Source organism: Lolium rigidum, chromosome 6 (assembly GCF_022539505.1).
Source record: "Lolium rigidum isolate FL_2022 chromosome 6, APGP_CSIRO_Lrig_0.1, whole genome shotgun sequence".
NCBI classification, from domain to species: Eukaryota; Viridiplantae; Streptophyta; class Magnoliopsida; order Poales; family Poaceae; genus Lolium; species Lolium rigidum.
In genome coordinates, this window is record NC_061513.1 from 37689364 (window position 1) to 37760929 (window position 71566).

At 46.5% G+C, this 71566-nt stretch overlaps 3 protein-coding genes and 1 long non-coding RNA gene across 4 annotated transcripts; 3 read left to right on the plus strand and 1 right to left on the minus strand.

Annotated features, from left to right (window-relative positions):
• Positions 1-19370: 19370 nt before the first annotated feature.
• LOC124659691 lies at positions 19371-20025 on the plus strand. Its single transcript, XR_006989669.1, has 3 exons — positions 19371-19404; positions 19615-19643; positions 19851-20025. It is a non-coding gene; the product is annotated as an uncharacterized LOC124659691 (long non-coding RNA).
• An 8096-nt stretch (positions 20026-28121) lies between these two features.
• On the plus strand, positions 28122-29261 carry LOC124659328 (protein SRG1-like). The gene has a single exon (XM_047197237.1). It carries the CDS (start codon positions 28155-28157, stop codon positions 29259-29261), a length of 1107 nt encoding a protein of 368 aa, XP_047053193.1. The 5' UTR covers positions 28122-28154.
• A 975-nt stretch (positions 29262-30236) lies between these two features.
• On the minus strand, positions 30237-34768 carry LOC124661560 (cullin-1-like). Its single transcript, XM_047199421.1, has 9 exons — positions 34674-34768; positions 33012-33160; positions 32825-32918; positions 31970-32155; positions 31813-31860; positions 31550-31735; positions 31374-31460; positions 30961-31047; positions 30237-30883 (listed from the first exon to the last, which is right to left on the minus strand). Exons 2-9 carry the CDS (start codon positions 33137-33139, stop codon positions 30797-30799), a joined length of 903 nt encoding a protein of 300 aa, XP_047055377.1. The 5' UTR covers positions 33140-33160; positions 34674-34768; the 3' UTR covers positions 30237-30796.
• A 6981-nt stretch (positions 34769-41749) lies between these two features.
• LOC124668523 lies at positions 41750-48020 on the plus strand. Its single transcript, XM_047205649.1, has 4 exons — positions 41750-41898; positions 43295-43821; positions 44274-44452; positions 47544-48020. The coding sequence occupies exons 1-3, from the start codon at positions 41787-41789 to the stop codon at positions 44334-44336; spliced, it is 702 nt and encodes a 233-aa protein (XP_047061605.1). The 5' UTR covers positions 41750-41786; the 3' UTR covers positions 44337-44452; positions 47544-48020.
• The last annotated feature ends 23546 nt before the right edge of the window (positions 48021-71566 follow it).

Sequence of the window (71566 nt, forward strand, 5' to 3'; positions counted from 1 at the left end):
GTGAGTTCAAAAGATTTTGTGAGGACAACAATATCCGGTTAGATTTGTGCTCAGTTGCACACCCACAAGGCAATGGCCAAGTGGAAAGAACAAACGCTTTGGTGCTCTCCGGTATCAAACCGAGACTCATCGATGCGGTGGAAAAATCGTCGGGGTGTTGGCTCGATGAGCTACCATCAGTGCTATGGAGCATAAGAACTACTCCAAACCGGTCTACCGGATACACTCCATTTTTCATGGTTTATGGAGCAGAAGCGGTCATACCAACCGACATTCTCCATGATTCACCAAGGGTGCAACTCTATAACGAAGAAGAGGTAAAGGAAGCTCGAGAAAACTACGTGGACTTGCTAGAAGAAGCAAGAGAGCTGGCCTTGGCAAGAACAGCCATTTACCAGCAGAACCTCAGACGCTATCACAGCCGAAAGGTTAACCCGAGAGTGTTCCGGGAAGGGGACCTGGTGTTACGCCTGGTGCAGCGCACTGAAGGCCGGCACAAGATTTCCCCGCCATGGGAAGGGCCTTTCATTGTGAGCAAGGCTCTCCACAATGATGCCTACTACCTAATTGATGCACAGGAATGGAAGAAAGGAAAGGCGGACAGGTCCGGAGAGGAGACCAAGCGTCCATGGAATGTAGCTTTGTTGCGTCCTTTCTACTCTTGAAGTTGTGGTGTAAGAAGTTCCTTTTTGTACCTTATTTGCTATGAATAAAAGATGTCGGAACCTCGAATGAATCTCGGGGACTACCCCACTAAAGTTGCATGTAACTTGTCTATTTTTCAGTTTACCGGTTGCTTATTGAACGTTTTTTCTTTCCGGTTTAGTAGTGTGCTAAACCCTACCGGAGTCTTCGACTCTGCTGCTGTCCGCAACCCGGCTTCATGGCAAGCAAGATAAACCGGTAGGGGATAAGCACATGAACTGCGGAGAGGAGGAGCGGAAAAGAACAATCCGGAAAGTTTAACTAACCCCGGTTATACCGGTGTTTTGCAAAAATTTCGAGTTATTTCTAAGTTCAAGAAAATGCTTGCTTGGTAAAAGAACTTTGTGCTCATACGCCAAAAACGCCCAGAGAAGGTAGGCAGAGCCAAAGCAAAAGAGCCAAGTGTGCATCGAATTGGATGCAGAAACAATTTCGGAATCATTGCAGTGCAAGACCAAAATCAAACCAAATGAGCAAAATGCTAAGTCACAAACCAGCATAACTTAATAGGTTACCGGTGTGCAAGACACCGGCATAAGTTGTACCACAACCAAAATGGAGCTTAAGTTTTACCTTACATCATAAACCCCGGCATTCCGGGGTAGAATTTAACGGCATTGTTTTGAGAGCGACAGGGCACGCATATTACAGGCATCATTCCAGCATGAGTCAAACAGCAGGGGCTTCAGGGGGAGCAGCGCCGGCCTCAGGAGCTTCTGGTGGCGCGTCCTCGGCATCTTCATCTTCGCCTCCGTCTTCTTCTTCCTCATCGCTGAGGTAGTCGTTGACGTCTTCAGGAGGGGGATGAAGGTGCGCATCTCGGCGTACTCCGCGATGTGGTACGCGCGATCCTGCCGTTTGGCGGCAAGGACCGGATCCACCTCAGTAGGAGCTCCTTCGCGCACACCGACGAGGGCGTCCAGGTCTAGCTCCGGGTACCAGGAACAGGCAACGCGAAGCGCTGAGTCTGCTCCGGCACGGGCAGCAGAGCACTGCCACTCCCGGATCCTTCTGCCGGCACCTTTCAGGCGGTCGCTGATGAGGGAGAAGGTATCCGGCACCACTTCTCCAGGCCAGAGAGTCCTGAAGAGCTGGGCGGCCACCTCCGGAATGTCAGAGACGTTCCGGTCCACGCAGCGCATGTGGGCGACCCGCGAGCTGAGCGCAATCAGGTGTTCGTAAGGATCCCAGGCAGCGGCCAAATCCTTACGCCCTTGGGCACCCCGGTACTCTTCAACCTTCTTCGCAGCATGCGCCTGGGAGTCCGGAAAGAGCCCTGCAAAACAACGGAAAGAAGCTAAGTGCATGTTACCGGAACAAGTAAGCTTATAAGCAGAGACCGGAAAAGGGGAAAAGAAAAACATACGAAGGGCAAGCGCGTCAGTCCGCGTGACCAGAAGGTCGTACTCCTTCTGCTCAGCCTCCAGTCGCGCCACCTTGTCCTCAGCTGCCTTCTGTGCCTTGGCGGCCTCCTCAGCAGCGGCTTTGTGCACCTTGGCGGCCTTGCCTTCAGCTGCTTTCAGCGCGTTGGTGGCCTCCTCCAGCTCAGTCTGCAGCACCACGAGTGGCGTTGCCGGCATCCTCCGGCGCCTCGTTGAGCCTAGCCTCCGCAGCGAGCTTCGGCGGCCTTCAGCGCCTTAGCATGGTCAAGACCAAGCTGGACATGCTGACGCTTAAGCTCCCCGTAGCGGGTCTGCTGGGCGCTTAGCTCCTCCTGGTGCTTCTGGACAAGTTTGTCCTTCTCAGCTAAAGACCGGAAAGCAAATCTTAGCAAAATTGCACTCATTCAATGCAGAGAAAGCAGGTTAACCGGAAAGCAAAAAGGATACCTTGGAGTGCGGCAACCTGGACCCTGAGGGCCTCAAGGAAGGCTTCCGGAATAGCTATTACGCGAAAAGCTAGTAAGTAACAAGGAAAGAAGAAAAGTTCTCGGTGAAAAGATGCCGGAAGAAGAAAACAAACCTTGGCGATGGGTCGTGGGCCTCAGCAAGATCTCGGTGCTCCCACAGAAGCTCCTCAAAGAGCAGCTTCCGGGCATCAGCGGTGCTCTGTTCAAAGGAAGATAATTATGAGAAAGGAAAAACAAAGATCTTAACCCGAAACTCGGGGACTGGCTATGCCGGTTTTGCATTTTTCTAGTTAAGTTTCGCGCTAAGAGCAAAGATCTTAACCCGAAACTCTGGGACTGGCTATGCCGGTTTTGCGTTTTTCTAATTAAGTTTCGCGCTAAGAGCTGCGCTCTCAACACGAAACTCGGGGACTGGGAGGATAGACAAGATTCGGAAAGAAACAAACCGACATCAGCAAAAATTACAAGGAGATTGGAGAAACTTACCACGACATTGCTGGTGGCATCGTACCAGGCACTGTCGAACTCCTTCACGGCTCGCTTGAGTCGCGTGAAGTGTTCTTCAGTGGACCGCGGCCCAGCTGGATCCGGCGCCGGAAGGCGGTCCTTCCCCAAGCCCTTCGTGGCGGTGGAGATGTCCGCCGCGTTCCACTTCTCGGCGTAGGGGAGAAGGTGCCCCAGCTCCTTGCCCTCGCGCTTGAGCTCAACGATCCGGCCCAGGAGGCCGGAAGGTTTCTCCGAGACCGCGGCGGCGGCGGGCCCGACGTGCAGCACCAAGGACCGCGAGCCGCTGAGCGCCTCCACGGCCTTTCCGCCCGACTCCCCCGGCTTGAGGCGTTTAGTGGTCTTGGGGGCTGCCGGCGGCGGCATCGGCGTAGTTGCGGGAGGTCCCTGGCTCGGCGGAGGTGTTGGCGTCGCCTCAGGAACAGGAGTTTCCGGCGGCGGCGTTGGCGTGGCGTCAGGCGCTGGAGCTTCTGGCGCTAAGGTGGAGGATGCCGGCGCGGAAGTTTCCGGCACGGCCTTGGAGGGGGAAGAGCGCGAACTCTTCTTCTTCTTCTTTTCTTTCTGGACGGAGGGATGATACGTCCAAAACGTATCTACTTTCCCGAACACTTTTGCTATTGTTTTGCCTCTAATTTGTGTATTTTGGATGCAACTAACACGGACTAACGCTGTTTTCAGCAGAACTGTTCGGTGTCTCGTTTTTGTGCGTAAATCCAACTTTCAGGAAAAACCTCGGGATTTTGACGAAAGGGCCTATTTTCCCGGAATGCCGACGGAGCCAGAAGGACAAGTAAGGTGGAGGCCCGAGGGCCCCACACCATAGGGCGGCGCGGCCCAGGGGGGGCCCGTGCGGCCATGTGGTGTGGCCCCCTCGGCTGGCCTCCAACGCCCTCCTTCGGACTACTTATTCGCCTCGACCTAAAAACGCACGGAGAGAAGTCGAAGTCGCCAGAAACCCTCCAGAACGCCGCCACATCGCGAAACTCCGTCGCGGGAGCCAGAAGTCTCCGTTCTGGCACTCCGCCGGGACGGGGAATTGGAGGAGATCATCACCGCCATCACCGCCAACGCCTCTCCATCAACCAGCAATGTTTCCCCCATCCATGTGTGAGTAATTCCCTCGCTGTAGGCCGAAGGGGATGGTAGGGATTGGATGAGATTGGTCATGTAATAGCATAAGATTGTTAGGGCATAGTGCCTAGTGTCCGTAGATGGTACTTTTATGATATTGTTGCAACTTGTTATGCTTAATGCTTGTCACTAGGGCCCGAGTGCCATGATCTCAGATCTGAACATGTTATTGATTCATGAAGATATTCGTTGTTTATGATCTTACCCGCAAGTTGTATACACGCGTCGCTGTCCGGAACCAATGGCCCCGAAGTGACGAAATCGGGACAACCGGAGGGGATGGTAGTGACGTGAGGATCACATGTGTTCACGGAGTGTTAATGCTTTGCTCCGGTACTCTATTAAAAGGAGTACCTTAATATCCGAGTAGTTTCCCTTGAGGCCCGGCTGCCACCGGCTGGTAGGACAAAAGATGTTGTGCAAGTTTCTCATTGCGAGCACGTACGACTATAATTGGAACACATGCCTATTGATTTATTAGTACTTGGATACCGTTTTATTATTATCTCGCAAATGCCCTGCTATGATTGTTACATGAGTTTCTCTCATCTATGCAACGCCCGTCATCCGTCCCCGTGCCTACGGTATTTTAATCCTGCTGTTTACTAAAATCACTACTCGCTGTCTTTGTTACTCTGTTGCTGTTATTTCACTACTGCTACTCGCTATAAAGCTGTTACTCATCGATAAACTCTTGCGAGCAAGTTCTGTTTCCAGTGCAGCTGAATTGACAACTCCGCTGTTAAGGCTTTCAAGTATTCTTTGTCTCCCCTTGTGTCGAATCAATAAATTGGGTAATACTTCCCTCGAAGACTCGTTGCGATCCCCTATACTTGTGGGTCATCAAGACTATTTTCCGGCGCCGTTGCCGGGGAGCATAGCTTTATTTGGAAGTTCACTTGGATTGATATTGTTCGCTGCAAATTCTCCATCATGGGTAAAACTCGCGATACTAAGGTCGCCATATTACCATCCACTACAAGAAAAGGTACAACTTTGAGTACCTCCGTTGCTCTTGATTCACCATCTGTGATTGATAAACTTGTTTCACCGCCACATGCTTCAAATGCTTGGTACTTCGCTGAATCTGAAAACTCTCATAATACCGATAATATTTCTGCTCGTGCTTGATGATAGTGGTTCATTGGGAACTTTTCTAGATGCTAAAATTGCTAGGTCTAGACAAATTGAAAATGCTGAAACTCCTGATGTTACTACACCTGTTAATTCACCTGAACTTGAATACTCTAGTGATGATCTTGATGAAGATTATGTGGAACTTGATGATGATTTTATTGAAAAATGCCATGCTACTACTGATGCAAGAAAAATTAAAAAGTTGCTTGCGGAACATACTGTTAGATATAAACTGTCTCCTGATCCTAAATTTGCCACATCTCGTATAAACATTAGGGATAAAGATTATGATTTTTCTCTCGATCTATCTCATATAGCTATTGTTGAGAAAACACCTTTTTGTGGTACTCGAAAAAGAAAGTGCTCGTTGAACACATGACTCGAGTTATCTACTTTGAGTAGCTTGTTTTCACGATGATGTTAAGAAGCGTACTTACTTTGTGGCTAAAATCTTTCCATTCTCATTAAAGGATGACGCTAAAACCTGGTATAATAGTTTGCCACCTAGCTCTATTAAAAGTCCAAAAGAATTGCTTGCTCGTTTTCTTTCGGAAATACTTTCCTGCTAGTGCTCAACATGCTGCTTTGCGGAGAGTTTATAATTTTGATCGGGGAGATGAAGAGAAATTGCCCGAGGCTTGGGCGAGATTTTGCTCTCTTATTAGAGCTCGCCCGACCATGATTTAGAAAAGCATGATTTACTTGATATATTTTATAGTGGACTAACCATTGAGTCTAGGGCATACCTGGATAGTTGTGCTGGTTGTGTTTTCGGAAAAGAACTCCGGACGACTGCTTGAAGAATTATTGGCTAAAATAGGCCGGAATTATGATGATTGGACTACGCCTGAACCAACTCCAACGCCAATAGTGAAGAAGAGGGGTTTAATTAAATTGAATGATGAAGATATGAGGGAAGCCAAGAAGTCTCTCAAGGAGAAAGGTATTAAATCCGAAGATGTGAAGAATCTACCTCCTATAGAAGATATATGTGAGATAATTCCCCCTTCATCCATGATTGAGGTAAATTCCCTTCAACGCTTTACTAGGGAAGATATTCCGTATTCAAAACCTCCTGCGCAATGCTTAGATGAGTTTGATAATTATATTGTTAAGCAAGAAAATTTTAATATGAGAGTAGAGAATCATCTAATGGAAAATTCTCAGGCTATTAGTCAATTGCATGATATTGTGGAGAGAACCTCCAATGATGTTAATATGCTTGTTAAACATTTTCATATGATTCAAACTCAAATTGATCAACTCACTAAAGTGCAAAATGACTTGTTAGGAAATAATGCTAAAGAAAAACATGCTTATGAAGTAACAACTAGAGGTGGTGTCTCTACCCAGGATCCTCTATATCTTGAAGGGCATCCCAAAAGAATTGAACAAGATTCTCAACAAACTAAAACTAGTGCTCCATCTAAGAAAAAGAAGAAGAAACATAAGAATGTTGTAGAATCCTCTCGAACCTGCTAATGATCCTAATAGTATTTCTATTTCGATGGTTGAAACTGAAAGTGGTAATGAACATGATAAAGATAATGATAAGAATGATACTCCTGATAAAGAAGAGGTTGAAAAAGAACCTGAAAAGCATGCTAAAAATAAAAAATATACTAAAGAAGATTTTATTGCTGAGAAACATGGTAATGAAAGAGAACCTTGGGTGCAAAAGCAAATGCCTTTTCCTGCTAAGAAACTGAAATCAAAGGAAGAAGAACACTATAATAAATTTTGTGATTGGATGAAACCTTTATTCTTGCAAATCCCTTTGACTGATGCTATTAAATTGCCTCCTTATTCAAAGTATATGAAAGATATTGTTACTAACAAAAGGAAAATCGCCAATGAGGAAATTTCCACTATGCTTGCTAATTACACTTTCAATGGCAAAGTTCCAAAGAAGTTGGGCGACCCAGGTATACCTACTATTCCTTGTTCTATTAAGAATAATTATGTTAAAACTCGCTCTATGTGACTTGGGCGCCGGTGTTAGTGTTATGCCTTTTTCTCTTTATAAGAGACTTTACTTAGATAAGTTGATACCTACTGACATATCTTTGCAAATGGCTGATAAATCTACTGCTATTCCTGTTGGTATATGTGAGGATGTTCCTGTTCAAGTTACTAATAAGCCGCTTGATATTAACTGATTTTGTTGTGTTGGAAATGCTCGAAGATGATAATATGTCTATTATTCTTGGGAGACATTTTCTTAACACCGCAGGGGCTGTTATTGATTGCAATAAAGGAAAGGTTACTTTCAATGTTGATGATAAGGAACACACCGTCTATTTCCCCAAGAGGATTGAAAAAGCGTGCGGAGTTAATACTATCTCTCATGTGAGAACTATCAAAGTGGGAACCATCGATTGTCCTATATATGAGCCTAAAGAAGAATATCAAACTCTTGTGATTGGATCCATATCGATACAATTCAAGGTAACATGATTGATTTGAGGTTTATTTCTTCATATGCTATGTAAAATTTATTTGGTGGCAAGACTTGATCAACCTTGTTAACAAATACCTTTTATATGCATAGAGGAAGTAAACAACATCTCTTTCTTCCTCCACTTGCTTTAGTTGCTGTAGCATTTTTAATTTGCAAAGTTTCTTAGTTGATTTGAGATTTCAAAAATTTTCCCGGCCGATAATAATAAACTTAATACCCGGAAAATGTGCATTTTTCAAAGTTTTCAAAAATTCGCGAAAATTACACCGTTGGTCCTATTTTTCGACGAGGCACTGGGAGCACCGGAGGATGACCTGTGGGGCACCACAGGTGCCACACCACGGCCGGCGCGGCCAAGGAGGTGGCCGCGCCACCATGTGGTGTGGGCCCCTCCTTGCCCCACTTTGTCATCTCTTTCTCCCAGCACCTTCTCTCTCCCGAAAAAACTCGTACCAAGTTCCTCTCACTCGCGTTTTTGCTCAAGAGCTCAGGATTTTTCGATCTCTTTGCTCAGCCCAGATTTCCTGCTGAAATTTGGCACATTTGCTCCTTGGTATGTGACTCCTCCACCCATCCAAGTAGAATTTTGTTTGGTTGAGTATATCTTGAATATTTTGCTGCTGTAGGTAACATGTTTAGTGAGCTTGCATGCTTGTTCTAAGTGGTAGAAACTAGTTTTGATGCATGATTAGTACTCTAGCAAGTTCCTATGGTAGTTTCCCTCAATTATATGTCACCAAATCAAGTTTTATATTGTTTGTTGAAAATTTCAGAAAATGAAGAAGTTCAAATTTGGAGAATTGTTCAAGAAAGGAACAACTAAGCACCGGGAGGCCTTCTAGGACCGCTACCCAAATTAGGCGGTCGTACAATGAGGACATCATCGCGCCTAGCTTCGCGCCCGAAGAGGACAATGGGGCTCCTAATGCCTCATCCTTCCCATGTTATGATTTTCTGACAAATGCAGGGATATTGGATGATTTCTTCACCCTTGTCAACAGGGCGGGCTTAGCCACCTACGTTGGAGATGAAAGAGAGCAATACCACATGCTCACCAAGATTTTTGTTGAGAGCTTCAAGTTCCAAAACACGGAATATAATCCGACAGTTGCATTCAAGATCTATGGTACTCCTGTTACTATGGGATTGGATGAATTTTGTCGTGCATTGGATATTGCCCCTGTAGGTACAGCAAGGAGGATCGATAACAACCCTCGGGACTTGTTGGAGCTCTATCGAGGATCACCAATAATGATCTGTCGCACCATTCAGCGGGGCAAGATAAGGAACATTCAACTCCCCGCCATTAAATATTTTGCATATTACATTGCTACTAGCATACTTGGTAGGGAGAACACTAGCAATATTTCTAGTTACCATCTTGCTTTCTTGAATATTGCACTTACTGGACGGACATCTTATCATCTTGGTTCTCTTATTGCTCGCCGCTTGTCTACCAAGGGGCCTATTTTTGGAGGAACTATTGCACTGCGCATTTTAACACATTTAGAGCTTCCTATTGATCCTAATGATGTACCATTAACCCCTAGGAGGCTTGATATCATTGCTATGAAAAGCCATCAATTTGTTACCAACGAGTCTACTTTAGATAATATGGCCTATAGAATGTTGTTTGCTGACGGGGATGAGAAAGAAATCCCTCTTCCCCGGCCCAGGTTTGTTCGATATTGACAGAGCAACCATGGTCGCGCACTAAGGAGGAGGTGGATGAACATATGAAGATACAAGATTTCCATCAGCAACATGACTCCGAGGACGCCGAGCCCTCCTACGATTACACCGTCACGTATCCGGGTGCTTCTTCTAGCACATACCCGGAGTACGATCCATCTTCGTCATACTACGGAGACACTACCTCATGGGATCGATGGAATTGAACTCCACTTAGGCCAAAAGCCTAAGCTTGGGGGGAGGTATACCGGCATCACTCATTCTTTGCATATTATGATTGATGGATACTTGTATATGCTTGTTTAGTCTCTTTGAGTGGTTTTCTAATGGGAGGAAGATGATATTTGGGGAAGTGCTGCCTGAAAACAGATTCTGGGTTGTTACCGTAAAAATTCGTGCGCACAGGCAGAACGTTATTTTGAGTTGCAAATTTTTGTGCATGTTCCCAGGTTGTTATCTAACTTTCATTAGTTGAACACTTTTTGAACTGAGCAACGTAAGATTTTTGTAAAAATCGATTTCTGTACTGGTTGTCATGTTTTGGCAGATTTACGCCATTTCGCTTTTCTGTGTTTCTTTTAGTTTGCTATTTCTTGTTTCCACTTTGTTTCTTTCCCAAAACACAAAAAGACCAAAAATATTTCTGTTGTTTCTCTTCACCATTTGTTTATCTTGGTTTCTTGCATTTGTTTCGCTTTATTTGCTATTGCTAGTTTGCTATAAGAAAACCCAAAAAGATTTTGCTTTGTTTGCTTGTTTCCTTTTGTTCTTGTTCTCAAATTCGAAAACACCAAAAATATTTGCTGTTCTTCTTTGGTTTGTAAAGTTCATCATGAGTTCAATGGTTTTCGGTGGCTGGAGCGTGGTTTTCATTTCATATTATCCAAGCGACACAAGTGAAAAGGCAATAATGACGATCTACGACAATCTGATTGTTGTGAGAGGCTGGTATGAACTCTATTTGTTTTCATTTTTGTACATATACTCATCCATGTGAGCATGCTTAGTTGGTTCATGTGAGGTATATGTCATTTAAGAAAGTCTAGTAGTTCATGATCTCTCATGATTAGCTCCAATTTATTAATATGGGTAGCATGTCATGGATGTTTGCTTGCATTGTTTTATTATAAGTAAGTATGGCATTGTGGTATCCTCCTCTGAATAATTCATTTATATCGACTTGGCACATGCTCACGCATGCATATGACTGAACAAGAGTCAATTAAGCCTCAATGATTTACATTGCTTCGAGTTCTTGTATCACTTTTATGCCTCGAGTTAATTTATTTTGCCGCAAGCATGATTATGACGATTCATCGCTCTCTTGATTTGTCGCTCCCCAGTCTTTTTGCTAGCCTTCACTTGTACTGAGCGGGAACGCTGCTCGTGCCTCCAAACACATGAAAACCAAGTTATTCCAGAGTGTCCACCATAAATACCTATGCATGGCATTTCAAACCATTCCAAGTAAATTCTCATGCGCTACCTTTAAAACCTTCAAAGTGCTTCTCAATTTGTGTTTATGTTTCATAGCTCATGAGGAAGTATGTGGTGTTTAGCTTTCAACCTTGTCATTTACTTTTGACGGACTCTCATATGGAATAGTGGCACATCCGCTTATCCAATAATTTTGCAAAAAGAGTCGGCAATGGGATTCCCAGGTCCCGAATTAATTAACTTAAATAGACACTCCTCCATGGTTTGTGATTGTTGGACGGCACCCGAAGGATTCGGTTAGCCATGGCTTGTGTAAGCAAAGGTTGGGGGGAGTGTCATCATCATAATAAAACTAAACTAAAAGGGCACTCCTTCATGGTATGTGATTGTTGGCAGGCACCCGAGGATTCGGTTAGCCATGGTTTGTGTAAGAAAGGTGGGAAGGAGTGCCACATAAAAATGCAAATAATTCATGGGAGCCGCTCTTGGGAGTCCGGTTGGCGAGGTAGTTGGTGTACCCATTACCATTCGTTGACAACAACAAACACCTCTCAAAATAATTTTACTCCTGCTTTACAAATGAAAAGCTCTAGCGCATGTTAATCACTGCTTCCCTCTGCGAAGGGTCAATCTTTTACTTTTATGTTGTGTCTCCATTATTTCTTTGAGCACTTTCTTGAGAGCACAACTTGTCATTCTTAGTATAATATGCTTGTCTCAAAATATGATTGATTGTGGTATAACTTTGATGCTCTTATCTTTGACAATCACTACTTCTAGTCTTTCTATGAACTCCGAGAGGTGCCCGGGCATTTATGTTTTGCCAATCAAATACAGGCAAGCGAGATACCACTTTATCATACTCTCTTATGAACATTGCAATCCTGCTTATATACATGATTCATGATGCTTATTATTAATTGTTGGTACCTTTTCATGATTGACATAGCTGTTAGATGATCTTATTTGCATCTATCTTATTATGAACTTCTTAAGTATTAGCCATATCATGAGAATATATACATCATATGAGCAAATGTGTTCGTGAAAGTTCTTTTATCGCACAGTTGTTAACTGAATTGCTTGAGGACAAGCAATAAGCTAAGCTTGGGGGGAGTTGATACGTCCAAAACGTATCTACTTTCCCGAACACTTTTGCTATTGTTTTGCCTCTAATTTGTGTATTTTGGATGCAACTAACACGGACTAACGCTGTTTTCAGCAGAACTGTTCCAGTGTCTCGTTTTTGTGCGGAAATCCAACTTTCAGGAAAAACCTCGGGATTTTGACGAAAGGGCCTATTTTCCCAGAATACTGACGGAGCCAGAAGGACAAGTAAGGTGGAGGCCCGAGGGCCCCACACCATAGGGCGGCGCGGCCTAGGGGGAGCCCGCGCGGCCATGTGGTGTGGCCCCCTCGGCTGGCCTCCGACGCCCTCCTTCGGACTACTTATTCGCCTCGACCTAAAAACGCACGGAGAGAAGTCGAAGTCGCCAGAAACCCTCCAGAACGCCGCCACATCGCGAAACTCCGTCGCGGGAGCCGGAAGTCTCCGTTACGGCACTCCGCCGGGACGGGGAATTGGAGGAGATCATCACCGCCATCACCGCCAACGCCTCTCCATCAACCAGCAATGTTTCCCCCATCCATGTGTGAGTAATTCCCTCGCTGTAGGCCGAAGGGGATGGTAGGGATTGGATGAGATTGGTCATGTAATAGCATAAGATTGTTAGGGCATAGTGCCTAGTGTCCGTAGATGGTACTTTTATGATATTGTTGCAACTTGTTATGCTTAATGCTTGTCACTAGGGCCCGAGTGCCATGATCTCAGATCTGAACATGTTATTGATTCATGAAGATATTCGTTGTTTATGATCTTACTCGCAAGTTGTATACACGCGTCGCTGTCCGGAACCAATGGCCCCGAAGTGACGAAATCGGGACAACCGGAGGGGATGGTAGTGACGTGAGGATCACATGTGTTCACGGAGTGTTAATGCTTTGCTCCGGTACTCTATTAAAAGGAGTACCTTAATATCCGAGTAGTTTCCCTTGAGGCCCGGCTGCCACCGGCTGGTAGGACAAAAGATGTTGTGCAAGTTTCTCATTGCGAGCACGTACGACTATAATTGGAACACATGCCTATTGATTGATTAGTACTTGGATACCGTTTTATTATTATCTCGCAAATGCCCTGCTATGATTGTTACATGAGTTTCTCTCATCCATGCAACGCCCGCCATCCGTCCCCGTGCCTACGATATTTTAATCCTGCTTGTTTACTAAAATCACTACTGCTGTCTTTGTTACTCTGCTGCTTGTTATTTCACTACTGCTATCGCTATAAAGCTGTACTACTCGATAAACTCTTGCGAGCAAGTCTGTTTCCAGTGCAGCTGAATTGACAACTCAGCTGTTAAGGCTTTCAAGTATTCTTTGTCTCCCCTTGTGTCGAATCAATAAATTGGGTAATACTTCCCTCGAAGACTGTTGCGATCCCCTATACTTGTGGGTCATCAAGGGAACCAAAGGTTCCGCCCGCCCGGCAGCTTCTTCTTCGGCGCCGATGTTGCTGGCGCCGGTATCTTGGGTCTCTGGAGGGGAGATAAGATCCTCCTCCGCGCGGTGATCGGGAGATTTAGGGGCCGCGCGCCCCGAACTTGTAGGGCCCCCCCGGAGGGGAGGCGGAGATGTTGCCGAGCACCGGATGGTGTCGGGCTTGAGACGAGGAGGAGGAGTTGAGGTTCCGGCGGAGCCGGCGAGCCCTCAGTCCTAGGCCCAAGCTTGAGCGCAGGGCTGAAAAAGAGAAGGAGAAAGAATTGGAAAAAAGTAGCTGGAAAAGACTTGGCAAAGGCAAGAAAAGCAAAGGAACGGGACTTACCCGGAGGAAGTGGGCATCTGTTTGCTCTTGTAGCGCCTCGTGCCTACTTGCTTCCCGGCAAAAGCCTCGGTCCGGAAGCGTTTGGCCGGAGGGTCTTGGCTTGGCCCGGCACCCGACGCCGGGGTCTTGTTCTTCTTGCCCCCGACGACGAGGTTGTCCAGGAACTCCCGGCCAACCTCGGCCTGCAGCGGGGTGGCGTGCTCGTGAATCTGCGGGTTGACGTTGGTTGAGGAAGGATCTACAGGGGAACAATGACGGTAAAATATGAGAGGTCAAATAGAGAAGCTACCTCAAGCGTGGTCAGGTCGTCGGACGAACCAGCGGGCTCCGGCGGAGACCTGCGAGGCGCGAGGCTGCGGTCTTGCCCATCTTCAGATCCCTCCAGTAAATGACGGGGTCGGGGTCGAACTTGTCCAAACCTCGCTTTTGGGCAGGGCCTCGTCGGTCAGATTCGATGCCGGGGAAGCGGTCCTTGGCCTGAAAGAACAAGAAAGATAAAAAAGGGTTAATCACAATGCAAAAGTTACCGGTACGCCGACCCGAGTTGCGTAACTTCTTACATCTTGGGTCGGGGGGTTAGTGGAACTGAGAGGCCGAAGGCCCCATTCCCAATCCTCCGGCATGGCGGTCTGACAGATTTGGCCGGCCTTGAGGACAACGTCCTTCTTGCTAAGGGGAATTCCGGTGATCTTTGTAGGATCACCGGGACCATACATCTCGCTCATCTTGTGCATGCGGCGCTTGAGCGGAAGCACCCGGCGCGAGATAAAGGCGCGGATGATATCATCAGAGCAGATGTTGGTGTCCTTCATCAGTTGCCTCATAAAGCGTATGATCCGGTTGGTCTCAATATGAGAGTCCTTCGGATTGTAGCTCCAGTTGGCCCTCGAGGGCGGCGCCGGATTGAAAGGTGGCAGGTTGATAAGGTCCGGGGCACCCTTGTTCTTCACGTAGAAGAAGGTCCCTTGCCATAGCCGGCATGACTCGAGACCGGAGAATTTGAAGAAAGGGCTCCCTTGACGGGAGCCGATGATGCAAGACCCGCATTGAACGGGGGGTTTGGGTTTAGGAATGTCCTTGCCCTGAACGGAGTTGATCCGAAGAGCAAAGAAGCGGGCAAACGTCTCACGAGTGGGACGAATGCCGATATAAGCCTCCATGAAGGTGGCATAGCAAGAGAGGTAAAAAATGGCGTTGCCGAGGAGATGGTGAGGTTGAAGTTGATAAAAATCAAGGAAGCGCCGGAAGAAATCGGACGCAGGAAGGCCGAAGCCGCGCTCAAAGTGAGCAAGAAAAACAACTCGTTCACCGGGTTCGGGAACCGGTTTGATTTCGTCGCGAGGAAGCCGGCAGGTCACTCCTTCTGGAATCCTCCTAGACCGGTATAGCCAGTCAATCTCGAACTTAGTAACGTTGGAGCCCATCCAGGCCCCACGGGTGATACCGGAGGAATCCATGCCGGAACCTTCGCTAGAACTACCGGATGCACGATTGCTACCGGATGCACGATTGCTACCGGACTCGGCGTCCATCCGGGCAAGATCGGCGGAAAGTCCGTCGGAAGATCTGCTACGCCGGCTAGCAGAGGAAGACACAGAAGAAGAAGTAGAGGAGGATTCCATACTAGACATGGAATTTGACGAAGAGAAACAAGAATCCCACAATATACCCCCGCGTGAAGATCTACGAAAGAGAGAAAAAGCAAGAAAAAGAAGAAGTAAATACACTACCGAGTCGAGATCTAGAAAGCAAGCAAAGAGGAGTAAATCCGAGATTAAGCCTAACTCGAGGCGGCGGAGTAGTTGAGGAAGAGGTTCGCCGAAGGAGCGACGAGCCAAAGGCCGGCGAGGTAGTCCGTCGGCGGCGAGGTGAGAAGAAGCTCGAAGAAGCACCAATGCCGCGGCGGGGCGAAGCGGCTGCGAAGTTCTTCGCGCGACGAAGTCCGGCGACGTCCGGCGAGCGGTATCGAAGGTTCGGCTGGGCGGCGGAGCTCGGGCGGCGAGCGGAGCGGCGGAGCGCGCAGAGAGCGAGAAGTACTTGTGCGCGAGGAACTGGAGAATGCGAGGAAAGGAAGAAGGAGAAGCGGTTCCCCCTTATAAAGGAAGAGGGAGATGCGGGCCGAAAACCGCTGGGCCTCGGCGGTTTGGGTCGTGGGCCGCGACGGTTCGCTCCACGGGCCGCCACGTGGCACAGTGATACACGCGAAAAAATAATAAGCCACAGGGAGGTGCCCACGGATCCAGTGAAGCGGTTGGGATTCGCTGTGAAGCAGTTAATGCGCGTGCAGAAGCCGAAGGAAGTGACCCACGACAACGGCGCGTCGATCCACGGTGCGCATGTCAGCCGACAGGCGCGGGGCCCGAGATATTCTCGACGTCGCCGAGGAAGTGTTTAATGACTAAGATGCCGGAGGATAAGACACCGGATAATGTATTAAGAAGAAGAGATAGCGATGACCTGGGCAAAGATGCCGGATCCAAGCCTAAGGCCGGATAGATTAAACCGGTATCCTAAAATAAAGAACCTGGCATGGTCGCGTTGGATAGGATCCGCCACACTATACCGACTTCGGGGACTAATGTTGGGGGGATGACCCCGGTATGCCAAAGGCATGCCAAACCGGATGGTTTGAGCCATCAAGATACCGGTTTAATGTTCGTACCGGAACTTAGAGATAAGAACTTAGCCAAGTGAAGCTAAGCCGGTATCCCCCAGAGGGGTATGCCGGAGCCGGATAAGAAGATACCGGGCTACCGGAAGGAAGAGCAGGTCGGCAGGACTCGGTCAAAGATTCTCTCCGAGCTAGAAGACAAGGATGAGCTAAGCAAAGTAGCTTTAAACGAAGGGCTGACGATAAAGAGAAGGATGACGGTCAAAGAAGCCGGAGGACGTCGGCATCCCCGATTAAAGAGGACTCCGGTGTCTTCTATGATTAAAGTAGCTTTGTAAAGTAGTTTGTCTAGTCAAAGATGCCATTAGGGTTTCTTGCCCTGTAAGCCACCCTCTCCCCTATATAAGGAGAGGGAGCAGCCCCTCTTACGGGCGGACACATGAACACAGAAGAACTTGTACTGAGAAACTTGTAACCTGTTGAGATCAATAGAGAAGATGATCTAGAGCGAGTTCTTCCTTATGTCTTTCTTCTTCAACCTCTAGCCTTGGCTAAGTTCTTGAGGAAACCATCCGGAAGTTCATCCCATCTAATCACAAACCCTCCCCCGAATCCTCTTGCGTCCATTCGGCCCCAACCTAAGCTATCCTATGGCATCTGTTTGTTCACCACGACGACAGTCGACAGCGGACACAGCACGGACTGCGCGCGTTTTGCATCTTGTCGCCTCGGGTTCACATGGCGGTGGGTCAGCGGCCGCTTCGCTGTCCTTTCTACGCGTGTGTTGGTCACTGCGGTGCCATCTTGAAATAGCGGCTAAAAACGTCAGAATGGAATAGGAGGAGCTGAAAGTAGCAGGCAGCAAAATAGGGCCATACATACTCAAACAATCAAACGTTAAATTGTTTGATTGGAAACTACAAATATATCAACTAGATAAACATATAGTTCCGAGAACTAATCCTGTCCAACTCCTCATATCAGACCGTTTACATGGTTGGCTAGAGGATGAGATACCATCATAATATCGTATCATGCAGTGTTTAGCTATATCGGACACTGGACTTTGTTGCCCAGAAAAATTTGCTCATTACGCAGAAACAATTCATATTAAAACAAAAACAAAAATAAAAAAAAACACAAGTAAAGAAAAATAAATAAATGAATGAATAAATAAGAAGGGAACAAAATGAAAAAAATAACATAAAAAGTAAGAGAAAAATGAAAAGGACACTTAAACAGAAATAAGAAAATGATAAATGGGAAACAGCAAAAAGAAACTAATGACATACCTGGGCCGGCTCAGGAAGAAGACTTGCGCCGTAACTGACGCTATGGGCATCTCAGGAATTCCCCTGGCTCAGTATCAACGACTGTACATTGAGCCCCCCTTGGTCTGTATGGCTCGGTCGGCCCGGCCGGTTAGTGTGTCTAGGTGAGTTGCTGGTGGCCCAGGTAATAGTCTTCCCCCATGTCAATGGCTGGCGGCCCGATCCGGTTGATATGGTGCTGTTGTGTCTGTGTGCAACTGTGCAGGGGTGCTCACCTTGTTGTGGGGTTATTCGAAATTTCCCTCAAAAATAATAATTGTGGTTTTTTTTAGGGAATTCAGCACTTTATTGATCAACTATAATCATTACAGAGAACTCCTCGGAGAAAGTCCGGAGCCTCAACAAGAAAAAAAGAGAAAACTAAAAGTTCTGCTCTACAAGCTAACAAGTGTGAACTCCTTCGCTATCAGCTTGATATCTTGGATGACAACGCCAATCCCTGTCCAATCCATGGTAGGAGATTGAATCTGAAGCCAAGATGATCATGTTGAAGCATTCTTCTCGAGCCAGAGCTAATGCACGCCTGAAGGATAATGCTTCGGCAAGTTTCGGCGATGTAACCGCATCAAGGACTTGACTGCAAGCAATCAAGCATAGACCGACAACCATTTATCGGGACTGATTGAACCTAGGTGTTTGGAAGCAGTAGAATGCGGCAAAGCCACGTAGCACTACAGGAAAACATGCAGATACCGACATCCATTTGTCAGAGCCATCAGCGTGGCGCATACGACTGAAAAATGACCATCGGCATAGCTGGAGGTACGCCGACGGCCACCGTCGGCATAGCCTCGCCGTAGGCATTTCCAGCGCTCTACCGACGACAACCGTCCGTGTAGATCGGCAGGGCTGGGCCGACAGGAGTGCGGCTGGTGCAGCCGCACATGCCCTAAATTCTTGACTTGGAACTTCAGAGCAGGCATGACATCAGGAATGACGAACTGGGACGAAATATTCATGTGCTTTCTGAGTAATAAGATGTTGCTTACTAAAGATAATTTAGCTAAACGTTGGTGGAATGGGTGTATAAAATGTGTTTTTTTCTGGAGAGCAGGAGACTATTGAACACCTCTTCATAACTTTCCCTTTAGCTAAACTACTTTGGCGCACGATGAATTTCACATTTGATCTTCCACCTCCAACCAATATTACGAATAAGTTTGGTAATTGGTTAAATGGAGTTGATAGACAATCTAAGGCTTTTATCCGTATTGGGGTTTCTGCCTTATGTTGGTCTATATGGAGGGCGAGGAATGATATCATTTTTAACAAAAAACCATCTTTTCACTTTTTGTAGGTTATCCATATGGTGTCACATTGGGTTCAGTTGTGGGCTCTCTTGTCACCGGAAGGTCAGCGGGATGCTATGGCTACTGGATGCACACAGCTCCAGATGGTCGCTCAGGATATCTTGTGCCAGGCTGGCTGGCGACACAATAGGCGGCTACGCTGATGTGTAGTCTTTTTTTGTTCTTTTCTTTCGCTGGTTGTTTTTTGTATCAATTCTGGGCGATGCTTGAGATGTTTTCAAACTTTGTACTCGTATATTCTTAATAAAAGGCCGTGTGCATATGCAGAAGCCGGGGTTTTATCCCCGTTTCGGAAAAAAAAAAAAGACTAAGGTGTACGGTGACTATGCAGCTGACGTGTCAGTTAGCTACAAAAGTAAGCATCATTGCTCTAATGTTCATACTTTTACGTGGGTAATGTGATCTGTTTATCTACTGACAACATATCGATGCAAACAAAGGCTCACACTGTTAACATATAAACTGACAAGATTATTTTATAATGCTTCTGAACCAGATTTATAACTTTCTTTGATTTTTTTATACTAATGGCTCATCTAAAAAATTATATGTTTCTTTGACGCAGCATCTAAAAATGACCCGCCAGGCGGTAAGGTAAAGTTTTTAATGAAATTCTATGTCAGATACTAGACTGGGTTCAGCTATTTTTGACACGAATCATCAAATTTGGATTTCTGATCTAACACGGGGATACTCGAAATTAATGAAATAGTTAAGCCTGAAGGTCACGCAGTTGAACAAAATAATGGGACTGCTCAATTTTGCAAGTTGTGACATATAGACAACTTTTATGGAATGCAGTTTCCCCCAACGTCTTATCCCACTGACCCCAATGGATTGCAACTTGTGCTATTGTACCTCAAAGAAGCCTGCGGCGACATTCCCATTTATATCCAAGAGAATGGCAAGTCGATCTAGCTTCCATTTACTACATAATCTCCAAATTTTTGGTTCAGCTATTCTTGGTTAAACCATATCAATGTTTCTGTGCGTGTCATCGTTAAATTTGCAGCTTATAAATGTTAGGTGAACATATATATCTTTTGCCCTCTGTTCCTTCCTCTCTCTAGGCAGTGCATCTAGAAATGACACTCTGAACGACACCGACAGGCTCGAGTACTTGAAGAGCTACATAGAGGGAACATTTTTTTTTTGAGTGATCACCGGGGGGAGCGAAAAGCTCCCGCCTGAATTTTCCATTTCATCAGAGATTGGGGTGGAACCCCCATATTTTTGTGGCAACAGCAGATTTTACACGGGGAAGGAGGGAGACATCACTCGACGCAACCACGAGGGAGTGAGCTCAAAACAAGAACAAAACCCAAACAGAGATCATGGCCGTTCGGGGAGGAAGTAGGTGAGCCACAGGTCGACATCGGCGCGGAGATCAGCAGGGAGTCTGGCCCGCCACAAGATGGCGTCATCACGGCAGTTCTTCCGGAGCAGCGTCAGGGAGGGAGGGAGCCCTTGAAACACCACGCCATTTCGGTGTTTCCACAGGTGCCAGAAGCACAGGAGGCGGAGGGTGGAGGACGTCGAGGAGGGCGCGGACGCAGGCAGCGCGCAGGTAGCAGTAGCATCCACCGGCCAGGCATCGTCGCAAGCAGCGCCCATGGAGGTCCAGAAACGGCGGGCAAAGGGGCAGCCGAACATGATGTGAGCCGGCGTTTCCTCGGGGCAGCGGCAGAGCGGGCAGCCACTGGCGGCGAGGTCGATGATCCCTTTATAGAGGGAACATTGGCTGCATTAAGGTGGTCAATAAAAAAAATCCCTATCTTTTTTTTCCTCCAGCAATGTAGTTTCACTTATCTGGGCCGCCTTGTCAAAAGATCTTGAGAGTTCAGACCAGCATGCTCTATTGCTCTGCAGGAATGGAGCCAACGTGAAAGGCTACTTCACCTGGGCCTTCTTGGACGTCTTCGAGTTCCTGGCAGGGTACCAGTCACGTTACGCCTGTACCGTGTCGATTTTGACGACGAGGCACTGCCACAGCATGCCAGGCTATCTGGTCGCTGGTACTCTGCCTTCTTGAAGAACAACGGCATCCATGTTCAGAGTGAGCTAAACAATCCAGGATCGGATGCTGAACAATGAGTTAGCTCGTTCGGTACAAAGTTTATAACTTGGGGTCAACGTACATATATACTGTTATTGCATACGGATAGATATACGATCCGTGTAGTTCTCTCTTATTTCTTTTCTTCTTCTTTTTCGAACCATGAACAAGCCTTGCATGTAATATATTAAGAAGAAGCTCTTATTTCTTTCTTGGGAGAGCCAATAAATAAGAGAGCAGTACATGCATCATGATACATTGATCCATATATACGTCGTATGACAGATAGCAGATCTAACAAAAAAAAATAGACATCTATTATTGTTCCGATTGGATTTGCTTCTTTGGAGGCTAAATGTGAAGAATTATTATGTGTTTTTTTTCTTGTAACTAGAAGATATGTTCTGTTACTGCAAACTAATTTTTTTGGGAGAACCGCAAACAAGCCAAACTGACATGGGAAGTAAAAGGGGTCCACGATGATGCCTCCAAGTTGGGGAGCAATGCCTGGGATCGAGCGCCGCAGGAACAACAGAGGTTGGTGCAAGGTTTTCTCCCGGAGCTCACAACCCGTGCCCGCAAGTCAAACGTCGCAAAGGTTGCCCTCAAGCTTGCCACCGCCAACCACCGATTCACCCCGCTGGTCCCTCTTGCCGTCGGAACTTCCAAGACGTGGCACGCATGAGCGCCATCCTCGCCCGACCCCGGTTAGATCTAGGGTTTCCCCCTAAGAATCCCAGACGAAGGAGCGGGAGCACCACCACGACGACGCATTCAAGAAGGATGTGGCGCCAAGAGCGTTGCCGCCATCGATACCGGCTGTAAGAACGAAGTGGTTTCCCAATTATTGGGCTGGTATGTGTGGCAAAAGAGTCATGGTCATCGACATACACAAGCTACCAGAAGGATACCATAAGAAGGAAGTGGTTTCCCAATTGATTGGGATGGCGTGTGGCAGGAGAGTCATGATCGTTCAGATGAATCTAGTATGCGGATTTAGAGGAATTATGTTCGCGTCAAAAAACCGATCACTTGTTATGCCTTCATTTTTTTACAGGAAATGTCTCAAATCATTACAGGAGCTAAAATAACACATGTTTGCAATAAAATACGAGAAACTGGGGCTGCTCTGCTATATGTGTGGTCTCACTGGTCATGACCATAAGGAGTGCGGACTGGGAATCAACATAGTGGGAAGGAACTGAAGTGTGTGGGTGCAGCCGCACAGGAGGAGGCATATATCTGATGGTGCTTTGGGCCGTGAATGGGGTACTCACTACGGAAAAAACAAGCTTTCCCGTGCAGCTATTTGCACGGCAAAGAGCTCTATTTGCACGGCAAAGATCGCACGGCAATGCTATCGATGGCAAAGGCTTCTTTGCCGTGCGACTCACCAATGTTGCACGGCAAAGGCTTTGCCGTGTGACACCGCACGGCAAAGGTCGCTTCTTTGCCGTGTGCCTAACATGTTTTATCTAAAAAAAATCCCCAAACTGGCTGGTCTGGGAATCGAACCTAGGACACAGAGTAGGGAAAGCATGCAACCTTGCCACTGAGCTAAGTGTTTGTCTGTTGGTAACTATACCACGCCACGCCTTTTGAGATGAGAAAAAATCCAGTTTTTACATCTTTACCGTGCGCTTACACTAGGCAAAGGCTTCTTTGCCGTGCGTTTTTCGAAAACACTAGGCAACGGCTGCTTTGCCGTGCAACCCAGCTGCGCGCACGGCAAAGGATGAGGCACGGCAATGCCCAACGCCTTTGCCGTGCACCAAGTCTTTGCCGTGCGGTGTGTTGGGCCATTGCCGTGCACTTTTCTTTGCCGTGCGGCCTCTTCCGTCGTTACCGTGAATCGTATCTTTGCCGTGCGCTTGTGTCTATCTTTACCGTCGCCAAGGTCTTTGCCGTGCGTTTTTATCTGTGCGCACGGCAAAGAAATCTTTGCCGTGCGGGAACACACGGCAAAGAAAGGTTGCACGGCGACGCCTATTTTTCCCGTAGTGACTGCCATCAGTGGTGGTAGGAGAAGAGTACGTGGTGGACTAGCGTATTTACCATGAACGTGCCCCCCTCCCCCCCTCCCTGGTACCATGGATGCACATACAAATTATAAGCTCAATGATACACCGTCTATCCATATCAAGCACAAAGACGTGGTTTGTTTAAATGTGGGGAAGAATGCTCCTAAATGTTGGGCATTTGAGGGAGGTTCAAACGACGGTGAACGGGCCGCTGCTGGATGATGTAAATGTGGACCCTGGTAATGTGCCCGGTATCACTAGTGGCGAAGGACGGAAAAACTCTTAGATATTATGAATTTAAAAGAATGACGAGAACAACAAAATAGTCCCGAGATATGAATGTTTTATTTAATTCTAATGCATACCCTTAGTACAACAAAAATAGAAACGTGTTTGAATATAATTAAAACCTAAAAACATACCGATAGTGAAGCTTTAGTGAAGTGCAGAAGTCATAGACAATATCGAAGCTCTACTTCTTTTTAAAAAATCTTCGGTAATTTTACCGGTCAATTTTTTTGAGTATCCCTCACCTTATGCAACAGATCATCAAGTCATCAAGAAGTTATCGAAGACAGCTTGTTGCACAACTTGGTCAGCATGATCTTTGTCATCGACAAAGCCTCTTCAATTGTTGTCATCGTCACTGGTAAAAATAATAAAAACGATGGAAAAGTATACCCAAAAAGAGGCAAAGAAGTGCATGAGAAGCCACCGGTAGACGCATTGCTCGTGGCTCAGAAGGTGGCCGGGTGGCCGCACGTCACGCATGAAGAACCAACAAAACATAATAATGCTCGGTCACACTTGTATGACACTTTTCGTACTCTAGAATTTTCCACTTAGCTACACTTGACACGAAGAATTGTAAAGCTCAAATTTTCATCAATATACTAGACCGTTCACTTTAGAGGTGTAAAGGTCTTCAAATATATATGAACACACCTACGACACTACAATTCATTAGTGACATAAGTTTACTATTAGTGGAGTCATGTATTCAATTTTTCAATTCTAATCTGAGGACATGGCTTAAAGAAAGGTTGTTTTAAGAGAGAGATTCTAAAAGAAGACTATTACCCTTCATCTCATTCGAAAATATGTTCAAAGTCATCTCAATCCTAACATTTAGCAAACTATTTTGAATTTAATATATAAGGTACAATAAGAAAATATAATTTGTTACCAGATAATAGTAACACAAATTTTAAATAAGTAAAAAATTCAATATAACTAGCCAGATTATTTTCATAATTTTCTTTTTTTTTCCTTTGTGACATCGAATATATAGCTAGACACCCTATAGTGTTACCAAATAGTTAGGCATTGTAAGTGTCCAGCCATTTAAGATCCACAAGGCTCTGTTGATTTACTACAAAAGATGCCTATGTACCACCGCACTATATCTGGAACATCTCATCTTGTTATATACTTGTGTTATCATGTGGGGAAAGCCGGATTTTTCACAACCATGTCTAAAAACAAGTTATCACTCTGGTACCAAATCTAATTGTTTATGCTCACTATGATTGTATGTGCAGTGTAATAAGGAAAAGAAGATTCAATAACAAAAAAAATTCCTAACGTTTGTTCTAGAAGACTTCGAGCTAAATGTTACACAATCTTTGGTCACTCATATGTTTATACAATTTAACTACGGAAATACATTTGTGCACCCAAGCATGGGTGTGGGTGCTTCCACAGCCGTCGGATGCTGTAAGATTCGGAAAAGTTGGAAGGGGGGAGAAATCTTTTAAGCTATTTTCCGATAATTCAGCACAACACGTGGGTCGTGTAGAAAGCATCCCGACATGGCTTTGACACCAGGATTCCCGGATTCTCTTTCCTCTCTCACCGACAGGCACACGGACGTCCCAGGCACACCATGTCACCATCCCTCCTTTCTCGCGTGCGACAGGCACGCCGTCCCTCCATTCCTTCCTTGCGTGCGACAGGCACCGTCCCTCCATTCCTTCCTCGCGGGCTTCCTCCATTGCTGCACCATGTCACAGTCTTCCCTGCGCAGCAGCGACGCGCGCACTGGCGGCGGTTGTGGCGGCGGATGCACCGGCGGCGGAGGCTGCGGCGGATGCAGATGCAGTGGAGGATGCCGATGCGGCGGCGGCGGTTCCGGCGGCGGAGGCCGCGGAGGATGCAGATGCAGTGGAGGATGTCGATGCGGCGGCGGTTCCGGCGGCGCCGGTCCCGGCGGTGGCGCTGGCCGTCCATGGAGTCAAAACCGCAGCCTCAACGAAGAAACTTCCAAGCACGTTTTGAAGCCCCGGCTGCTATGCGCTTGCAAAGTCCCACTTAGCCAGAAAACTTCCCTTAGATCGAGGAATCCACATCGAGACTACTACATCTGCCCAAAAATAGAAACAAATGTAAGCAATTTCCCCTTTTTCGAGTTTGGTTTTTCGATCTTGTTCTCTCTGCTTCCTTTTCTATTGGTAGAATTTCCCCCTCCCCATTTACTTCCGTCACTGTCACAGGAACCATAATCATGCAAGGCATGGATATGGGATCTCGTGGCCGATTTCGTCGAGAAGATGGTAAAGTTCAGAACAAGATTTCTTCAGGCGGAACACGGACGGGAGCTGGCGGCAGTTCGGGAAGAGCTTCACCAGGCTCTCAGCAGAAGGGAGACAGAGATGAGGGATCAAGTTCTAGCCCGGCAGGTAGAGACTAGTGAGTCGCAGTCCCAGATTTTGGGTCTGCAATACCAGATCAACTCACTTACCTCATCTGCCTCAAAATTCATGAAGCTCCGCATAGTTATGATGATGTTTGTTGCCATGTGCTGGTTATTAGCTCCAGGCTCAATCGTAATTGCACTTGCTGCCACTTCCATAGCAGCTTTGATGTTTATTGTGTAGGCTGGTATGCAATGTGGAGTGCCATTTGCAGATTTGATGCTTCTAGTGTAGGCTGCCGCTGTAGTCCCAATGTATTTTCAAGTTGTACTTCTGAATGTTCTTACCTTGAATGAAAAGCGAAGTTTTCATTTTTGTGATTGTGCTTTCTATTTGGGAGTTGCTGCATTTTTTCGTCGAGGCAGATGAACACTAACCTTTCTTAATCCCAGTTTATCCTATGTTCATTGACCTGTAAAATGTACACATGGAGCATCATTTGTTTCCCAAATTTCTGGCTTTATCCATCACCTGTTACATGGTGGACCAAAATTCTGGAGCAGCATTGTTCCCAAATATCTGCCGGCTCGCGCTGCCTTCCTCCCTGTATATTCTTGAATGGTGGCGGTGTCCCGGTGCTGCGGCAGTGCAGCTCCACGCCGTTGTGTTCGTTGAGTTCCTTTCCGTTTTGGAGAAGCCAGCAGAGCGCTGGAGCAGGACTTCGTCCTTGTCGTTACTGCCGTTGTAGGCGTCAGTCACGGAACTTCGAGAAGAGGCAACAGTCGTGTCGCGCATGCGCGCGGCGCTGGCCGCGGCAATCTCCGGCCGGCACCGATAGGTCGGCCAGGGCGCGCAAGGTGGAGGGCGGTGGAAAAAAGGTGGATTTTGCCAGCGGCAAGAGCGAGGCGACCCCTCCAAGCTCTAGAAAAATGTTCCTCTTGAACTTGCAGGTCGGTCCGCAAGGTTGCGGGCAGCGGCACAACGGAGCAGTCGCTACGCCGGGGAAGATGGCCAGCCACGAGAGGAAAAGTGGAGAGAGAGAGTGGGAAACTGGGAATGAACAGCAGAACCTCTGCACCGAAGGACTAGGTCCTGACAAGGAGGACAGAGGCTACTGTTGCTCCTGGTCACACGGAGAAAAGCCACGGAAAAGGATAGAGCGATGTGACAGAAAAAATGTGCTAGCTCGAGCGAAATGTTCAAGTTAATCTGTTCGTGCACGAATCTTGAACTAGAAACGAGTGGTACAGGATACACGCACACCCATGCTTGGGTGTACAAAATCCACACTCAATTTAACTATCTCTTTTTACATAGACTTTTGATTGTAATAAATTTGTGGAATGGCTTTCAAGGAGCGTGATCCAACTTGAAATTCCTTCATTTTATTTATACTTGTTTTGTAATAGGAATGAGCAAGCGAAACACCTTTGTTTATTTTTTTCTTTTGCATGGTTTTGACACCCACGAAAATAAATTATTGCGACAATGTTGCCAACATGCAAAAGAAATGTTGTACGTGGGGTTTCATTGATGCAATAGTTGGATCTCACATTTAATTGAGAGGGGGCAATGGGGGATGCAGCCGATCGAGCTTTCTATCCTTCCACCTGCACCTTGCATCCATAAGAAGAAGATAATGAATCGAATTAACACCCTAAGAAGACAACCAAGAGAGAATTCCTAATCTCGTAAGAGGAAGCAAAATAATTCCGAATCAAATTGCTCTAATGAATACCATAGTCTGACTCAAACTCCCCTACAGAAATATAAGCTGAAACAAATGGTTGCTTTTGACTAGAACCATCCTTCATTATCTTCAACGAAAAAAGGCCCTAAAATGCCGCTGAAAAGAAAAGGTTTACACGGTCCATGAACCACCACCATCATCATCGAGTCTCCATCATCACGAGATATCTTAATTTAATTTAAACCGGCATTACGGACCCCAGCCCGTGCCTATCTCGACCTCCGAAATTGGCAAGTAAACGTCCGACTAATGAACCACTCGATCGTCCCGCGTCACAAAGTCGCCGATCATGGAGCAAAATAGCCAAACCAAAGCTAAAGCCCACAGGAAAGAAACTGGCTACCAAAGGCTAAAGCGCACACTGCCTGCCACCATCTAGCGTCCGTTCCTCTGCTCAGAAGCAAAATCAAGCTTGCCGGCTGGATCGGTATCCTGACATCGACTGGACTGCACAAAACTGAGCTGAGCTCAGGTGTGAGCGACGATGGATTAATGGTAGGCCACTCCACCAAGAGATGGACGGCCAGGACATATCTCCATGATCTCTTCCCTGCTAGGCCTATATATACAAGCACACGCCCCAGTGTTTAGCAGAGCACCGATCGGTCTCGAGCTACGAGATCTTGCTGAATTAGTTGAACAAACATGGCGTCAGCCGCCGTCTGCTCCACTAAGCAGGAGGAGCTGAAGAAGCAACAGGGTAGTGAGCTCAAGATCGGGGAGGTCCACGACGTGCAGGAGCTGCAGCGGACTTGCCTGGCCGACGTGCCTGAGAGGTACGTCCGGGAGGGCGACGACCGGCCGGGCGGCTGGAACGTGTGCGAGCAAGCGCACATCCCGGTGATCGACCTTGGCGAGCTGCGGCGCGGCGGCGGGGACGAGCTGGGCAGGCTCAGGCTCGCCTGCGAGGACTGGGGCTTCTTCCAGGTGGTGAACCACGGCATCGAGGGGGAGCTGCTGGACGAGATGGAGAAGGTGGCGAGGGAGTTCTTCGCGCTGCCGCTGGAGGAGAAGCAGAGGTACCCGATGGCGCCGGGCGGCATCCAGGGCTACGGCCACGCCTTCGTCTTCTCCGACGACCAGAAGCTCGACTGGTGCAACATGCTCGCGCTCGGCGTGTCGCCGCCCTCCATCCGGCAGCCCGCGCTCTGGCCGACGACGCCGGCCGCCTTCACCGACACGCTCGTGAGGTACTCCGCCAAGGTCAGGGAGCTCTGCGTCGTGCTCCTGGCGCACGTCGCCGAGACGCTGGGGCTGCCGTGCGGCACGTTCGAGGGCATGTTCGGCGGCGAGGCGGCGGTCCAGGCCGTGCGGATGAACTTCTACCCGCCGTGCCCGCGGCCGGAGCTGGTGCTGGGGCTCAGCGCGCACTCCGACGGGAGCGCCGTTACCGTGCTCCAGCAGGACGCCGGCCGCGTGGGGCTCCAGGTGCGCAGGGGCGACGCGTGGGTGCCTGTCCACCCCGTCCCGCACGCGCTCGTCATCAACCTCGGCGACTCGCTTGAGGTGCTCACCAACGGCAGGTACAAGAGCGTCGAGCACAGAGCAGTGACCAACGGCGAGCAGGACCGGTTGTCCATCGTCACGTTCTATGCGCCGGCCTACGACGTCGAGATGGGTCCGCTGCCGGAGCTCCTCGCCGACGGGGAGCCATGCCGGTATCGGAGGTTCAACCACGGCGAGTACAGCCGGCACTATGTCACCAGCAAGCTGGAGGGTAAGAAGACGCTGGATTTCGCAAAGATCAACTAACTAGGCCGCCAGGAAATATACATACATAATCTACCAAGTTGATAGTGTGCTTAAGATTCCTGATGCATCTGCCCGCTAATGAATATGCTTGGCAGAACTGTATACCTAGTACAGGAATGAGTAACAAAGCAACAACTTGCCAGTTAAAAGTATGATTCCTTCGAAAAAAGCAAAACCACATAATGATTCCAAAATGAATTACTTTTGACGAATGATCCATTGCAAGTTGACTATTACGTCAAAACTAACTTTAAAGGTGCTTTCAACCGTGATCATTCTTTTAATCCATTGACAATCACAAAAGCAAACACTTGATCACTAAAGCTGTCTGGGTAAGAAAAAACATGGCCAAGAAACACTTTTTGAATGTCAACAAAGAATTTCAGCACAAATAAAAACCTGGTTATGCGCATATGCTGCCTGCAAGGATCACTCAAAGCCAGACCAATAAGTTCAAATCCAAAAGTGCAAACAATTGCTAAAACTGTCTCCAGGCAAGAATAAAAAGTTGCAATCTTAAACCCCTCAGCTTCGATCTTAACAGCACAACTGAAGCGGAAACGCATGCAATCTACATACTCGAGCTACAGTTAAGCAATGTAGCCAAATACATAAACAGCAAGGTCGCATCAAATCATAAACAAAGACAACTAGACTAGTTTCAACCATAGACAGCATCAGAAGCGCACAAGGCAACTTGACAATACAATGACAATTAAAAGACCCTATGCCCTTTGACACTACAAAAAGGAAACAATATAGTAATGCAAAGGCAAGAGAAATATTGCTAAGAATCGCCTTCTCAAATGTAGACGAAAGAGTTTCAACACTACACGAAAAATGGAAGTAGTTACGATGTGAGAATAACTCAAAGTCAGACAGTTAAGGTATAAATTCCATGTACCATTCATCAGGTTTTGGAATCCAAAAATGCAAACAATTGCCACGCAACATAAAACTGCCTCTAGGCAAGAATAAAAACTTGCGATTTTAGCAACATAATTGACCTGGAAAGAACAGAAATGCACGCAATCTACTGACTTCGAGCTACAGTAAGCAATGTTGGCAAGTATGAAGCCATATAGACAAGACAACCAAACAATCTCCAAGCATAGACATCATCGGAAGCACACAAGGGACACATGCCATGCACCATTCATCTTGTTGTCATGCCACACTCCATGTCCAATCATAAGCAACAATGTGAGCCACTAAGAGAACTGGGTGCTAACTTGCCTAATATTCGCTAGATGACAATCAGAATAAACCACCAATGGCACACAATGATCAGCCATCTTGTACATTTGAAATGCAGTTGAGCATAAGGGGTACGAGCTGGCATTTAAATGCAATAAAGAGCCATGTAGATTCAGCATAGGGTTTCCTATAACTGAACCTCGCCAACAAGACCCACGGTCTCCGCATTGGTACCAAAAACGAGCTGCACAAAAAGTGCCCCAGATGTAGGCCATGTTCTAGAACTCTTGTATATAAGCTTGGTTATAGGTGAACGTTAGCTAAAGCGCCCTTCCTTTCTACTCCATGTAACTGACAGAACTGTTATCTGAGCCGCTGTCAATTGTCAAGCGATTGCATCTGGCCAGCAGATCATCCTCCACTGTCTGATATGAGTAAAAAAAATGGTTAGCTGTAATTCAAATTAAAATATTAACGATGATGGCAGTGCAGCTGAGTTCACCTTGTATGTTTGAAGCAAAAGTTGGCCACCAATCTGTTTCTCTGCTGCATAGCTGTCATAAGTTTGCATCAATGGAGCACTAACAACCTGCAGCAGGAGTGGAGGCAGTAGAAGGATAAATATTGCTGGAAATATTATTTTGCATGATTCAAGCAACTAAATTTAAGTAAACTCAGTAATTAACACGTTAGCTAATTCTGGCCAATCTAGTTTCCTATTTTACTTTTGTATCTACAGTCTTTAGGCATATAGACACCAATATAGCGCAAACAAGCACACATCCTATTTTGGAGTTTTAGAAGAACCATTAAATACTGGTAACCAAATGCATATGTTTCCCTACATACTACTACTGGAAGAGGGTAAAACACTTCAATCCTGATAACATATTTTCTTTCATAATTAAAACGAACCTTCAAACAGAGTTCTGAGGAATCTGCCTCGGAAATACACAGATAGTGCATCAATTTCATGGTTTCCTTCTCCACAGTATGCTGGACCTATAGGTAACATATATAAACAGTGTTAATAAACTAAACAAGAAGTAACACCGGCTCGGTGACTCGTTAGTTAATACTGAAGTACTGACCTTGGCAAGGTAATCTTGTAGAGGGTACTGCACAATCCATTCAGAACTTTTCCTGGAGTAGTAAGCATATGTATCTTGAAGAACAGCTTTTTTCATTGAGGGTTTGACTTCAGAACGACATATGCCATGCATAATGCCCATCAACAGGTCCATATCAACCTTCCTTCCATCACGCTCTTGGCGGATCTGGACAAATTAAGTGTTATGTACAGAAGGTATGCATTGAACAATAACAAAACGAAAAATAGCTATTTAAGAATTACCAAAGTCAGTAGAGCCTCAGCTACTTCATGGTTGAAGAAAGAAAAGACCTAGCAAAAGGATTAAATGACATGAAAGTAGGGTATAGAAATGCGTAACTCAGCTTATGATAACACCAGAACGAATCTGGAAGCAAAAAAAATCTCGGATAACACTTACTGTAGAGAAAAAAGAGGTGGCAGCACTGTCTTCAAGACAAGGTAGTTTTCGTTGCTCGACAAAGCAACGGTTCAAGTAGCTGAAGAAGCCAGATACACATTTAACCATGATACAATAGTTTGACCACATTTTCAGAAGCTGTCTCAAAAGGTCATCATCTCTCTTGTGCATCAGATGGGGTAAAACCTAAGTAAGCAAAAAAAAGAGGTAAACAAAAGGGAACAAGGATGGATGTCTCTGATGCTAACGAAAGATATTTGTTTAGCATGAGATGCAAAGTACGTGAAATTTATATATGCACATCATATGTAGAATAGGTATTTTGATATCATGACAGCTGCGATGTAGTCTCTGACATAACGATATCACTTTCATGGGTTTGATATTAAGGGTTTTAGATGAGAACTATGACAATAAGTCAATAACACAAGAAGGGCTATCAAAGAGCCCTGTCAACATGCATAATAAGATTAGTTCCTCAATGAAAATAAATTATTTCTGAGTTTCCTTTTGCAACAACAGTTCCCAAACACTATGACAAAGATCAACTAATCTGGTTTGTGACTTAGTTCAAGATGGGACAACACTATGATACTAACTTTTTGCGAACATTATGATACTCTATGGACATAAGTCATAACCACTCCAGCAGTCATATCTCCAGACCCGTACCTACTACGATTATTCAATACAAGGTCGGCTAGATATGGGCTAGTAGAGAAAATAAAGTCAGCAGTTCAAATATAAGATTTCAGTAATCATGTCATGACTTCCAAATGTAACAATTGGTTAGAACTTGAAATATTTACTCAGCCACGGAAAACTGTGAAATGAAAACAGAGGCCAAGATAGTACCAACACACGAACGGATTCTGCAAGTGTAGCCTTGTAACCGTTGTACATCTCTTCACAATAGCTGGTTGTCTGCACAGCCATTCTATAAGCACAGCTGGAAAAGTAGAGAAACGTAGCATGAGCAACAGATTTAAGTTATTCATTGTACAGATTACACGGTGAAAAAGAGTTAATGAGAGAATCATACTCGTAGCAGTTCATGTACTCAGCCACAGTAGGCCTTGTACCTGTGGAACCCTCAAGAATCTTTGAGCATGTAACAATCCCCTGTTCCAGGACCCTCCAGCCATCCTCAAAGCTGAGGTGCGCATTCATTTCTACTGCTTTTGCTCCTAGCTGGGCAATGGAAAAAAATCTGTAAGAGCGATTGTTTTATATCAAACAATTGTTTAATATATGCAAGGGCATCCAGAACAGACACAAAATTTGTATCGCGAATGCCAACCAACTTTAGTTGGATATACAAAACTCAATGAAGGCATAGGATACCCTACAAATGATACTCCTAATTTCATTAATGCAATGTTCCAGAAGCCCTCATGCGCCACTGTTATGCCTAAACTTCTGCCAAGAAAATTTGGAACTTTGTCCACACATTTCACAGTTCAAAACATCCATACTTAACAATCAATACATGAGGCATAATAGAAAGCCTTTTATAGATAAGAAAAATAGACCAACCAGACACTGGCACATGGTGCCTTGGTGGCATTATTTGTAGAAGAACTACCAGGACACAAGGCGCTACGTGAAAAAACATCCCGCCAAAAAAAGTCGAACCCTGGAGGGAGGGTGATGCTCACGTACCCCACCAACCGAGCGATGCTCAGTTCTCAACACAAATCCTATATATATCCAAAATAAGATGCATGTTTCTTCTTCATAAGTGTAGCGCTAATAGGTTTTGGCCCCACAATGGGTGTTCGAGGGCGAACACTAGCAGCGGTTTTCCTATCAGTGCACCAACTCGCTACCATTTGCAGCGGTTTTCCTATCAGTGCACCAACTCGCTACCACTTGCTTTCCCATCACCTCGTAATTGCTGCTGTAGCGAACTTGTATTTCCGTTACGCAATCAATGAGAAGGGCACGCTAGCCCAGTTGGAAACGCGTCTCCATCGTACAACTATATACAGACACAAACTAAGGAAGACTAGTTGAGTAATATAACTAAAATTGAGCATTTCACTGTCCATTTGTATGTAGTAATAGAATGATACAGCAGGAGAACAGGGTCGACTTTTCTCTTCTCGAACATGCAGTGAAATCATGTCATAGTTTATTAGAAGAACACCCAAGAAAGCGAGCATGGCGACCCAGTTACACACCCCACCTTAGGTTATATTGCTCACAACAACGGAAATATCAGATCAAAACTCGCCTACAGGTCGAGCAGGCTAGGGTTCGTCGCTGTAAGTAAAATAACAAAACCTAGATGGGTGAATCTCCACTCCCCGCTCCACACCAATCCAGCAGGGCGGGGAGGACGGCGACTACAGGAGAAGATATCTGCTTCGGTGCTTCGGCGGAGGTGGTCAGGAGGGGACGCGCGGCGGCGAGGGGTCGGATCGATGGCCCCGTCGGCGGCGGGGGGTTAGGGAAACCTAAACCCTACTGCGAAACAGCAAATCCATCACATCGGCATTCAGCAAGGGGACAAGGGCGCGCAAGAAACGGAATTCGCAACAAGCCGACGAGGATGGGCGCATTCGAGAACAATCTATGCGGATAGATTTGGGTTTCTTGACTCATGGTAGAATACTGGGAACACAGCACGAAATCGATCGGATTGGGGACAGCGAAACTAGAGGAATCAGCCGGCGGCGCGGGGACAGGAGGAGGGGGTTACCGGAGAGGGGAGTGGATCGGGTGCTGCTCGCCGCCGCCGCCGCCCGCGTCGTCCGTCTGCTCGAGCTCACCGCGGTGGTGGTGAGGAGGGGAGGGAAGCCGACTGCAGATGGGAGAGAGGGGTTTCTGCTTTTTTTTTTCTGAGGGGTTTGGCACTCGGGTACCCCTTTTTAACTTTTTTCTAGGGATGGTGCAGCCCTCAACTTGTAAACTCCCGTTCACATAAAAAAAAAACTTGTAAACTCCCGTAGCGTGATTGGGACTCAACAAAAAAACTTTTTTATAAAAAAATATAATTTTGGTTCCTTTTGATGAGATTTCACATTTTCTTTTTTTCCCTTGAATGAAATGAAATAGTGTACGTTAGGCACTAAAGGTGGACTATGATAATTTTGTTAATTAAACATATTTAAGAAATTTAAGTATCTCAAAATTGAATTTTTTTGCGCGCATGCAAAAAGGCGCGAAACTCACATGTTACGTGTCGACAAAGTAATGAGGAGCGGCTATAAATAGGACGAGATGTCATTCATGGGTGGACGCAACGGGTTGGCCGGCGGGGCCGTGGTCCACCCAGAATTCCGCGAAAAAATTGTATACCTCTAACCTAACGTTTTGAAAAAGGCCCAACCGGCATGTTTTGTCGGTTTTGGTCGTTCTGAAGACCTAGTGCATCACGCGTCAGGGCGAGCGCATAGACGCGAAGACTCAATTTCCTTAATTGACTCCCCCATTGACGCCACATCACTGTCCATGACTCCTCCCGCCGACGCCTCCCTTTGCCGGCTCGCCTTCCGTTGCCCCTCCCATACTCTAGACGTTGTTGCCCCCTTTGCTCCTGCATGATCGCACAAGCAGGTGCTCCGTGCTCGACTATCGCTGCTCGGTTGTTCGCCGCTCTGGCTTGGCCACCGTGATGCCTCCCGTCGTTGTCCTCCTTCCCAGATCATTCCCGCGCCCGTCGTTGCTTCCTCTGCAGCCACATCCCCGCTTGGACGCTTGTCTCCGCTCAAAATCTAGGCGGATATTGGAAGTCGGGAAGGTATGCTGCCATATTCACACTTCCTGAGGTTGTACCCCTAATCTTTGTGTATTAATGTTAAAATGACATTTGCATTGAATCAATTGGTTTGGTAGTTGTGTCTAGAATGGATGATTTATATTTACAAATAGAAATTACTACTAGTCAATAAGGCATTGTACCCCTATTCTTTGTGCCACTTATATTTTTCTATTGCAATTGTAGAAATGTAAAGGAAATCCCATGTTTTGGCACTTACCGAAACATGAAGCAAAGAAGAATAGAAGATTGCATCTTCTTCAATATAGAAGACGGTGGTCTTTTGCTGGTGAAAGGACACGGATGTCGCCTAGAGGAGGGGTGAATAGGCGATTTAAAACTTTTACGAGATGGGCTTAACAAATGCGGAATAAAACTAGCGTTTACTTTGTCAAGCCCAAAGCCTATATACTATTGTTCACCTATTGACATAGGCATCCCAAATGGGCCTGCCTAATATAGTACCCGGGGTTTATTGAAGGCCCGCTACCCGAAGAATAAGAAGACTCGACAGCCCAAGATGTATTTAAGGAAAAGATAGAGTTGTAATAGGAAGTGTTATTTGTAAATTGGCGGGATGAGTTAGAAACCGTCCCGGACTCTGCAATCCTTGTATAGCACGAATCCCTCGGCTCCACCTATATAAAGGGGGGGTCGAGGGACGAGAAGATCATCAAATCATTGTCTACAAACCCTAGTTTTCATATTCGTCGAGTACTTTTCGGCTGAAACCTTCGAGATCTACTTGCCCTCTACTTCTAACTAAACCCTAGCCTATAATCCATAGGCATTGACAAGTTAATCCCTTGTCACCTATGTGCACCAACAACTTATTCTAAGCAATGGTTCACTTATGTGCAACAACAACTTATGCTAAGCAATACAAGCAAGTATGTGATAGCAAGATATATATAACTTCAAGCACGATGGCTATCACAAGGTAAAGTGCATAAGTAAAGAGCTCGGGTATAGAGATAACCGAGGCACGCGGGAGACGATGATTTATCCCGGAGTTCACACTCTTGCGAGTGCTAATCTCCGGTGGAGAGGTGCGGTTGCTTAGTGCTCCCGAACGCCACAAGAGGCTCACCTTGAGGTGTGGTTGCTCGATGCACACCAACGCCACAAAGGCCTCACCCCAAGATGCGGTACTCACACCACACACCGAACGCCACGAAGGCGCCTCACCTAAATCTCCGGTGACCCTCGCCACGAAGGCCTAGGTCACGGTTCCACTAAGGGATTTCCTTCGAGGCGGAAACCGGGCCTTACACAAAGGTTGGGGCACACATCCACAACTTAATCGGAGGCTCCCAACAAATCACCACAAAGGTCTAGAATCCGTCTAGGGTTCCAAGAACCCAAGAGTAACAACCTTCTTGCTTTCACCACCACGAATCACCGTGGAGAACTCAAACCGATGCGCCAAATGCAATGGCAAGAACACCACAAAGATGCTCAAGTCCTTCTCTCTCAAATTCCAACAAAGCTACAAAAGCTATTGGGGAATAAGAGAGGAAGAACAAAAGAAGAACACAAAGTTCCCCAAGATCTAGATCCCAAAGATTCACTCACAAAGAGATGATTTGGTTTGGTCAAAGTGTGGATCTAGATCCCCTCAATCTTTCTCTCAAATAGATGCAAGAATCATGGGAAGGGGAGAGAGATCTCAAGCTCACAAAAAGTCAATCAACAATGGAGGTGAGAGGCTTGAGAGAGAGGAGGAAGAAGAAGGAGAGAACCAAAGAGTGAGAGGAAAAGGGGCTTAAAAGGAGGGTGTATTATTTCTGCCCGTTGGGCTGCCAGACCAAGTCTTGGGCCAGAACTGGTGGACCCGCGCGTGAGCGAGCGCAAGAAGAAACAAGCCAGGGAAAAACCGGGAAGGATCGATGCTGGGCGGGCGCACGTGCGAGGGCGAGCCGCGGCGAGCCGACCGTCTCGTGCGGGGCCGGCGAGGCGACGAGCGACGCGAGCGAGCGGCCGTGCGAGGCGAGCGACGCGAGCGGGGCCGGCGAGCGGGGCGCGAGGGGCTGCCGGGCAGCCCACGTGGGCGGGGCCCGGCGTGGGGCGGGAGCAGGCCGGGCGCGGGAGAGGCGGAACCTCCGGCCTGGGCCGGGCGGCACCTCCGGCTTGGGCCGGCCGGAGCCTCCGGACCAGGTACCGGAAAAAGGAAAAAGAGGGCCAGGGGGTTACTGAGAGCTGTGCTTGCTGAGCGGTAGAGAGCCCGGTAGCGCGGGCGGTAGTACCGGCCGTTTCCTTTTTTTTTTCTTTTAAACTTAAACTTAAAATGCAAATAATTTGAGATTGGAAAAACCAAATGAGACGAAACCAATTTTGTTGGAAAGAGGACGACAAGAGCTACCCCCACAAAAACTGGAAATATGGAAACTAGTGGGGGGTGATTTTATATGATTTTTAGAGTGACAACCCCTCAATACAAGAAACCGATAAAACCACCCAACTCGAAAACGCAACAAGCGATCTATGCAAAATCCGTTTTCGATGAACTAGAGCTTGTCATGAGAGTAAGCACAAGCTCTAAAACATCACATGGATAATATCCAAATAATCAACCAAGAAAGATGATGCAAGGATGCAAAGGTTTGAGCTCTCTCCGAACGATACGATCGAGTTACTCACTCGAGAGCCCTCTTGATAGTACGGCAACTAAACTATACACCGGTCTCCAACTACACCATGAGACCGATGAGAAAGAAACCCTACCAAGAGCAAACCTTAACCATGCGCATTCCACTTGAGCTCGATGATGACGATCTTGACCGCAACAAGATGGAACGCCTTTCTTGCTTGTGCTTGCTTGACGAAGTCTTGTAGATTGCTCCCCCATAATCCACCATGGGAGAGCTTCTTCTTCGGCGCATCTTCTCAAATCCATGAACACCATATGGATGACAAGCTTCAAGCATATGATCTCTTCGAGTTGGCTCATCTTGAACTTGCACTTCATTTCTTCATTCTTCATCATGTTGATGTCTTGAGATAACTTGAGGGCTCACTTCATCTTCATCTTCAAGACATACTTGACACTTGATATCCTTCATCAATTTCTTCTTATTGCAACCTTGAAGCCAACATATGGTTCAAGCATTGCCTATGGACAACTACTACAAATATAACTCAATGCAAACATTAGTCCATAGGGATTGTCATTAATTACCAAAACCACACATGGGGGCTCCATGCACTTTCAGCTGGCTTGCGTTGATCACACACCTATGGACATATTCGATACCGCTTAAAATTGATATATATTCAGGATGGGAATGGGGCGGGCCGACCCGGCGGGTCGCTGACCCGACCCAAAAAGTCAGGGCCAATGGGTCATGTGGGTCGGCCCTAAATAAGATTTGGGCCAATGAGGCCGGCATCGACTGACCCGCCGGGTCAGCTGGGTCGACCGGGAACTGCTATGCGCCGACCTGGTCGGCGCGTGCGGGGTGCCGCACACCCCCACCGACCAGGTCGGGTAGTTTGGGCCGCGGCCCATTAGCTCAGGTACGATTTTTTTCTTTTTTTCTTCTTCTATTTTTTCTGTTTTTTTTCTGTTATTAGTATTTTCTTTTTCAAAATCTAACATTTTTTATGAAATTATTTTTCAAGATTTTTTTTAAAATATAAACATTTTTTAATTTAACAGTTTTAAAATTTGAACGATTTTATATTTTGAATATTTTAAAAAATTAAATTTTCAAAAATTGAACATTTTCCACGTTTGAAAGGTTTTTTAATTTGAACGGTTTTTAAAATTGAAAAAATTTCATGTTTGAACGATTTTCAAGTTTGAACGATTTTTAAATTTGAACGTCTTTTAAATTTGAACAATTTTCATGTTTGAACGATTTTTTATTTGAGCGGTTTTTAAATTTGAACGGTTTTCAGATTTTGAACAGTTTTTTATATTTGACCATTTTTTAATTTATTTTTTTAAAATATTTCTATTTTTCGAATCTGAAAAATAAAATTAAAAAAAGAAAACAAAAAAAACAAAAAAAACGAAAATAGAAAACAGAAAAAAAAAACAGGAAAAAAAGAAACAGAAAATAAGAAACAAAAAAGAAAAGAAAAATCGAAAAAGGAGGCAGCCCGCACCTAACTGGGCCGGCCCGTACCGCGCGTGGGGGTGTGCGGCGCGCGGTACGCGCCGACCTGGTCGGTGTGTAGGGTTTGCCGGGTCGACCCACCACGTAGCGACATCAGGCTGCAACTCTGTCTGAATCATCGCCGCAGGTTGTGCTGCTCACGCTGTTCACAGTGCGCGACGCGTTTCTGCAAGTGTCTAAAACAAATGCTCGTTAAACTGAAGCTATCACGAGTCACGATACCTCTGCCTATCCATTGACAAGAAAGCTTGCACAAGTATATCATACGTGACACATGCTGAAACATTTACCTGAGAAGTTATGGTCACGTAATCGTTTTGAATATTAGTGATGTACTTCACATACTCTAACAAATAGCTAAAATAGTCACCACCTATATCAGGATCGCCTATTCTGTCACTTCTTTTTTGGAGAGCATTTTTGTTGTTTACTGTCAATCTGGCCAAACGTTTTCCGTGTAAGCACTGCCCAGAAAGTATATCAAAGTTAAAATTTGGGTCGGCCCCGGATACCCATCGGGCCAGCAAGGCCACCAACGTTTTTGAATTGGGTCGGCCCGCGGCCCCTCGAATTGGCCTTGAGGCCATCAGGGCCAGGGCCAAGGCCAGGTCCGGGTCGGCCCATTCCCATCCTGAATATATATGTATTGAACTATTTGTATCGTAATAGTACATGTTTGATATATATGTATTGAATTTCAACATTAACAATCGATTGGCCTCATACGTTGCTCATCTCGCGAACTTTTATCACAATTGTGATAGCGCAAAGAAAATTTGAGGTGTACCCACCCTCCAATCTTTTTTTCTGCATCTTCCACTGACGCTTGACACTATCGAGGTCTTCACCGAAATAGCCTATGTCCTATCGGAGACCATGAACCTCGTCGATGACCCCTTTATGTCCATCACCATGGCGGTGAATGCTGCAGTACCTCGTCGAGTGATTTCTGCATCCCTTCCATCTTCTTCAAAACGAAACTGGTCTACATCGTGGGGACGGCGGTCCTAGATGACGCCGTCGCGGTTCGTCCTGAATCAAATCTAAACCCGCTAAGGATTTTGGACCGATTCTTCGAGGGAAATCAGCACCTGTCGATGTGGTATTTTACAGACTCGATCTAGGATTTCTAAACGCAACATAATGATCTAAAGGCTCTGATACTAAATTGTCTGCATTTAAGATGGGATCGAACACACACATATCACAGCAAGCAAGGGGTGAGGAGACGAAATTGAGGTGTGATAATAGACACTTGGGGATGAGCAGGTTTCAGAATTCATGTACAACATATCCTACACCGAGGGTCAACAGGTCCCATTTTGACCTCACGATTACAGCCGAGCCAATTCGTTCACAGCCACTTTCTTCAGTCTCTGTTCTCAAAAAAAAGAAAAAAACTTTCTTCAGTCTCTGCCCATGTTCCCCGAGGCCCCGATCAGGCCATCAATCTAAAGATCTGGGCTTATCTTGCTGGGTACCGCCCCCAATTTCCAAAGCCCCAAGAACCCTAGCCCCCACATCCCGCTGCCGCTGGGCGATTGCAAGTGTATCTTGAAGCTGATGTGAATCGCATCCAATCCTCCATCCTTCCATGGATCTCAGCGTCCAGCGGCAGAAGCTTTCCGACGCCGACGCCGGCGGCGAGGACCGCCTCAGTGCTCTACCCGACGACCTGCTCATACACATCCTCGTCCTGGTCGACGCCGCCGCCGAGGCCGCTCGGACCAGCGTCCTTGCCAGCCGCTGGCGCCGCCTCTGGCTCCTCCTCCCGGAGCTCAACTTCAACTTCATCGAGCACCACCGCATAGGCGCCGTGCTCGCAGCACACGAAGCGCCGGACCTAACCCGGCTGATCGCGCGCACCAAGGACGCGTCCCCAGAGTCCCTGTCGGCCTGGCTCCCCCTCGCCGCGCGCGCCCTCTCGGGCCACATGCGCCTCGAGCTCGAGGAGGTTCGGCGGGGGGCCGAGGAAAGAGGCGCTGCCGTCGATTTGCCTTGCTTCCACAAGGCCACCTCCATCGTGCTCAATCTTGGGCTTCTTGACCTCGCCCTGCGAAATCGGTGTACCCTCTTCACGAGGGCACTTCCTTCCGAACGGTCTCCCCCCGTTTCGTCCTGCCGCTCCCGCGAGCGCAGGGCGAAACCCTAGCCCTCCCCAACTCCAGCCCCTCCTCCCCCCGTCCCTCCCTCGCCGCCGCCAGAGGGCGTCGCCGGGCAAAGCCCCGGGGCGCCGGCGGCGGCGGGGCTTCTCTCTCCCCCGCGTGGCTGTGGTGGCGCGGGCTGGCGCGGTCGGCGGGGGCGCCGTGCTTCACGTCTGGCGCGGCGGCGCGGTGGCCTGACCACGGCGTGGTGAAGGCGCTTCTCCGGCGGGGTGGCGGCGCGGCTCTGGCTTCTGGCCGGCTGGCGCGGCCCTGCGACGGCGCGCCGTGGCCATGGGTGGCGGCGGCGGGCCCAGATCTGGGCCAGCGGGCCTAGGTCTGGGCCTCATCAGGGCTGCTTCGGGAGGGCGGCCTCGATGCGTCTGGTCGGCGAGCAGCGAGGGCGCTGGTTCGTCTCCCCCGATGTCCTGCGGCGGGCATCGTGGTGGGTTCCTCGGTCCGGCGTCCTCGACTCCTCGGGAGGAGAGGCGGCGGCGGGCGGCGTCTGCGGCGTGGAGCTCAGGTTCATGTCGGTTCTGAGGTAGTAGCTGCTGTCCTGGCCCCTGCTAACCTTTCCCCCACCTCCCGGACGAAAGTCCAAAATCTTGTTGATTGGGCGGCGGCGACGCGCTGTTGCGCCGTGACCTTCTTGGAGGCGCCGCCTGGGGAGGTTTCGGTAGGTTGGCGGAGCTGAAGGTTGCAGCTTTGGGCAATGTCGGTCCTTGAGCAGCTGCGGTGATCTCTAGCCCGTATGTGTGCGTTGACGGCAGTCTGCCCCCTCCTCTGCAGATGCTCCCGGCGGATTTCTCGTCGTTGGTGGATGTCCAAGTGCTCGGCAGTGTGGCCGGTATGGTGTGATCCTTGTCAAGGTAGTCTTCTCCAGGGTGGCGACGGGTCCTGAGCCCAACATCTCTCGCGGCTCTCGGGTGAGCCTCTCTCATGTCCGATGGTTCGACGCCTTCGAACCGGGCGAGGGGGCAGGGGCCTCTTCGGCATGAGAACGAGGTTGGTGCTTCGGTGCTCGGTGTCCCGGCTGTTCTCCTTGGAATCAAGACTACAATTCTGCTCCGGCGTGCCTCGCCGTGCCTTCCGGTCGGTGTCCTTGGTGTCGAACAGCGGCGGTCCGCACTCCCGCAAGCTTGTCCTCGCTCGTAGTGCAGTGTTGTAATTCGTTCTGTATGTACCCGTGTATCTTTCCTGCCGTGGTGTGCGTGTGTGGTGTGGTGTCCTGTTGTAACTCCTGGCCGGTTGATGGCTTTGTTAATTCAAAGCTGGGCTTTCGAGCCTTATGTTTAAAAAAACCTCGCCCTGCCGCCTTCCGGCGTATTCGCCTGGCTCGAAGAGCTACAACTGATTGACATCCAGCTAAATGGTCAGTCCGGGCTCGGTGATCTTCTCTCCTCCCAGCGGTGCCCATCCTTGTGGTTCCTCCGTGTCAGCGATGTCCGGGGTCTGGACAGCTTCAACATCCACTCGGACTCTCTTATGTGTATGGAGCTGTTGGATCTGCATCGCTTACCGCAGCTCACTGTCATGGCACCGGCACTCAAAAAATTACAGCTGTTCACCTCCAAGGATCCTCGGAATCCAGAACTAGCAGTTGCCAATATCTCAGCCCCTCAATTGACGTCGCTTGAGTGGATGGATGTTTATTATCCAAGTTCTATCCAGTTTGACAGGATAGCACATCTTGACAGTCTGGGCATCCATTTTTATATTCTAGATGTGGAGGATGAGGAGGCTTTTGAACACAATCGCTATTGGTTGAAATTTTTGCGGCGCTATAAGCACATCCGCAGTCTTGATCTTATGATTTCCTATCCACCGGTTAGTCCTTCCTCATGCCATCATTGTGGTGTGTCAATATAATGAGGAAAACATAGAGTTTCAACTTAAGGAATATTCAAGATTTTAAAGAAATACTTAAGGAATATGCCATGGTATATTCTGAAAGCTCTCACTTGTTTTGGTGTGCCGTGCAACATGGCTTAGTACACCAAATCCTATTCTTTCCAGCAGTTGACATTAAACATAGAGTGTATTATACTACTAATCTACTATTAGCTATTCAGGGTGACTTGAACTCTTCCTCAGAGTGGGGAGAATTCGATCATCAGTAGTCCCTTGAATACCCCCAACCTAAAACTCTCCAATCACACACACAAATGTGTACTTGTTTCCTTTTCGCGAGTTGATGTACAAAATGAGCTGTTTTTTTTATTTGTCTTTTCCCAGCTGTTGTATGATTTGTTTTTCTATGACTTCCTACAAATCTACAGGTCATATGTACTGGGCCATACTTGACGGAAAACTGCCAAGCCTTCCAAATATTACATTTTTGATGCTGGGTCTAATTGTATGGGGACATTCCTTTGGAGCCAGTTTATTTGATGTTCTAAGGAGGTGTACTGGTGTAAAAAAGCTGCATCTTGATTTTTTTCCAGAAAATCAATCCGAGGTAATACTATTGTTAATTTGATTATCTAATACTACTAGAGTTATCAGAGAAGTCATATGAAGGAAAATGAGAATAAGCAAATCTAGAGATTCAAAAGAAGGATATGCATTTCTAGGCATAGAGAGGTTTGAGCTCCTTTATTGGTTTGAAATTAACATTTTGCTCCATGATAATGTCTGTATTAAATATATGACGTATGTATATCCAAATGAAAACACTTAGCTCTTCATGTATGACAAAACAAGATACCGGAGTACATTACAAGGGTTGCTGACTTGGTAATGGTTTTATTTAAAAAAATCGTCAATCTGATAGAACTGACAAACTAGTGGACGGGTTCTTGTTTGCAGCCAAGAAATGAGAGATCTTTCTCTTCCTCACGGCTGCTTCAGTTCTGTACCCCCTCCCTAAATTCTTTTCAAAAGTGTATTTCCGTCCATCAACATTACTTGACTGCTGCCATAGACATGACGTACACTGCATGGATGCATCACTTGAGCGCTGCAACCAGAGACTGTAGAGCCAATGAGCCAGTACGGACATGGTAACAAAGATACATGGGCGCTCATCGGGAGGACATTTTGCATGCCGAGACTCCTAACGAACCTATGTGGGGATCGTATTTTTTCGAGAAAACGCAAAGGAATCTTTGCGTTTCATTTCATTGAATAGATAGAAGTTGTTACACGCCTCCTAAGAGGTTTACACAGTGTTATTACAGAAATTAGTGAACATCCCAGGTTGTATGCAGGGCATCCCTGAGCCCCTTTGCTCCTGCCGTGGCCCATGACCTTTCCTCTTCTTTGATCTTGGCACACAGGTCTCGGGTGGTGGGCGGCGCTCCTTCAAAGACACAGGCGTTGCGACATTTCCAAATCGTCTAGGGCACCAGCATCGTTGCAATTTTCAGCCCTTTTTGCATCACCTTGGGAGTGTTCTGCTTGGCTGCATGCCACCAGTCGACCCGGCGGTTTTTGGTAGAGGGTGTGTTGCAGGTCATGCGAAGCCAAGACAGGATCTCATGCCAGATTTGCTGGGAGAACGGGCAGGTGATGAACAGGTGGTGGATAGTCTCCATTGCTTGATCACACAGAAGGCACCTGGGATGGTGTTGAAACTCGCGCCTACAGCCTTTCCGATGTGCAGCATCTGTCCATATTGGCAAGCTAGTGGAAGAACCTGACCTTGTTCAGGGCCCAACTTTTCCATATGAGTTTCCAAAAGGCGCAGTTGGTAGAACCCTGGAATGTCTCCAGGTAGGCAAATTTGGCCGTGTACTTGCCAGTAGCATGCCATTTCCAGAGCAGCTTGTCGTCCTCCATGCTCAATTGGTTGTGCTCGATCATTTGCCGTAGGTGGATGCACTACCTCACTTCATGAACGCCGAGGGTGCCATGGATGTCCCTGGCCCAGCGGTGTGCATTCGGGCCTTCATCCACCGTTCGAATCTTGCGTCGCCGTTTAGGGATGCAAGCATATAGCTGTGGCGCAAACTCGTGGACAGGCCGGCCATTGATCAAGCGGTCCTCCCAAAATTTGGCGGTCTGTCCGTTGCCAAGGTCCATGGTGGTGGAGGCGAAGAAGTCCTTTTCCTCGGCACATAATTGGAGATCAAGGCCACTCCACGCTCTGTTGTTGTTAGTTCTGCTAAGCCATTGCCACCGCAAGCGTAGCGCCAGCCCTGTGCGCTCAAGGTCCTGGATGCCGAGACCACCAAGGGAGGTTGGCCGGCACACACGCTGCCAGTTCACGTGGCAACTGCCACCATTGGCAGCGGCGCGTCCCTCCTAGAGAAAACCTCGCTCAGTTTTTTCCATCCTCTTCAAAATTTTCTTCGGCGGCGCGAGGACGAGCAGCTGGTGCAGCGGGATTGCCCCTAGGACCGATTTCACCAGGGCGAGCCTTCCCGGTTTCTGCACGAGCCTTGATTTCCAGCAAGGTAGCTTCCCAGCCATTTTATCGACGAGTGGTTGTAGTTGGGCCGTGGTTGGTCGCCTAATCATGAGTGGGATTCCAAGGTAGGAGAGGGGGAACTCAACAACCTGGCAGCCAAGGAGTTGGATAGTTGCTGTGGTGTTTTCACTGTTGCAGCGAATCAGGGTAGCAGATCTCTTGGTGTAATTAATGTTGAGTCCAGAGCTTTGCCCAAACATCTCTAGGATTCCCTTGACCGCCATGGCATCCTCGATCGATGGATGACAGAAAATGATCACATCGTCCGCGTATAGCGAGGCGGAAGGAATCATGCGCCTCGGGTGCAGTTGTTGCATGATGCCGGTGTTGCCAGCTTGCTTCATCAGCCTGCCGAGCACGTCCACCGCCTGCACGAACAGTGGGGATCGTAATTTGCATGTGAAGGTTGAAGGGTCCAAGCCAAAAAGCGTGCTATTTAGTTACCTATCAGGACAACATTTTTTTCTTGGGGATAACACACCAACAACTTAGCGGACTATGGTACCCTTTACAACAAATAGGTAAGTTCTAATCCTCACCGTCATTTGCATCAAAAACCGTAAAATTTTAAATGAAGGTGGTCTGGAGCAGAGATAATAATTCAATACCTGAGGATTTGTGTGCATGTTAGTACTCCCTCCGTTCACAATTAGTTCGCGTTCTGGGTTTAGTCAAAGTCAAACTTTGTAAAGTTTGGCTAAATATTTGGAAAAATATATCAACATCTACAATGTAAAAGATATAGTATTTGAATCATCATAAGCTATACTTTCATGCTATGTGCATTTGGTATTATAGTTGTTGATATTTTCCATTATAATTTTGGTCAAACTTAATAGTGCTTGACTTTCAAAAAAGCCAAAACTCAAACTAATAAAAAACAGAGGGAGTAGTGATGTCCATTGTACTTGTATGATCATAATAATTTCTGAGGTAAGGTTTGCTTCAAAGTTCAAACTAATTTGCAGGTCTTATTCTCTTGTAGAGTTTGTTGATGGTATATCTCAAAGTATTCATTAAGCTTCATAATTCAGTTTAATCCCTCTCTCTTAATTTATGTCATAAAACCATATAAGGTAATTTTATTATGTGATGCTTGCTTCGGAAACCATGCCCATCAGTTTGCATCTGTGATCAGCCAGCAAACTGGAGAACAGAGGAGCTTGCGTTGAATTGTCTTGAGGAAATAAAAATCCACATGAGGGGAACTGAACATGAAGTTGCTCTTGTGCAACGGATATTCCATTGGGCAGCAGTACTGAGACGGGCAAAAATAAGTTTCCATGAACCAATCACCGAAAGCAAGGAGAACGAGCTCCGTCAATTACTACTAAGCTTCCCTAGGGTAGACATAAGTATGGATTTTAGCGTGTTTGGTCGATAATACTTGGGCACCACTTTTTCGCTCAAAGTTGTTTCCTGTCCCAGCAGCTCTAGTTTTGTGAGAATATGAACTCTTGTAACTTGTTTCCCCATATTGCGGCACTGAACTCTAGTTATTACTTATGAGGGACTGCTGTGAAATTCGTGTCAAGTGCCCTGGAATATTTTGCTTATAATGTTGTAGAAATGAAGGGTGAGTTGCTGACTTGCTGTCCAGCAAATCTGTCAGAAATCTGGCATGCTTAAAGTTCACGTGCTGTTTGCTCAACCAAATTGATCCATTTGTCTGACTGGCAGGAATTGTAGTAGAGAAAGTAGGAAGCTGCCAAGGTGGATTGTTATTTTGGTTTCGTCACACTAGATAGTGGCAAGTGCAAGTCGGGTTTCATATAGGGCCGATTGTAAGCATTGTTCCTGGGATGTATGGACTTGTCAGTCTGGGACTGAGATAAAATGTCTCGTATTGTCGGTTTCTCATGTTCGGAAACTTTTGCTGTTCCTGCCAATTTTGTGACAGTAGTGTCCACAGCTGCAGTAAACAATTTCTACTTGGTCATACATTTGCAATCTAAGAAAACAAGTGCATCAGGAATACTAGGTGGGCAAGTGCGCTTTGCAGTACAAAACCTGAACTGTAGTATATACAGAGAAACTGACCTGAACTGCATATATAGAGAAACTGAAACTGACTGAACGATGACAACTTGTTTGATAGGACAGAGCGCCAAAATAGGAAGAAATCAAATGAGGAACAAGCAGGGGGTCGGGGAAGATCATGTGCGCCCTGAAGCGGAGATCTTAGAGCATCGCCGGCGCGTCCCCAAAGGGATTTGAGGCGCGCCGGATAAAAAAACGTTTTCAGCCGCGCTCTCCAAAGGTTCTTTTTGTCCGGCGCAGTCTAATACGATGTTTGGCAACCCGAGCCCGCTACACAGAGGACGCTGGGACACAGCGAAAAGCGAGGCGGGCTCCCCACCCGTCAGCGACTATTTCCATAACTGTTGGTTCGCGCCTTTTATTTCTCGTCGCTCCTTCCCTTCTGCGCCTCCCACCTCTCCGCCGCCGCTAGATTTGCCGGCCGTTTCGACGGCTGATCTCTTCTGAGAGTCGGCACTGTCATCGCGGCTGGCTCTCTTGTCGGCCTTTTCGCCGCCGCCGTTTCGCTAGCGCGTCCCAGAACGCGGCGTCAAATCCGCCCCACCTCCACGCACACAAGGTGTTCGACGACTTGTCAGGTAGGCGCGTTTGGCTGCTGTTTGTTGCCTCGTCTGCGGCAGCGCAATTTTAACCATTAATTTTGCTTCAGACATGGATAGCGATAACGAGATGCTTGTCCGACTGCTAGAGGACGAGCAAGCCTTCGACGATGACATCCGAGAGCATTTGCTGATCATCGTGTCCCTCCAGGGCATGGTTGACGCTGAGGCGGAGAAACTTAAGAGGCCGCGCCGCGGAGGATCAAAGCCGGGGAGAAAGAAGTCGAAGCCCCGGCAGAGGATGCATGGGCATACCATGCTGGACAACGACTACATGTTGACAATTTTCGGCGCCAGTATAGGATGAGCAAGGGTTTGTTCATGAATATCCTCCACAGCGTTCGTGAGTTCGACCCGTACTTCAAGCTCAAGCACGACGCTGTAGGTGTTGCAGGGTTCTCGTTGATTCAGAAGTGCACCGCCGCCATCAGAATGCTTGCATACGGAGCACCTGCTGATACACATGACAACTACCTTCGCATGAGTGAGTCTACCACCATTGAGTGCATGTACAAGTTTTGCCGAGCTATGGTAGAAAAGTTTGACGAATACTACTTGAGAGGGCCAACTGAAGAAGAGACTGCAAGGATCATGGTACAAAATGCTGCTAGAGGATTCCCTGAAATGCTTAAAAGCATCAATTGCATGCACTGGTCATGGAAGAACTGCCTGTTTGCTTGTCAAGGTATATACATAGGGAGTCATAGATATTGCAGTGTGGTGCTTGAGCTGCGGCAGATTATGACCTGTGGATTTGGCATTCTTTTTTTGGCATGACGAGATCACACAATGACATCAACGTGTTGCAGCAATCTCCGGTGTTCAGCAAACTAGTGGAAGGGCATGCTCCACCATGCAACTATGAGATCAATGGCCACCAATATACCAAAGGCTATTACCTAGCCGATGGTATATATCCAAAATGGGCCACTTTTGTCAAAATAATCTCGGCTCTGATGCGTGTAGTTGACACGTCCGTTGGGAACCCCAAGAGGAAGGTGTGATGCGCACAGCGGCAAGTTTCCCTCAGTAAGAAACCAAGGTTTAATCGAACCAGTAGGAGTCAAGAAGCACGTTGAAGGTTGATGGCGGCGGGATGTAGAGCGGCGCAACACCAGAGATTCCGGCGCCAACGTGGAACCCGCACAACACAACCAAAGTACTTTGCCCCAACGAAACGAGTGAGGTTGTCAATCTCACCGGCTTGCTCGTAACAAAGGATTAACCGAATTGTGTGGAAGATGATTGTTTGCAGAGAAAACGATGAAACAAGTATTGCAGCAGATTTGTATTTCAGTATTAAAAGAATGGACCGGGGTCCACAGCTCACTAGAGGTGTCTCTCCCATAAGATAAAAGCATGTTGGGTGAACAAATTACAATCAGGCAATTGACAAATAGAGAGGGCATAACAATGCACATACATGACATGATAAGTATAGTGAGATTTAATTGGGCATTACGACAAAGTACATAGACCGCCATCCAACTGCATCTATGCCTAAAAAGTCCACCTTCAGGTTATCGTCCGAATCCCTTCCAGTATTAAGTTGCAAAGCAACAGACAATTGCATTAAGTATGGTGCGTAATGTAATCAACAACTACATCCTCGGACATAGCGCCAATGTTTTATCCCTAGTGGCAACAGCACAACACAACCTTAGAACTTTCATCACATCGTCCCGAGTGTCAATGCGAGCATGAACCCACTATCGAGCATAAATACTCCCTCTTGGAGTTAAAAGCAAAAACTTGGCCGAGCCTCTACTAGTAACGGAGAGCATGCAAGATCATAAACAACACATATGTAATAACTTGATAATTAACATAACATGGTATTCTCTATCCATCGGATCCCGACAAACACAACATAGAGTATTACGTATAGATGATCTTGATCATGTTAGGCAGCTCACAAGATCCAACAATGAAGCACAATGAGGAGAAGACAACCATCTAGCTACCGCTATGGACCCATAGTCCAGGGGTGAACTACTCACTCATCACTCCGGAGGCGACCATGGCGGTGTAGAGTCCTCCGGAGATGAATCCCCTCTCCGGCAGGGTGCCGGAGGAGATCTCCGTAATCCCCCGAGATGGGATCGGCGGCGGCGGCGTCTCGCAAGGTTTTCCGTATCGTGGTTTTTCGCATCGGGGGTTTCGCGACGGAGGCTTTAAGTAGGCGGAAGGGCGAGTCGGGGGCCGACGAGGGGCCCACACCACAGGGCGGCGCGGGCCCCCTTGGCCGCGCCGCCATGTGGTTTGGCCACCTCGTGGCCCCACTTCGTATGCTCTTCGGTCTTCCGGAAGGTTCGTGGCGAAATAGGCCCTCGGGTCTTTGTTTCGTCCAATTCCGAGAATATTTCGTTACTAGGATTTCGAAACCAAAAACAGCGAGAAAACGAGAACCGGCACTTCGGCATCTTGTTAATAGGTTAGTTCCAGAAAATGCACGAATATGACATAAAGTGTGCATAAAACATGTAGGTATCATCAATAATATGGCATAGAACATAAGAAATTATCGATATGTCGGAGACGTATCAGGCTCCATCAGGTTGGATGAATTGCCACTTTGCTTTACGACAGGAGGCTTGCAGGAAGGATGTCGAGCGGGAATTTGGTGTGCTTCAAGCTCAATTTGCAATTGTCCGGTACCCTGCTCTAAGCTGGTCTCATGACCAAATGTGGGAGGTGATGCATGCTTGTGTGATCATGCACAACATGATCATCGAGGATGACCGCAAGATGGCAGGACAAATGTTGGTCCCTATGAGTGTCAGGGCTCTCTTGCGGAGGTTGACCATGAGTTGCCTGCAGATTTTGCTGATTCACCATTTCGTGACAAACAATGTTCACGAGTAACTTCAAAATGATCTCGTTGAGCATATGTGGAGGATCAAAGGATTATCAGCAAATGCCGCGGCACCTTGATCTAGCCCCATTTATTATATTTGTTTAGTTGTTTTATTGTTTATTGTATTTTAATTTGAAAACTATCTCGACAAATATATTTATTTGTATGCTATATTTAATAAATAGTTGTGTTTTCGAAAACCCTAAAAAAAAATTTGAGGGCGGCGTTTGGGGAACGCGGTTGGACGAAGGATCTCAATCAGAAATGGAAGAAGGGAGAGCGACATCCTCTAAACGTGGTACGAAAAAACACATCCTCCAAACGTTTGATCTGGTGGAACGCTTTAGAAGACGCAGCTTGAGATGCCATTAAAGGTAAGAGACAAACATGCCACATCACATCTTTGCAGCCCTACTTGAAACAAAAACAAAAACATAGTCAGAGACATCTATCCTAACTTCCCTGTTGTTGTCTCATCCCGTTGGTGACACAAGGCCCACTGAACAAGGGGTATGGTTTTCCGCCACCGTCGCTAACCATGAGGACGGCCGTCGGCCATTGACAACTGCTCACGCTACAGCCTGGCTATCGAACAATTTTTTTGAAGGGATTTCTATTTCCGTGCCCTCGGGTCGTTAGTTGTACTCATTTTTCCCCAGCTCCTTAGTTTTTCCTCAGTTTTCCCCAAGTCCTTGTTTGAAACCCGCAGAAGGAGCTCAGACGGCAGGATTCCCGTTTAGTTGACCGTTCCGTGTTGACGTGTGGGGCCGCATCGTGTGGGGCCGTGTCGCGTGGGGCTGGTAGGAAGGGACCGCGTGTGACAGGACGAGATAGCGTTTGGTTGCACATGAGCTGGAGCTGGGTTTTGTCTCTCTCGGCCCAAATTGGCATTTTCCCTTTTAAGAGTACCTTTTCCGCCTCCTTCTCTCTGTCTTTTTTCATCTAATTAGTATTAAATCTAGAGAAGCTTGCATTTCTGTCTTTCTTCAATTATTTATGCCTTTTGGATCTGTCTTTTTTCACCTAATTAGTATCAAATCTAAAGAAGCTTGCATTTGTGTCTTTCTTCAATTATTTGTGCCTTTTGGCCCTCGTTGTTTGCCCAATATGGCAGCAAATCTAGTACTCCATCTGGTCCATATGTATGTAGTTAAATCTAGAAGCAAATCAATAGGGAATGTACGATAAATTCACACAGTCATATAGTAGAATAGGAATAGACAATAGGGATCCCTCCCTAGATAATAAGCTGCATACAGCAGCCAAACATAGTAACAGGTTCCAGGTTCTTCACAGCACCATCATACTAACAACATAACAACAAGGGATCCGTAGCTAACAACAAAATAGGAGGCAGCAGCAGCACACATCCAGGACTCCGCCTACCCCATCTGCCTCTGCCTCCACTTGTTGCTCCCCTTGGGAGCCTTGGGCTTGAGCGGAGGCATGCGCCCGGCGGCGATCTCCACCCGCTGGAAGCTGCAGAGGTGCTTGCCGAGCGCCATGTGCTTAGCACGGAAGGAGTGGGGGTTCACCGTCGCGCCGACCTTGGGGAAGGTGTTGCCGATGTACTCGGCATGCGTGAGGAGGCAGTTGAAGTCAGTGCCGCCGAGTCTCCTAGTGCAGAAGGGGCACCTGTAGACACCCTTGGTGAATTAGGAGACGTACTGGCCGACCTGCAGCCTCCGCAGCACACCGGCGAGTCTTGGTGTCATGGTGCTCGTCGTCGGCTGCCGACGTCGGCGCCAGACAGCTGATCCATATCAAAAGGGAACTATGAGTGAATGAGTTGTAACGATGACTAACGTGCATCATAACAAAGTTAGGAAAAACAGAGGCAGCCTCAGTTAGAGTGGACACGATTATATGTCTACAGGGAAGGGGTTAGCGAACCAAAGCTCATGCACAACATATTTGTACACAGCAATGGTTCGCTGAACCCTCCCTGTAAAAATTTGTGCCCACCGATTCATCATAGGCAAAGAAACAGATTCCAGATCTGAACTTGAACACATTCTAGATTATTTGCATAAAATAACTGATTGAGATCCCATGATTACTTGCATAAAATAACTGATTGAGATCCCATGATTACTTGCATAAATAAACCGAACGGCCGAACCCCAAATCTTAAACGAAATCAAAAAGGGATCAAAACAAAATGGAATAAAATCGGCGCAAATATTAGCCCAATACTCATCCATTTACAGATCCATCTACACCAGCAAAAATATGGTTAAAAAAGGAATGGGGAACAAAAAAGGAAGCAAACCGTACTTACCTCGTTCCATGCGTCCTCAATGGAGGTGTCGTAGGGGTTCGGGGGCGGGACGTACGGCACCACCTCGTAGGGGTCATATCCCGGTGGGATCTGACCGCCACCGGCGGCTGCGGCCTCCGATGCACCGGCAGAGGAGGCGGCGACGTCCGTTGAGGGGACGACGTCGAAGAGGGAGGCGTCGCGCTTGGAGCCGATGGCGTCGTGGACGATGGGATTGGCATTCTCCTTGTCCATCTCGCCGACAGAGGAGAGGGAGAGGGAGAGGGAGAGGGTTTTTTGCTTTGGAGAAGATGATGGGACGTGAGAGAGGCGGCGTTGCGTGAGCGAGTGAGAGTGACAGAGATAGTAGGAGGAGGCGTCTATAAAGGCGAGGGGTGGTTAATGCGACCCGCGTCCACAGTTGCACGTCTGCACGTCTTCGACTTCTGCAACGCGACACGCGTCCACGATTGCACGTCTTCGACATCTGCACCGCGACCCGCGTCTACGCGTCAACAACACCGCAACACGCGTCCTCGAGTCTAACCCTGAAAATTTAGATATACTCAGGTATACCCTCGAGTCTTATACTAGCATTTTTGTGTGCTCAATTTTCCCCTTGAGTGCTAATACTGCCTAGTGCAATATGCTCAGTTTTACCCTCAAGTGGCTGGTCAACAGAGAGTCAACAAATGGGATTAACTAGTTAAATGAGTCATTAATGTGGAAAAAATTCCGAAAAATAGTGGCACTTACTCATGGAGTCTTTACCACAAATTGCCACTTTTCAAATCATAGATAAGTCATAGATAAATCAAGTTTTACCACAAATTGTCACTTCTCAAATCACCTAGTAGCTATGAAGGTGCATGGTTTTCCACAATAAGCCCTTCCCAAAACAACTTTCCCCAAAACATACTTTGTCTAAATGGGGCCACAATTCTCACACTCATGTATATTTGTATTGCAAATAGTTTGAGGTAGGCCAAGATGTGTTTCATTGTACAAAACATGCATTTTCCATTTTTTAAATCTCATATTTGAATCCCTTAGTCTGTTTATTACTCAGGTGCCCTTGGTTTCTTGATACTACTCAGTTTTGTCCTCTCCCTCCACAAATTCTCGCAGACGTGCAACATTGCCCTGATTGGTCTAGCCCATGTCACGCGGATCGTGCCCGCCAACCGTTGATTGTATGATCTAACGGGCAGGATAACCCCTCTCTCTCTCTGTCGGCGGTTAGCTTCCACTCTCTAAGTATGCTAAAGGGCGGTTTTCTGTATTATTTTTCACGCGCTAAAAATTATAAACTCTTTTAGGCATTACTTTTCACGCAAAAAATGATAAACCATCACCGATTTGTTGTATCCATTACTTTTCGCACAAAAAATGGTAAACCATCACCGATTTCTTGTAGCCATTACTTTTCACGCAAAAAATGATAAACCATCACCGATTTGTTGGATCCATTACTTTTCACGCAAAAAATGATAAACCATCACCGATTTCTTGTAGCCATTACTTTTCACGCAAAAAATGATAAAACATCACCGATTTGTTGTATCCATTACTTTTCACGCAAAAAATGATAAACCATCAACGATTTCTTTTAGCCATTACTATTCACGGTAAAAATGATAAACGAAACAATATATTTATCTCTGTATTTGAAGTTTGGGAGGGTTCACCATCTACTTATGTTAACTTTCGAGGTTTTGACCTGAAAATCAAATGGGTATTATAAAGGAAAATAAAAGATAAAAAAATGTAAAAACGAAACAATCTACCTATCTTTGTATAGAAGATCGTCTGTATGATTTTTGAGGTCATTTAGAGATGGTAGAAAAAAATCCCTTTTGAGAAGGTCGAAAAAACATGATGCCATACCTATAACAACAAGGAATATCTAAAAGGGAAAGTTTCACAATATTTAAAATTTAGGGCGAAAATGATGCCATACATGATGCTGTTTTTCGAGCTTTTGACCTGAAAATCAATTGGGTATTATAAAGGGAAATAAAAAGTTCGAAAAATGTAAAAACGAAACAATCTATCTATCTATGTATAGAAGATCAAGCTGTATGAAATTTGAGGTCATTTAGAGAAGGTAGAAAAAATCACCTTGTTAGAAAAGCTGGTTTCAGTGAGACGAAACGGCATGCGCTTAAGCAAAGTGATTTTTTCGAACATCTCCAAATGACCCCAAATTTGCCATACATGATGCCATACGTATAACAACAAGGAACCCTATCTAAAAAGTGTCAAAAAAAGTTTGCCCAACCGTATAGCTCTATCAAAAAGAACCTCACCATGGCGCTAGTATAATTTTTAATTGCAAACTTTCGTTACCTAACCTTCAACACGAAACTTGTTTCAAATTCATTTTGGTGTACAAGAAACAAATCTCACCTTGATTCGAGCACCACAGCCTCCAAACGATGCCGATGCCGATATCGGCATGGTCAGAACGGCTATGCTCGCCGCCACTGCTAGGTCACCATCGGGATGCACCCTCAATCCCGTCCCCTCATTCGATCACTGACACACCAGAGATACTGCCGATGCCAATGCCGAACGTACATGCTGATGCCAATGCCGAACATGCGTGCACGCCGCTGTGGGCACGGCCACGCCACCCCGCTATGCTGGACGCCACAGACCACCGCGAGGTCTTTCCCTTCGCCACCACACTCTTCTAGCACCCATCTATACACGCCAGAAAGGAGAGACACTAGTTTTCTCTACATTGCTCGCGTTCGTGTCCGACACGGTCAGTCAAAGTTTTGAGGTAGTCGTCGATATCGTCGACCATTTCTTCTCTTCTTTGCATGGTTAAACGCGTCTAGTTCATATCTATCTAATGCGTCTGGTCTCACCTCATGTAGTTCTTTGTGGACGTCGATCTCATCTCGGCACCCCGCAGGCCACCTCCTCCGTGCCATCGCTGTAGACCTCCGTTTAAAAATCTAATCCTACCCGTGTATTGCCCCTTGTATCAGCGTCATGGCCCCACTTGTCATTCAATATACCGAAGCCCCACTCGTGCGCGTTTTGGTCAGGGATACAACGATGCTTACGGTCAAACAAAGATGGATCGTCTGACGTGTCTTTGCGGGCTCTACGTGGCCCCACTAGTCAGAAGATAACGGTCAACCGTCGGGCAACCGGCCGTTACAGCACCTGTGATGATTTCAGACAAGGTCTTGGGGAAAACTGAGGAAAAACTAAGGAGCTGGAGAAAACTGAGCACAACTAAGGACCCGAGGGCACGAAAATAGAAAGCCCTTTTTTGAAACAGCGGAAAAAACTTTGTCTCATCCATTAATTAAGCACAAAGTGTACAGCAAGACACCACGGGGCAAACCTCCACTCGCCACGCCACAAGGACAAGTCGACTCAACCCCACTACTGATACAAGCAGACGACACACTCGCGAAGACCAGCTTGCCATCCCACACCAAGCTAGAGAAAAGACGTCGTGCCTACTATGGGAGGAACAAACACATGACACTCCAACTCAGAGAATTGCGCCAAAACGACCTTGTCTCCCTCGCGACACAAAGTTGATGTCCTCAACACTGTCAAGATGACGAACATTCAGAGCCGCCGCTCCGACATACCGCTGCTCCGTCGCGTCCTGCCCGTCCACCAAGACCACCACCACCTTTCGGGGCCGCCGTCCCGATGTATCACCGCTCGCTCTTGAGCTGCAACGCCGCACGAACCGTCCACCCGCAACCCAAGCTGCACAGGGCAAACAACCGCACACCACGGGCATCACACCAACTCATCCAGGGCCACTGCCCCGACATAACGTCCGACCGTCCCCACTAGGACGCGTCCGACGGAGCCGAATGCCCTGCCGCCCACACGGCTAGGGTCGCCACCCAAGACGTGGCAAGCCACATCCCCGCACCATAGAGATGCTACCGCACTGCCTTCCCGGGCCGCCGCCCCAGCTCACAATCACCTACTCGAGGCCCCCGCCTCGACATCCTCCAACCCGTCTGGCATGGAAACCTAGCACTACAAGCAAAACCACCACCGCCGAGAGAGGGTCCAGCGCTCAAAGATGATGCCTCCAAGAAGGGAAGCGACGAGACCGTCGCCATCGCCCGCACCAGGTGAGGCCAGAGCTTGGGTTTTCACCTGGAGAGCATGAAGCCTTGAATGCAGACAGGTAGGAGCCCCACAACGATGCCTTCAAGAAGGGGAACGGTGCCCCGGGGCATCGTCATCGCCGGCACCGACTGAGTCGGCATGGCTTTCACCCGGAGCACCATCCTGCCTAGGCGTCTTTCACCGGCAGGGTAGTCAAAGCATGCCGGCCAGCATGCCAACGCCGATGCCCACCATTCTGCCTCTGTGCCCCTGAATCCCAAGGCCACCAGCACCCGGCCCCCGCTGCAGCACCATGCACCACCATGCCGCAGCCCCTTGGAACAACCACCATGCCCGTGGCCACGCCCGCCCTCTACAGCCTCGCCAGCGGAAGCCAAGAAGGAGGACGCCGCTACAGCCCCGTCCGCCACCAGCCGCAGCATGACCCCGTGGCAAGCCCAACCAGGTCCGCACGAACCCATCTGGGGCCCCGCGCGCCGCCTTGCGCCATCTCTCCCCCCCGCCCCGCAGCATCTCCACCGCTCCCTGGCCGGCCACCACCACGCCCGCACGCAGACAAACGCCAGCAGCCCCCCACCCACCCAACCTCTGGTCCCCGTCATGGATGCCTCCCTCCAGATCCTCCACGCCAGGAGCTGGGAGGGGATAGGTCCCCGCCGCCCCCTTCACCGGCGTCGCGCGGCTTTGCCCGGCGGCATCCTCGGGTGGGGGGGGGGGGGGGGGGTTGCCCCCCTGTCGCCTGGTGGTGACGACGAGGGGAGCAAGCAAAGTATCTCGTCATCTCTCATTCGTTGGTGCCACTTTCACGTTGGTGCCTGATCGGGGCACCCAAAACCCACGACTTGGTTTCGGTCGCATCTCTCATTCTCTCTAGCGCTTGATAATAAACTCCGCATGCCTGAATAGCACCAACGAACTCTGCATGCATGAATAACAAATTCTGTATGCGTTAACAAACTGGTTTTTGAACTCTAATCTCTGAATAACAAACTGTTTTTTTGTCCGCCGCCTTATATCTTGTTATGGAAATATCTCACTTTTCCAACCTTGAAATGGCCAAGTTCTAGTGCGTGTACCTCCTCAATATTGCATCCTCTTAGCGAAAATGGTGAATGGAACCTGGGTGCGCGCGCACCCATTTACGAAAAGTTCAAAAAAATGCTATTTAAAAGTTTCCAAAAAATGTGAAGTAAATTTTTGCATGTAGATATTATGTTGATACTTACTCATGTGTGTTTTCACGAAAAATACCATTGTGTGTGACCTACACAAAAATGACAAAATGCAAATTCCTATTCCTGTGAATAGTACAAATTCCTGTTCACTATTCTCATTTGGACATTTTGTCATTTTTATACAGGCCACACACAATGGTATTTTTTCGTGAAAACTCACACGAGTAAGTATCAACATAATATGTACATGCAAAATTTTACTTCATAGTTTTTAGAAACTTTTAAATAGTATTTTTTTTGAACTTTTCGTAAATGGGTGCGCGCGTACCCAGGTTCCATTCCTCCGGGTCGCTCCTCTTAGCTCCTTTCTTCGCGCTTTGTTCATAAATGTTCAGAACACCTACACACAATAAAGACAAGGAAAAGTAATCAAATCTTACTAGAACTACTAATTGTGCAAATCTTTCATGAAAATGAATCAAAACTTGTAACTAACCATAATTAAGCATTTAAGACTTGGTAATAGCTAGATGGAGCATGTAATCAGACAAAAGTACATGCTTATGCAATGAAAAACATGTCATTTTTGGACTCATCATTCCTGGTGACGCTTTCCAAGGTCTAGGAAAGACCGCCATTGGCCCAAACACACATGTGTTCACCAATGATCCACTTAGGCGAGTGGGGTTACTATAGATGCGTATACAATGCCCAAATCGCTGTGGTATGAGCAAAGGGGTATGGATTTTATATAGGACATTATATCTTAAATACAACATTTGTCAACGAGTGTGTGGAACCGCCATGGCAGAGGAAGTATCTTACCGTTCATGATCATTTAAGATAAATTTTTACGGGATGACCATTATTCATTATGATTTAGGTACGGTTAAATTTTTACACAAAAAGTTAAATTTTAATATTTTACAGAATCTTAAAAAATAACCATGTGACTTTTTTACACAAATAACTTGTGCATATACCTGAAATGTGAAATACAAAGGTATGGAAGGATCGTATCGACTGATTGGTTTCGAGGGCTATATAGAGGTATCACATAGTTGTGCCAAATGCACTTACTCATGGGAAATAAGGGCAAGGGAGCTGATCTTGAGATATTCACATAACTAAGAGATTTACCATACCGCTTTTGGATCATACTGGAGATCGGAGATTTGCTTACAAATAAAATGTCTTTATATAAGGATTTGGAGACATCTTTAAAGACCGTAAACATCAACTAGATGGGGAATAGGCAATGTTCATAATTCTTAATGAAAGTTGGAACTTCTATAAAGTTGTTTTCTATGGTCGCATGAAACACTCTAAGAATTCAATTATGCAAAGATATAACTTGCGGAAAAACTAGATTACCATAACTAATGGAACAAAACAAGGGGATCACAAACACAAAGATGTATGTAGTTGGTGTTATCCTACATCCTTGTTGGAGAAGGCTAGACCACAAAGTTCTTGATCACACTACTTCTCCTTGTGTTGGGACAATTACTCCATGCACAACCACTAACAGCGGACTTTCACATTTACAAACTCTTTTCTCCTTTGCAAATCACTACTAAAGTTTCCAAGTGACACCTAGAGGCTAGGAGAGGCGCAACCCTTCAAGACGTAGCAATACAAAGGCTAGCACTTGGATCTCGAAGCCTCGAAAAAGATCTAACAAAAATAGCTTCAATCCACTCTAGATTTCATGAAGCATGGAGTTGAGGGGTAGATCAAGGTGTGTGAGAGATAGATCATAAGAGTAAGTTAGTAAAACTCTCTATTCTCTCATAAAACTGCTCCAAAAGAATTTGACTTGTGTTACGGGATCGGGGGTATTTATAGTAAAAGGCATAAATATAACCCTTACATGAAAAGTTTCTATCGCGTCGCGTTAGTGCCAAATATCAAAACTCATAATTAGCAAACATGTGGAAATTTTGAATTCTTGAGGGAGAAAATTTAATCTCGGAGATACCATATAGCACAAGGCTCGGAGAGTCGGAGGTGTCGTATGGAACATAATGCTTTAAAGATGGTTTTCACTCGGAACTGAAATGAAGACTCACAAGCTTGGAGGTTCGACCTAAAAATCCAATTTTCCTCGATGAAATGTGAGCATTTGTAAGTGCTGGCGGAAATCACCTCGGTGATACTGAATCAAACATAACACCTTGAAAATTAGTTTGGGCAAGAATTGCTAAATTTATGCTTGGAGGTAAAAGACTTAATTGACCTAGAGCCGAGGGGCCTAGACATTAACTTTTTTTAGACATAGTTTGATAAAGACTCGGTGGTTGCGACAATACTATATTCGGTAGTATCGGCAAGCAGAAATACTTGCCCAAACCCTAAACACTAAAACGCATGCATCTGCGAGACTCTCAAACTCGCATGGTCCAATGTACCAAGATAGAAGTATTCGTAGTATCGTGCAAGTATAAAAGGATGATTTTGAAGATTTAGTGTATTTTGAAGGAAAACTTTGTGGGATTGTTTTCCTCATGCTTTGCCAAGATCCACTTTATAGTATGACATATCTGTGACTCAAGAAATAAAAAATATAATACCTTGCACAACATAGGAGCGTATATGGCTATACGAGTTTTTCTAAAAAAACAGTTAATGGCCATCAAGAACAATCCATTTTGTACTTTTCTTAATTAAATGATGTTATAAAAGAACATGCAAATCCTTGCACAAAATTGGAAGTTACCTAATTGCATTGACATGGATCATCCAAACCCCCTATATGAATCCTAGATGCACTTTCACTACTGCCAAAGACTCAAGCCATTCATGAAAACTCAAAAAAAAAAAAAAAACTGAAGCCCTAGCTTGTTTTCTTTAGAATAAGAAAGATTTAGCTTGTTTTTTTTTGAGGTAAACATATATATTAAACCGAGCAAGCAAGCCGCCTCATTAAAAACCTTTCAGTCCCCTTCGGTACCCTGGTAAGGAAAAGAGTGCGTCAGAAACTTGCTGCTCCCAATCAGAGTACAGTTACATCATTCAGGAGGGCAGGAAGGAGAAAAATAGGGGGTTCATCGACCCAATTACAACAAGATTTTCTAGAGAAACTATCCCTAGCCAACTCATGAGCAACAAGATTTGTATCCCTCCCACAATGCATGAACACAATCTTCCCTATATTTGCAGCTTGTGCAAGAATATCAGCGTAAATAGCAGTTGCCTCATTCCACATACGGTTTTCTCCCCCACAAATCTGGATTACCTCCATAGAATCAGAATCAGAAAGACTTAGCTTGTTGGAGGCGCAAAACAATAGTGACCTTTTGTGTCTCTTTCCCTTTTTTTGAGCTAATTTTCTGTCTCTTTCCTGTGTCGGAACCTGCCAATAGAAGGAGCTTGGTGGCCCATATAGAGTATTACCACGGAGTAGGGAAGCGTTTGAAAAGGCTTGAGAGAGCGCAGGCCCCTGGGCTGGGCCGAACAGTCATGGCTAGCTTTCTGAGCCCACAACAGCGGAAACACCCGCTTACCATTACCAGGACATGCATTTCCTAGCCCCCCGTCGCGAGTCTGTCAAATGTGCATGCATGCCACAGAATTTACTCAACGTCTGAGTGATTGAGGTACTGTACTAGCAAGCATCGAACCAAGAATATACTCCCTATTTACTACTAGTAAGAGCATCCCCACTCGTTGGCGCTCCCCACGCTCAAATCCGGCGAAATTTTCGTCCGGATTGGAGGAAGATTTGGCCTGGAGAGCGCCGAAGTTCCAGCCGTCCCCCCGGCAGGAAACCCCCAACCTCGACCATTTGACATATTTCAAACAAATTTAACATAAAATTTAACAAGTTCGGCGACCAAGAGTATGAAAATTGCTGAAACAAATTCGGCGATAATCGAGCACAATGTTTAACAAGTGCCGAAACAAATGAAGCACACAATTTCACAATTTTTCAAACAAATTAAGACAGACTAGTTGGCGTCGGCGTTGGCGTTGCCTCGGAGCCTCCATATGTGCTCCACCAGATCATCTTGCAGCAGCTGATGCATTGTAGAGTCTCGAATCTCCGGGCGCATAGCAATGAAGGCGGCCCATGATGGAGGCACTCGGTGATTAGGTCGTGCAAGAGGACCTCTCTCTCATATGGTGCTTCTTGCTCAGCCGGAGGAACCGGATGCTTTCGCTCATTTTCAATAATCATATTGTGTAGGCACACACAGCAGCTCATCACCTCCCACATCTGATCTTTGGACCAAGTCATAGCGGGGAACCGGACGACAGCAAATCTCTGCTGGAGGACAACAAATGCACGCTCGACGTCTTTTCGGCAAGCTTCTTGTTTTTGACAAACTCGCAAAGTTTGGGGGTGCTAGGGTTCGAGATAGTCTTCACAAATGTTGCCCACTTTGGATAGATACCGTCTGCAAGGTAGTATCCTTTGTTGTAGTGCCGACCATTGATCACATAGTCCACCTGGGGAGCATGACCCTCAACAAGCTTGGAAAAACCGGGAGCCGTTTAGGACGTTGATGTCATTGTTGGATCCAGGCATACCAAAGAAAGAGTGCCAAATCCAGAGATCATGGGTAGCCACCGCTTCAAGTATCACAAGTGCAGCCTTTTTGTGACCCTTGTACATTCCCCGCCACGCAAACGGACAGTTCTTCCATTGCCAATGCATGCGATCAATGCTTCCAAGCATCCCCGGAAAACCCCTAGCTTCATTTGTTGCAAGGATCCTCCGAGTGTCTTCGACAGTGGGTGATCTCAAGTAATAGTCCCCGAACACCGCTATGACGGCCTCGCGAGAACCGGTAGAAACAATCAAGGGCGGTGGACTCCGCCATCCGAAGATAGTCATATGCACTATCACCGGGAGCTCCATACGCCAAAGATCCTCATAGCCACCGTGCACTTCTGCAGTGGACGAAAATCCAACCAAACCAGTGCAATCCGCCTTGCATCCGAAGTAGGAATCAAAGTCTCGGATGGCATACACAATTTGCGTAAATAGCTTTCGCTCATCCCGAAACGACGCCGGAAAACACTCTCACCGTGCAATGGATTGTCGGCGAAGTAGTCGGCGTACAACATGCAGGTAGCCCTCCATTCGCTGTCTCGGCTTGCACTTCCGGCGACCCGGTGCCGACCCACCACGTCGACCGGCTGCCGCGTCCGGCGTACATGCTTGCCAAGCAACCGAGGATCATCATGTGCTCGTCGTCTTGGGCGGCTGCTGCCATCTCTTCTTGCATAAGCTCGACGAACATCTGCTCCTCCTCTTCGTCCGAGTCCATGGCCGGCGAGGAAAATGGACGAACACCTGACGGGCGTGGTCGAGGCAACCCGAGCCAGGAGCGACGAGGAGCAGGCCAAAGTTGGAAAACAGGCCGGCGGAAGAGCAGCCAGATAGGGCGTCGTCGAAAGACGGCGGAATATAGCCAGGTGGGGAAGGAGGGACGGCGGAATCTGGGCAACAAGCCGGCGGGGTGGTGCCGGCGGCGAGAGAGATACGAGGGGTGGGGGAGATTTTGAGCGAGGTGGCGGTGGGGTTCGTGTGTCGAGTCACCGACAGATCGGGCCCTTCCCCGCTTTTCACTCGTCCGGAGTCCCGGATAGGTTTCCGGGGGGGCGGGGATGGCGTGGGCTCGCCGGATGGATGAAGGGCCAAATCCGGACGAAAACGAGGAACCGGGGGCGCGACTGGGCCGAATTTCGCCGTTCGGACGGGAAAAACGTCGCTCGGGGGCCTCGTCGGGGGACGAGTGGAGATGCTCTAAGCATTGGACCGACCACATGCTTATAAATCCAACTTGGATTAAACTCGAACGGTGATCGTCTTCGTTGCCATTTACTAGTAATAATACGGTACATGTTTGTTTGGTCGGTCAGTGAACTGTGCGCGTCAACAGAGTTTCAGAGAAAACTCATTCGTGGCCGTACGGCGGCTCTGCTACCCCTGTTGCTGTTGCCTGTTGGAGCCATCTATGTTGACGCATGCATGCTATGCTAGCTCCGCCCGGTGTCAGTAACTCAGAACACGTGCTCACATTACCTTGCACGCGTATCATGCAGGCATATACGTGCATTTCCGCATTTAACTAGGGCGAGCTTGGTTACTCGTAAGCCTGTTGACCCCAGGCACGCTCGATTTCTGCGTTTCCGGGAGTGTAGCTGCTGCCGAGCGCAAAAATTAGAGCCTTCGTGGCTCCATGGGTGCACACTTTATAAATAACCTTGCATCTAATCTAGGTTATCTTAATCCTCCTCCGATCTACATAACAGTGCTTCGATTCGAGACGAGCTCTACATAAAAAAGATGTGTCTTGATGTTGCAAATCCATGCTCACAACCAGTTTGAAGTTTCATCGGGTTTTCAAATGTCTATTTCATGTTCCCTTTGAAGCCATTTTGGTCGAATTTTATCAAATTCGTGTGACACGATCGACCGTTTGAAATTTAGGTTTATGATGGTGCAAAAACGTGGAAATAAACATATCAACATCGCAAAGGAACTAGCAGTTGTACATGTACGGTCCTGGTCCGTGCCTGTCTCACTAATGCACGCATGCTTGCATCATCCATGAATCACATGCATGATGTATGCGCGCAAGCAACGCATGTGGCCGTGGCCGGTCTCCCTCGCCCTGCCGCCAGTCGCAGCACTGCTGTGCACAAATAGCGCCGCACGTACGGCGGTGGCCTCCACCGTCGCATACAGGAGTGACAGGCTAGGCTAGCTGCTGCAGCGTCGATCAACAGTCGTAACTGGGCAGAGCGCACGTTTTCTTTCTCTCCATCGCCTCGGTGGCTCGGTGGATGGATGGATAGATCGATCAAGGTCCTTTTTCCTGCTCACGCACATGCATGCCTTTTTACTACTCCATAAAATATGTCTCAACCTTGTCTAAATCTAAGTGCATTCAGTCACTAAATAATATCTATCCGCATAAGATTTAAAAAACAATTTTCATAATGCAGAACCTAAAAGGCATTAATTGGAATCCAGGGATTTTTGGAGATACTGCAAAGCATTTGTTTGTTAGAGAGGCAATTAGGGAACATAAGTTAGATTTCCTAGCCTTGTTGGAGACTGGGAGATCAAACTTTTCTATACTTTTTCTGAATCAGCTTGCAGCGGGATACAATTTTTCTTGGTTTTATTTACCTCCTCATGGTAGGTCTGGAGGTATTCTAGTTGGAATAAATTCAGACAGCCTACATGTGATAAAGGTAACTACTGGGGATTTTTGTGTCAAACTTCATATCAAATGCAAAAGAGATGGTTTGAATGGATTTTTGTGCCGGTTTATGGGGCTGCCCAAGACTTGCACAAGGGAGAATTTTTAGCAGAATTAGTGTGAATATAGTCCGAAACATTACCTATGTTGGTAGGTGGTGATTTTAATATTATTCGGAAAAGGGAAGAAAAGAATAATGATAATTTTAATGCTAGATGGCCTTTTGTGTTTAATGCAATTATCGAACATTTAAACTTAAGAGAAATTGCGCTCTCAGGAAGACAATATATGTGGGCGAGTCGTAGAAACGAACCTACATATGAGAAGTTAGATAGAGTTCTAGCATCAATTTCTTGGAAACAGAAATTTCCTTTAGTGACAGTTCGTGCATTAACCAGGGCAGAGTCCGATCACACACCGATTCTCATTGACTCAGGGGTCAAGGCTCATCTGGGTAATATCTCAAAATTCTCTTTTGAGCTACATTGATTGAAATAGGAGGGTTTTTTTTAGATGATACAGAAGGAGTGGAATTCGGTGACAACTGGTTTAATTCCCATTGATGTTTGGTTAAATAAATTAAGACATATTAGAAAATTTCTCAAAGGCTGGGCAAAAAATCAAAGTGGGAAATACAAAAAAGAGAAAGAGAGACTAATACAAATTATAGATCAGTTGGATATTAAAGCAGAAATTAACCCTTTGGATCCGCATGAGTGAGAGGAGCTTAGAAAAGCAAATGAAGGGTTGCGTAAGTTAAGACGGGAGGAAGAATCTAAGTGGGCTCAACGCGCAAAAGTTAAGCATATCCAGGAAGGGGGGAATAATACAAGGTATTTTCATTTGATTACAAATGGTAAACACCGGAAAAAGAAAATATTTCAGTTAGAACAACAAGAAGGGACAATTGTTGGAGAAGACAACCTAAAGGTGTATATCACTGAATTTTATAAAAAATTATTTGGGCCACCGGAACCAACAAACATTTCGTTAATTGAAGGAATGGTGCATGACATTCCACAGATTTCAGTTAATGAAAATGATATTCTAACAAATCCTTTTACTGAAGAGGAGGTGTTTGAGGCGATATCTCAAATGGAACATAATAAAGCATCAGGCCTTGATGGTTTCCCGGCGGAGTTTTACCAAAAAATTTGGGACGTAATAAAGTTGGATCTAATGGCACTATTTAATGAGTTAAGTACATGAGAGTTGTCTCTTTTCAAACTTACTTTTGGGGTCATTACCTTATTACCCAAGAAAGAGGATGCGGTACAAATCCAACAATATAGGCCTATTTGCCTACTGAATGTGTGTTTCAATTTTTTTACTAAAGTTGGGACAAATAGAATAACGGGGATTGCCCCAAAGGTTATTAAACCCACACAAACCGCATTCATGCCAGGGAGAAATATTTTAGAAGGGGTTGTCATTCTGCATGAGACGATTCATGAACTTCATACAAAAAAAATTGGATGGGGTATTATTTAAGATTGATTTTGAGAAAGCATATGATAAAGTTAAGTGGTCTTTCCTACAACAAACCTTGAGAATGAAAGGTTTTGCTAAGGATTGGTGTAGCTTAATTCAGAAATTTGTACAAGGTGGGAGTGTGGGAGTTAAAGTAAATGATGACATTGGACATTATTTTCAAACAAAAAAAAGTTTGCGGCAAGGGGACCCTTTGTCCCCAATGTTATTCAACATTGTTGTAGATATGCTTGTCATCTTGATTGAACGTGCAAAAAATGATGGTCAAATTGGAGGGCTTATTCCTCATCTTGTTGAGGAGGGTATCTCTATACTACAATATGCCGATGATACAATCCTTTTTTTGGAACATGACTTACTTAAAGCTGTGAATATGAAGTTAATTCTATGCATATTTGAAGAACTGTCGGGACTTAAAATTAATTTCCATAAAAGTGAGCTATTCTGCTTTGGAAAGGCGAAGGATGAAGAGGACGAATATAAACAGATCTTTGGATGTGATGTTAGATCTCCCCCCTTTCGATATTTAGGTATCCCAATCCATTACAGAAAACTGAGAAATTCTGATTGGTATCCAGTTGAAACACGGTTTGAAAGCAAACTAGGATGCTGGAAAGGAAAGCTATTATCTTATGAGGATAGGTTGGTACTTATTAATTCAGTTTTAACCAGTTTACCTATGTTCATGTTATCCTTTTTAGATGTACCTGTTGGGGTAAAGAAAAGATTGGATTTTTATAGATCTAGGTTTTTCTGGCAATCTGATGAAAATAAGAAAAAATATAGGCTTACAAAATGGAATATTGTTTGTCGGCCTAAGGATCAAGGCGGTTTAGGTATTGAGGTACTTGAACTAAAAAATAAATGCTTATTGAGTAAATGGTTGTTTAAGTTGCTTAATGAGGATGGGGTGTGGCAGGAATTATTACATAATAAGTACTAAAGGCATAAGAATTTATCGGCAATACAACCGAAGCCCACAGATTCTTCTTTTTGGAAGGGTTTAATGCGAGTAAAAGATGAGTTTTTTAATAGAGGTTTTTTTAAAATTGGTAATGGAAGGAGTGCTCGTTTCTGGGAAGATGCGTGGCTAGGGAAAACCCCTCTGGCGAATCAATATCCATCATTATATAATATTGTGCGTCACAAAAATGTAACGGTAGCTCATGTGTTAGCCCAAACCCCACTGAATATTAGTTTCAGACGGGCACTGCTGGGGAACAGATGGACTTTATGGTTGCAGTTATGCCAAATCCTAATGACGGTAAATTTAAATGATGAGAGGGATCGCTTTGTTTGGGGATTGACATCCAATGGTAATTTTACGGTAAAATCTATGTATGAAGATCTTATGAGCGATCATACCCCATATTTGAGAAAATATTTGTGGAAGGTTAAAGTTCCTTTGAAAATTCGGATATTCATGTGGTTCCTTAGTAATAATGTTTTGTTAACTAAAGACAATTTAGCTAAATGGCATTGGAACGGTTGTATGAAGTGTGTTTTTTGTGGTGCACATGAAACCGTTGAACATCTATTCATTGAATGCCCTTTAGCTAAATTGCTTTGGCGTACGGTTAATTTCACTTTTGATCTTCCACCTCCAACCAATATTACAAATATGTTTGGAAATTGGTTAAATGGAGTAGATAGACAATCTAAAGCCTTCATCCGTGTTGGGGTTTACGCTTTATGTTGGTCTATTTGGAGGGCAAGAAATGATCTTATCTTTAACAAAAAACAATCTTTTCATTATTTGCGGGTTATTCACATGATGGCTCATCGGGTTCAGCTATGGGCTCTCCTTTCGCCGGAGGGATTACGGGATGCCATGGTTTCTGGATGCACACGGCTCCTGATGGTCGCTCAGGATATCTTGTGCCAGGTTGGTTGGCGTCATACTAGTAGGCTACAATGATGTGCAGTTTTACTATGCTCTTTTTATTCCGCTGGTTGATTTTTGTATCAGCTATAGGCGATGGTTGAGATATATGAGATGTAAGACTTAATACTACTTTGATCTTAATAAAAGGCCGTGTGCATCATCATGATGCAGAAGCCGGGGTTAAACTCCCCATTTCGAAAAAAATCCACATTTAGATAAATTTGAGATGTTTTTTGATGGGATGGAGGGGAGTAAACTTGGCCTCGTATGCAACCATGAAACACATTTCAAATTTGTCTAAATCTAAGTGCATTCAGTCACTAAATAATATCTATACACATCCACATTTAGATAAATTTTAGATAAATCTGCGGGTGCAAGTGACTTTGCACGATGACCCCGCCGAGGTAGTCGGGGGCTCGGGGCTCAAGGGCTCAAGGGCTCAAGGCCATGCCCGAGTCTGTGGATAAGGTGCTCCCATCCAAGGAGGAGTACGCTGAGAGGTGGTCGGCGGTGGACTACAGGATCATTAACATCTCCGGCGCCACCAACGTAGTACTCTACGCCTCCAACATCAACGATGAGGATGGCTGTGCGGACATCAACAATGACAATCTCCACATGAGCGTCTTCAACCTGCTCCACTAGATCTAGGTTTAGGTTTAATCTGGTTTAGTTTTATTTGATTGTTTAAATTCATATAAATCATAAATATTTGAATGAAATTTCGTTGATTCGTTTCAATTTAGAGATTTTATTTTTCTTAAAATATATTGGGAGCACTTTTTAAGGGCATATGGCTTCTAAACGTTGGCAATATGTGTGCGCCAAAGCCAATAAGACTTGTCTAACGCTATTGCCGGGCGGCCTATCTGGCCGACCGCTAGAGAATGCTATATTACATGTCCTCTCTTTGTATGTGAGATCCTAGTGACCTAGTCTCCCTCTCTCCATGATAAGTGCCGTCAAACCCTTTCAATCTTCGATAAAAACACCCATCACACCACGGCCGTGGAGGACGACAATCGCGTTGAGTACAACTGCTGCGAATGCATCCTCGGTCTCCACAACCTGAGGCATAGCATATCAACATATGTATCCGATCGACCATACATAAGTTGTCAATAATTGACACAAATTAACCGTTGTCAGTTATCAAGCCCTTTTTCTAAAGGTAGATCGATCTCTCTTCAAGTCTTGATCGAGTGAGTTTGCTTGATGCTTGACAGGGAGACTAATTAAAGTTTCCCAATCTTTTATGGTTTAACCAAGCATGGAGACAAACCACACACCTCACGCAAAACAACAAAACTCCGGGCTCCAAGGTTCCATATTTTTTTTACAATGCTGGTCCTAGATTCACAGCACAAACCCGTTGAAGAGAATCTAGAATCTGTATACCAGGAATCTTGTTTTTCTACCTGAGTTTTTTTGATGGATACTACGTGATTATCGCATGCTCCTCCAATAAATAATTTAGATTCTCCACCTACTATGGTGAAGTAGCCAGCA

What these genes read in the sequence shown, in the direction of transcription:
- LOC124659328 (XM_047197237.1), top strand. Translation starts at nt 28,155, where the DNA reads ATGGCGTCAGCCGCCGTCTGCTCCACTAAGCAGGAGGAGCTGAAGAAG.
- LOC124661560 (XM_047199421.1), bottom strand. Translation starts at nt 33,139, where the DNA reads ATGAATGCGCACCTCAGCTTTGAGGATGGCTGGAGGGTCCTGGAACAG. An exon ending in GAGTACATGAACTGCTACGA is followed by an intron (nt 32,919 to 33,011) that starts GTATGATTCTCT and finishes CTACTTTTCCAG; the next exon opens with CTGTGCTTATAGAATGGCTG. An exon ending in CCTCAGAACTCTGTTTGAAG is followed by an intron (nt 31,048 to 31,373) that starts GTTCGTTTTAAT and finishes CTCCTGCTGCAG; the next exon opens with GTTGTTAGTGCTCCATTGAT.
- LOC124668523 (XM_047205649.1), top strand. Translation starts at nt 41,787, where the DNA reads ATGCGCCTCGAGCTCGAGGAGGTTCGGCGGGGGGCCGAGGAAAGAGGC. An exon ending in GCTCAATCTTGGGCTTCTTG is followed by an intron (nt 41,899 to 43,294) that starts ACCTCGCCCTGC and finishes ATGTTTAAAAAA; the next exon opens with ACCTCGCCCTGCCGCCTTCC. An exon ending in TTATGATTTCCTATCCACCG is followed by an intron (nt 43,822 to 44,273) that starts GTTAGTCCTTCC and finishes ACAAATCTACAG; the next exon opens with GTCATATGTACTGGGCCATA.